Below are 72,089 nucleotides of genomic sequence, written 5' to 3' on the forward strand. Positions count from 1 at the left end.
GGTTAACGTTTTCTTCCATAGTGATGATTCATTTCTCTGAACTGGCCTCTCATTTAAGTTTTCTGGTCTGTATTTCTTAGCAGACTTCCATATACTCTCATGGAGTGCTGAATCCTGTTTATTTTTTTATATGCAAGTACATACTTTAGAAGTGTTATCAGACTGTTGGGTGATTTTTTTTTAAAGTCTGTATAGCTTTTCCTCCTTCTGTCCTCGGTAGTGTTAATCTGAGGGGGTTTCAGTGTAAACAGTGTTTTTTTTTAATTTGTCGTTTCAGTTCTTATTTTTCATTTGTAAAGTTTCCAGGTTGGAATGGGACGAAGTAGATTTTGCCGAAATAATACTTAAATATTGGTGTAGCAGAAGCGTTTATTGCCTTTGATGTATTTGCTATACAATGGAGATCTGCTTGGCAAATGTTCTTAAGCCTTGCAGTAAATTTTGTCATGTTTTCACTTTATCACTCTACTTTATATTTCACTTGCCTGTTGGCATTCCAGAAACCCGCGTATCAAGAGCTCTGATGCAACGTCTTAGCCCAAACCTTTGATCCCGTTCATAAATGCGGCCTGACCTGGTGAGCCCCTCCAGCACGTTGTGTGTACTGCTCTGGTTTCCCAGCATCTGCAGTATCCAGCGCCGCTCATGTGTCCGATATACTTGTAAGTTTCTAGAAAGGACGCACAGGGACGCAGAAAAGGTTGCTTAGCTCTGTTGGTGAAAAAATAAAATCAAATTTTAGCATTCATTTCAAGAGGACTTGAAGATAAAAGCAAGGACTTAATATTGAGGCTTAATAAAGTACTGGCGAGGTTTCAATTGGAATACTGTAAGCAGTTTTGGGCCCCTGATCTTAGAAAGGATGGGCTAACATGAAGTGAGTTTAACGGAGGTTTACGAAAATGATTCCAGGATTGAATATCTTGTCATAAGAAGAGAATCTGATGGCTGTTATAATTGAAACCTATCTAATGTCTCGATGGATTGGATGTGGAGAGAATGTTCGATGGTGGGAGAGTCTAGAACCAGAGGACAGAGTTTCTGAATAGAGGTGCGTCCTTTTGGAACGAAGATGAGATTAGCCAGAGAGTGGTGAATCTGTGGAATTCGTTGCCAATGGCAGTTGTGGAGGCCAGTTCACTACGTTTATTTCAGACAGTGTTTGATAGATTCTCCATTGGTCAGGACATGAAGGGATATAAGGAGAAAGCAAGAGATTGGGGCTGCGTGGAAAGTTAGATCAGCCATGATGAAATGGTGGAGCAGACTCGATGAGCCAATAATTGCTCCTGCGTCTTATGGTCTCATGTTTCATGCTCATCTCTTGGTGGTATTGTATCTTGCTGATTCTACCAGCTCTATTACAACTTTCATGCTTTACTTTGCTCTGCACTTATCTTTTCCAATGTTCGTGTTTATATCTTTAGATATGAATTCTACTAATTAAATTAATTGCTCTGCCTTTGATGATGAAGCAGCGATCGTCCGCCTATAGAGGATTTGTCGACCTATAACAAACAATTATTATATTTATATTGTTTCTCAGCTCAAGCTGGTAAAACTGGGAGTCCGGGCAGCGCGAAACGGACTCATTTCTCAGTTTGCTAGGAACTTGTCTGCTCATCTCGCGGGGATGTTTTCAATGGAGGGACATTAGAGGTTAACTTAATCTTCTATAGTGACCATTTCTTCATTTCCCTGGATTGTGCTTTCACTTAAGTTTATCTGTCTGTACTTCTTATTATTTTTACACATCCGTCATGGAGTGCGAATCCTGGTTTCGTTATAGAAAATATATCCTGAGGAGATATTTTACTTCACCACCTCCCTCCTTGTTTCATCAATAAACTACCTTGTACTTCCTTCCCTGCGCCGTACACCTCTTACTCTGACTTACCATCTATTTCCCCACCAATACCAATAATGAAAGCGCAGAGGGGGCAGAAGTGAGCATAGATGCGATTACTAAGGAGAAAATGTGCTTTGGAAGCTGAAAGGCCTGAAGATAGATAAGACTCCTGAACTAGTGTTCAGAAAAATGTAGTTGAAGAGATTGTGAAGGGATTAGAGCCATATCACACTAAAACACAAAAATGCCATTCGGCCAATTTAGTCTGTGCCAACCCCGTAATCTGACTAGTTCCAGCAATCTCCAGCGGGACCATATCCCTCCGTACACGTCGCTTCCATGTCTCCATCCAAATTCACTGAAATGTTGAAATCGATACTGCCACTTGCTCTGTCAGCCCATTCCACATTCTCACCGCCTCTGAGTGAAGAATGTTCAATTACTGAACATGTAATTACGCCTCATGTTTCAATTACAGAAGGAGTAATGATCTTTCAAGAGTTTTTCGATTTTGGAATGTTTCTGGGGTCTAGAAAGTTGCAAATGTCACTCCACTCTTTTAAAAGGAGGGAGGAAGAAGAAAGGACATGATAGAACAGATGGTCTGACTTCAGTGGTTGGGAAGACTTTGGATTCCTTTCAGTAGGATTTTTCTTTAGAGGCGCATGCGTTTTCCTTTGGGGAAATCTTTCCTGAGAAATCTGTTGGAATTCTTTAAATAATTAGTAAGCAAGATAGAGAAATGAAAGGCAGTGGATGCTGTTTGCATGAATTTTCAGATGACCTTTAGCAAGGTTTCGCACATGAGGCTGCTTAACAACATCACAGGTCATGGTATTACAGGAATGATACTGGCATGGATCGATGGTTGGATTACTGGCAAGAGCAAAGAGTCAGTACAATGCGAGCCTACACTCTTTGCAGCCGGTAACTAACGGTATGTTGCTGGGGTCAGTATTGAGAACGCCTCTTGTCATGTTAGATATCAACGAACTAGGATAATCTAATCAGAGCAACTAACTGTGGTGGAAGGTTCAGGTAATGATCTGCTAAACCTAAGGACTTGGACAGTTTAGAGAAATTTGTGCCAACCACATAAAACAGGGAAATAGCTAATGCAGACACAGACGCCGTGGACGTGCAAACGCAAAAGGATCGATTCCGTGCTCCGTAACTTGAAGAACCTGTGAGTGCTTTGAGTTGTAATATAAGATAAATTATGATGAATTAAATAAAATTTCCGTAGCTTTGTCATTATATCGCTCGATTTCATGTGAACAGATATTAGAGGAATTTGGCATCAGGTTAGAGAATGACGTCTTTCTGTGTACTGGGCAAATGCAATAACCTGACAGCTACCACATTACAGACACGCTGAAACGCACGTCCGGCTGTGCTGATCCAAACATCCCAACGCTCTCCCGACACAAATGCAATAACCTGACAGCTACCACATTACAGACACGCTGAAACGCACGTCCGGCTGTGCTGATCCAAACATCTCAACGCTTTCCCGACACAAATCCAATAACCTGACAGTTACCACATTACAGAGACGCTGAAGGGCCCGTCCGGCTGTGCTGATCCAAACATCCCAACGCTTTCCCGACACAAATCCAATAACCTGACAGCTACCACATTACAGACACGCTGAAACGCACATCCGGCTGTGCTGATCCAAACATCCCAACGCTTTCCCCACACAGATGCAATAACCTGACAGCTACCACATTACAGACACGCTGAAGGGCCCGTCCGGTTGTGCTGATCCAAACATCCCAACGCTTTCCCGACACAAATCCAATAACCTGACAGCTACCACATTACAGACACGCTGAAGGGCCCGTCCGGCTGTGCTGATCCAAACATCCCAACGCTTTCCCGACACAAATCCAATAACCTGACAGCTACCACATTACAGACACGCTGAAACGCACGTCCGGCTGTGCTGATCCAAACATCCCAACGCTTTCCCCACACAGATGCAATAACCTGACAGCTACCACATTACAGACACGCTGAAGGGCCCGTCCGGTTGTGCTGATACAAACATCCCAACGCTTTCCCGACACAAATCCAATAACCTGACAGCTACCACATTACAGACACGCTGAAGGGCCCGTCCGGCTGTGCTGATCCAAACATCCCAACGCTTTCCCGACACAAATCCAATAACCTGACAGCTACCACATTACAGACACGCTGAAACGCACGTCCGGCTGTGCTGATCCAAACATCCCAAAGCTTTCCCGACACAAATGCAATAACCTGACAGCTACCACATTACAGACACGCTGAAACGCACGTCCGGCTATGCTGATCCAAACATCCCAACGCTTTCCCCACACAAATGCAAAAACCTGACAGCTACCACATTACAGACACGCTGAAGGGCCCGTCCGGCTGTGCTGATCCAAACATCCCAACGCTTTCCCGACACAAATGCAATAACCTGACAGCTACCACATTACAGACACGCTGAAACGCACGTCCGGCTGTGCTGATCCAAACATCCCAACGCTTTCCCGACACAAATCCAATAACCTGACAGCTACCACATTACAGACACGCTGAAGGGCCCGTCCGGCTGTGCTGATCCAAACATCCCAACGCTTTCCCGACACAAATGCAATAACCTGACAGCTACCACATTACAGACACGCTGAAACGCACGTCCGGCTGTGCTGATCCAAACATCCCAACGCTTTCCCGACACAAATGCAATAACCTGACAGCTACCACATTACAGACACGCTGAAGGGCTCGTCCGGCTGTGCTGATCCAAACATCCCAACGCTTTCCCGATACAAATGCAATAACCTGACAGCTACCACATTACAGACACGCTGAAGGGCCCGTCCGGCTGTGCTGATCCAAACATCCCAACGCTTTCCCGACACAAATGCAATAACCTGACAGCTACCGCATTACAGACACGGTGAAACGCACGTCCGGCTGTGCTGATCCAAACATCCCAACGCTTTCCCGACACAAATCCATGGCTACACGGCTCTGGAATAACAAACCAACGGCTGAAATACCTAAAAAGAAATCGAGTTCACTCGATCAACAATGTATTGAATGTGGTGTACCATTGTCACTGATTCCAATCCCAGAATATAACGCCGCTGCAAAAGACAGTGACATGTGCCTTTGACAATTCCTTTCTGTGTGACAGAAACAGAATATTCAACAGCCCAAAGCAGGAATGCATGGAGAGATATTGACACGACAAATGGTCGACTGTTCACCTAGGGATGAAATCACTGCAGGCGAGTACTTTTAGCCCTGTCAGGAAATAATTTTACAGGTGGAAACGCCTTGCAGCAGTCGGCCTGTTCCCCATTTCCCCCCTTGGCCTTTCTCACAGAATACGGCCGTGTGGCCTAATGGATAAGGCGTCTGACTTCGGTGCTTGAATGGTGGAAGTCATCAGAAGATTGCAGGTTCGAGTCCTGCCCCGGTCGTTTTGACAAACTGGCGGATTCTGTTCACTCCCTGCAGCATGATTGTCCGCGTGGGGATTAATCGGAGTACTCCACCCCCGGGGAAAACGTAATGCCTCGTCTTCGTTGTACGCAACATATAATATTATGTGTCTAGTCTGTGTAGTATTTCTGCAGACACTTTCATAAACAATTTGCTGGAGCTTCTCAGACCTTCAGGAGGAGCTGCTGCTGGGAAGGTGAAGTTTATTTCACATTCAGCTCCGTCTCCGAGCAGATCTTATCGGCAAGAATTCACCACCCAGCACTGAGGGTGATTTCTTCCGGTTCCAACCCTCCTCCTCTCCGACACAGCACGCTGGTTATCTGCCTGCTGTGGGATGTCTTCATCATTAATTCCCGAGCAGACATCAACCGCCTCAACATCAGGAATCTTCACCGCTTCTCGACCCTTACCCCCACTGAATTTACTGCCCTCTAATCTCTCAGCACCGGTCCCAAAGTTACCATCCAACCTGCTGACAAAGTGCTGCTGTTGTAGAGTGACGGACCGACCTCTACCTGGCTGAGACTAGGCGGTAACTTTCACACACATCATGATGCCTACACCTCGAAGAATCCCGACTCCGGATCATCAGAGAACTGCATCCGGCTTTATCACTGACATCATCAACTCCAGAGAACCTCCATTCACTGTGGATAACTCGTGTTTCCATTGCCCTGAACTGTCCGCTTCTACCTCCTACTCATTCATAAGCCTAAATGTCCGGTTAGGCCCATTGTCTCTGCCAGTTCCTGCCCCACTATCCTGTGTTCTTACAGCTCCAGTCCAAACTATGCTCCATAATTCAGCCCCTTCCCACCTATATTCACGATGCTTCCTGTGCTCTCGATCAACTCACAAACTTTCGATTCCCTGGCCCCGACCGTCGCATTTTCTCCATGGATTTCCAGTCCCTCATCAAGAGGGCCTTAAAACTCTCCAGATTTCTAAAGGAAACAACCAACCAGCTTCCCTCTATCATCACCACCCTCCGTCTGGCAGAACCGGTCCTCACCTCAACAGTTCCTCCTTCGGCTCCTCCCACTTACTCCAAGTTCAATGGGTAGCCATGGACACCCGCATGTGTCCCATATATGTCTCCCTTTTCGTTGCCTAAGTAAATCAATCTACCAAACCAATGTACCACACCTTCCCCGGTAACTCACCCCAGCTCTCCCAGCGCTACGTCGACCAATGTATTGCTGCCGCTTCCTGCACTCACATTGAGCTCGACAATGTCACCCACTTCGCCTCCAGCTTCCACCCCGCCCTTGAACGTCCCACTCAATGCAAGCAAAGCAAAGGGAGAAGAAACCAGAGGTCCACGAGCCAGTCCTCATCGGAGGATCAGTGCGGGTGAGCAACTTTAAATCCCCGGGTATTCCTATTTCACAGGATCCGCCCTGGACCCATCACAAGTGCAAATGCGAAGGAAGCTCGGCGGCGCCTCTGGTTTCGTCGGAGTTTGCGGAGATCGGCAGGACATCTGGAACCTTGACACATTTCTGTAAATGTGATACCGAGGGTATCGACTGGCTGCCTCGTGGCTCGGTATGGGAACATCAATGTCAATGAACGTAAGTTCATACAGAATGTGGTGGGTTCGGCCCAGTACATGTCTGGTAAAGTTATCTCACCATTGAGCACATCTATCTTTAGGGACTTTGCCATTGCTTACATGGTGGGTGGTGGGCGCTGATGATTTTTGCTGAAACGTTGGGGGGGGGGACGGTTATTGATACCTTTGTTGTTGCTTGTGCTGCTTTATTATTCCCCTCAACCCCCATTTTCCCGCCTTCTGCCTGTGACCTTTGACGCCCTGACTGATCAGAAACTTTTGCTATATAAAAAACCCAATTGTTCCGCCTTTACAGCCGTCCATAGCAATGAGTTCCCGAGATGGCAGAATTTTATCCTCATCTTTCTTCTAAAGGGGCGCCCTTGTATTCTGAGGCAGTGCCGTCTGGTCCTAAACTCCCTCCACTATGTGAATTATTCCCACCACATCCATACTCTCGCAGTCTTTCAATATTCTATAGTTGTCAATAATATGCACCCACATTTAATCAAACGCTTCTCACACGTAATCCCTTTAATTTCGGGATCACACCGTCCCCATTGCATCATCAATGGGGACAGGAGAGGTTCCGGAGGATTGGAGGGTTTCCAGATGTTCTTCCCTTATTCAGGAAAGGGAGTAGAAATAGCCCAGGAAATTGTAGACCAGTGAGGCTTACTTCAGTCGTTGGTAAGCTGATGGAAAAGATCCTGAGAGGCAGTATTTATTAACATTTGGAAAGGCATAATATGACTAGGAATAGTCAGCATGGCTTTGTGAAAGGCAGGTCGTGCCTTACAAGCCTGAATGATTTTTTTGAGGATGTGACTAAACACATTGATGAAGGTAGAGCAGTAGATGTAGAGTATATGGATTTCAGCAAGGCATTTGATAAGGTACACCGTGCACGGCTTATTGAGAAAGTAAGGAGGCATGGGATCCAAGGGGACATTATTTGTGGATCCAGAACTGGCTTGCCCACAGAAGACAAAGAGTGGTTGTAGACGGGTCATATTCTGCATGGAGGCCGGTGACCAGTGGAGTGCCTCAGGGATCTGTTCTGGGACCCCAAGTCTTTGTGATTTTTTTAAATGACCTGGATGAGGAAGTGGAGGGATGGGTTAGTAAATTTGATGATGACACAAAGGTTGGGTGTGCTGTGGATAGTGTGGGGGGCTGTCAGAGGGTACAATGGGACATTGATAGGATGCAAAACTGGGCTGAGAAGTGGCAAATGGAGTTCAACCCAGATAAGCGTGAGGGGATGTTGCCGGAAGGGCGCTCTGTGACGTTCAGCCGGTAAGGAGCTCCATTCCGGATCTGCTGTCCGTGCTACTCCCACAGCGTTCGTCTCTCCCGAGGCTGCCCATAGGGATCTGTACACGACCACCAGGGCGCGTCCACGCACCGGTGGTCCTGCGAGCTACGTGTGCAGGAGCCAGACGTCCTCCCTGCCCTTTGTAGTTCAGCCTGCGTCCAAAAGTAATTCAGTTTGCCTGTGTCGCCAGCGAGTAGACACTACATGAGGCTTTCTGTCGGAGAGGCTGGGCGCTGGCAGGGAGAGAATTACACGTTCAGCTCTCCTTTTCTCCTCGCCGAAAGTGAGAGCCCCAAACACTACCCACTATACTATCACACTGGACGCATTACAACAACCATATTGACGCCTATCTGTGACCGTCGTGAATGTCACCGCTCGGCGTCCTATGCAGCAAGGAGAAATCTCTCAGCTTACACAAACTATCTTAATATAATAAACGAGTGTTCAAAGAAATATTCTCATGAAACTTTCCCGGTATGTTTCCAGTCTCATGGCATTCTTCCTGTGCCTTTTCTACGTGTATAACCGGTTTCTGCGAATATGCATCCTTCGGCTTAGATGATCCAATTCTGCAAAATTCCCAGTGTCCTGCCATTTACTATGCAAGAACTGCCCTGCCTTAACTTTACAAAGTGCTACATTTTGTCAAATTAAATTCCACCTGCCAATCCTTGACCACTTTCTAAGTTGGTCTATCCACTTCATTGTCCAAGACACCACCGACACTGATGTCATTTACAAATTTAGGAACCACCTGATTACCTCAAATTAGCCTCTGCCTGTTTAAATGCTGACAGATCCCAACACCCGCTTCCCCTCCTGTCACTCTTCCACCAACGCTGTTAGACTCAATGGCCTGCATTTTATACATCGTTGTTCCATTTGCTGTACAGATCAAAGACAGATCGTATTTAACCATGATGTGCGAGGTGATACATTTTGTAGGCAAAAGTAAGAGAGGGATGTCTACATTATTGATAAGGTTTTAGCGATTTTGAGATTTAGCGATTTTGAGATTTGTTTATAAATCCAAAGATCCACGATGGCACTTGCGATACACGCGACGTATTGCCGACAGCTCGCAAAATGTCTGGATGTATTTCTTTTGAAACACTGTCGCTGCAATGTGAAGCCCCTAATTTCCCTTTAAGAAACGTACTGTTGAGCTGTCTAAATTAATCAGCAGTTTAACGAGCTGCTGAAGGACCAGGTGGACTTGACTCTCGGGAATGCAGGTGCAGCACCTTTTAGCGATCAGCGAAGTTCAGCCATTACCGTTGCCGGAACAGAGGTTGGTTCGGCAGACTCCAAGCCAGACTAAATCGCCGGGCTATGAAGCATCCTCTACCCGGCATCTTCTTAGCCAAAGGCCAATGAATTGAAAACAAGGTGCATTATGTAAGCACAACATTGCAGTCTCGGAGGGAAATGAGGGGCTGCTGTCTTCTCTGTTTCATGGAGACATGGCTCAGTTCTGTGTAACAGCCGGAAGGCTTCTCGATCCACCGTTCGGAGAAGATAAGACGGTATTGTGGTGCAGGGGGTGGGGGGGATGGTGGATGTTGAACAGCGGTGTTGTTTCATGATAAATTCTTCATGCTGTCCGTATATAGTGGTCTTGCCGCACCCTTGTTCTCCCAATCACAACATCCAATGATTGAGTTCTGTCGGTGCTGCTTACCGAGAGGTTCTCCTCATTGATCCGGACGGCACTTCACATACCGCCAGAGCAGATGTTAAGCAAGCATACCATGTACTGAATGCCGCGACCAGCAAGCAAGGAACTGCCTAACCTGATGACTTTCAAATCATTGCGGGGGTTTCTATCAGGCTTATTTAAGGAATTGTCGGCTTATTTGTCATCAGCACGTCATCCACAGTACCAGGGGCTCCCGCACTCTCGACCACTGTTGGAGCACGATCAGGAAAGCCTACCATTCCACCCCCTGACCATATTTCGGGCATTCTGAACGTCTGATTTTCTTTCTCCTACCTCCATCCAGGCGGAGGGTGAGGAACAAGACACCAGATGTATCGGCAACAAAGTCGTGGGAATCAGAGGGCCGACTTCTGAATTGCTTCGAGGCGATAGACAGAAACAAAAATGACCCAGGACTCAGAAGAGAATCTGAATGTCACAATCTTTATAAAGACACTGGAGAACGAGTGTTTCCCACTGATTCATTCAGAGTCCAGAGTGTTCCTTAACCTGAAGCACTGGGTGAACAAGAGATCTGCAAAGTGCTGTGCAGTAGATTCGTGGCAATATTTATCACATTTATTCATTATGTAGTGTTCTCGCACAGGTGTAAAAGAACTCTGAACTAAACACCAAGCATAAACCAGTCAACGAGGCGGAGAGAGACTGGGATGAGGTAGGGAAGTGTGAGTCAGAGAATACGGTCCATAAATACACTGAGAGATTAGAGGACTTTCCTACCTGCGAGGCATTCTGGGATTAGAGAGCTTACATTCTATAGTCCCTCTGAAACAAGCAACCCGTGCCATCTCTCTGACCTCTCCCACTCCGCCTGTTTGACCCGAGTCCTTCCCACACCGCATCCGCGATCTCACTTTCTTCAACCGGTCTTCGCGATATTCATCCTCCGTCCCCGTCTCTGTGACCACAAATCACTGCTGTTGTAACGAAAGCGCAGTGTGGTATCATGAAACTCTCATACAGAGTCATGTTAGTAACGGAACACTCTGGGCAATTTCTAGCGTTGGAGGCAGGAACCGAACCCACCCAGGAAGAAAAATACGGAGACTCGAAAGCCGGCGCGGAGACAGCGCCTAGTACGCGCAAGAGGTCCAATCGACAATGGCGGTTCAACTCTGTTTTGCTTCAGGATTTAAATTTTGTTAATTTCATTAAAGAACCGATTGTATTTTTCTTTTCAACTAACTCAACGGAAGAAATTTCCGGTGGAACATTATGGGATACCTTTAAACTATATAGCCGTGGGCAAATTCTTTTCATACTCTGCAGGAAGAAAGCAGAGGGTGGTAGTGGAAGGAAAGTATTCTGCCTGGAGGTCGGTGACTAGTGGAGTGCCGCAAGGATCTGTCCTAGGATGACTGCTGTTTGTGATTATTATAAATGGCCTGGATGAAGAGGTGGAAGGAAGTTTGCAAATAACACGAAGATTGGAGGAGTTGTGGGTGGAGCTGTAGGTTATCGAAGGTTACAGGATGCAGAATTGGTTGAAAAGTGGCAGATGGAGATCAATCCGGGGAAGTGTGAGGTGATGTATTTTGGAAGGACAAACCAGAAGGCTGAGTGCAGGGTTATTGGTCGGTTACTTAAAAGTGTGGATGAACAGAGGGACTTTGGGGTTGAAATCCATATATTCCTCAATGTCGCTGCACAGGTTGATAGGATAGATAAGAAGGCCTATGGGATAATAGGGGGATTGAGTTCAAGGGTAGTGAGGACATGTTGCAAATCTACAAACCTCTGGCGAGAGCACACTTACAGTATTGTGTTCAGCTCTGGTCACCTCATTATAGGAATGATGTGGAAGCTATGGAGACAGTACAGAGAAGATTTACCAGGATGTTGTCTGGATTTGAAATCAAGTCTTATGAGACAAGGTTAGCAGAGCTGGGACTTTTCACTTTGGTGCGTAGAAGAATGAGAGGGGACTTGCTAGAGGTCTACAAGACTATGAGAGGTATAGATCAGATGGATAGTCAGTTCCTGTTCCCCAGGGCACGAATAGCAAACACCAGAGGTCATAGGTACAAGGTTAAGGGAGGGAAGCTTAGGGGAGACATCAGGGGTAAGTTTATTACACAGAGGTTTGTGAGTGCCTGGAATGATTTGCCAGGGATGTTGGCGGAGGCTAAAACATTAGGGGTATTTAAGAGCCCCTTGGACAGGCACATGAATGAAAGAAATATAGAAGGTTACGGGGTAGTGTGTGTTTAGTACATTTTTAAAGGAATATATGGGTCGCCACAACATCGAGGGCTGAAGGGCTTGTACTGTGCTGCAGTATTCGAGTGTCTAGTGTCTAGAAGTCCCACTCATAGCAGATAATTCAAAGGTTAATTTATTATCAAAGCATGTATCCATATACAACTCTGATTTTTTTCTCCACCAGACAGCCATGAAAAAAAGAAAGAACATGAACGCCGTTCAGAGAGAAACATAAAATCCCCCCCCCCACACACACACACACACACATGAATAGAATGGCAAGCCGTTCGTCAACCTCAAAAAACTCCTCTCCCCACACAAAACGCAACAAGAACATCAACACCCCCTCTCCCCCAAAATAAAACCTAACGCCGCACAAATGTGGAGTTGGTGTCACCAGTGTAGAGGAGGCTGCATCGAATTAGGAGACCACAGGGGGATTCGCAACTGAATTGTTGCCTCATCTGGAAGGATGTTTGGACAATGGAGAGATTTCAGCCGTCCGGCTCTTTCACTGTGACATCCCGAACTCAAAACTAAATCCATCCAACCAAGTCTGGGCGAGGTTTTATGACCAATAAACCTAATTCCTTTCTGCGCTCAGCTGTTCAAAAGATTCACTGACTCTGAGAGGAAGGGGTATCTATGGTCCACACTGTCAGGGTGCTGAGTTTATCAGGAGACAAAGACTGCAGGGACGAGAGGTTTTCTGTTGACTAATACACTGTGTGTGGACCCCGCTGCCAATTCTGGTGTTGTGACCCGAATCGAGACAAACACCACGCTGCCCACTCCACCAACAACACGGCACAACCGGACACATAACAGGGGACTTTACATCCCACAACACTGGATTCAGTGATGAAATCTGTGATTAATGTCGTTGTCCCACGAAAATCATAAGAATCGTCCATTCAGGTGTTTTTAAATACGAGCTCTCTCCCACAAGTGGCGTCACCCACACACTGCCGTCAACAGAGGATTCTGGAGCTGAGCAATCCCATTGGTGCGAAGTGATGTCAATCACTGCTTACAGCCAATAGCGGATGGAAAGCATCCAAGAGGGCGATAACCCCGCTCCCTCGGCGAGCACCTCGTCAAAGCGGAGCCAACCCCAAAGGAAATGTCCCTCTTTTTGATTTATTTCCATTTCCCTCCGAGGGAATTTTCGGCGCTTGTGAAGTGTCTCCTGCGGCCGGATTTTGATGTATCGCTGAGAGTTTGGAGGAAACCGCTCGGCCCATCGGCTTGAATAAGCTCCCGGGGGATTTAGGGATCCCGGCAGAAGACGGAGGGGAGGGGGATTTTATTGAAAGGATACCGATAGTGTGAGAAGGAGCAAACACGATATTTGTCCCGGTGGGGATAGGAGGGGTTCAGTTATGGAAATGTCTGAGACCATGGTGGTGGTGAGCTGGAGGATAGACACCAAAGACTGTTGACCTCCAAGTCGGGCCAATGGTCTGGGAAAAGTCGGGATAGGAGTGGTGTTAGGGGGCAATGATGGACTGGCCCGGGATCTTATTGAATGACAGTACAGGCTGTAAGTGCCGACTGGCTTGCTCCTGTTCCTGTTGTCTCTGTGTTTAAGGAGATGGAATAACCAAATCTTTCCTGGGTCTGCAAGATGTTTCAGTGTGTGTTGTAAGGACCGGTGGTTGGAGCCCAGTTTTTCACAAACTCTATCAGCAATCTGACCGAGAGACCAAATCGAAGATTTCTAAGTCTGCTGTAGACACGAAAGTATAGTTATATACTGATAATGACACAAACGTATATTAAGATATTTTTAAGGACATAAAACTTATATCTCTACATTGTTGATGGGATTTCTGTTAGTTATTGATACATTATATATATTATATATTATTGATACATAATATATAGATTATATCATTTCATACAACCTGTATTTAATGACATAAAACACATTTCGATATTGTTAATGTACATTTTAATATTGATCATGACACAATGTATTTTAAATATCGTTAATGACATAAAACATATTTATAGACTGTTACTGACAGAGAATCGTATAATTTGTGTTCCGTGTGTTATCTGAATGTACTTGCCTGCGATGCTGTTGCAAGTCAGTGTTTCTCTGAACCTGGGCCTTCCCGTACTTGTGCACTTGGTAATGAATTCAACAGGACCCCACAAAACTCAGTGAGATTTGATTATCATCTTGTCATCTCAGTGGGTCAGATGTAGAGACAGTACACTGTTAAGTACAAGAACCTGAACATTGTTGATCAGCAGAAGTATCTTGGAGTCCAAGGTCACCGCTCCCTGAAAGAGACTACTCAGATCGACAGAGTGGTTAAGAATGCAAATGGTATGCTTACCTTTATAATCAAGGCGTTGATTTCAAATGTCAGGAAGTTATGTTAAAGCTCGAATTAAGCCACATCTGGAGTATTTCACACAGTTCTTGTAGCCTCAATCTGGGAAGAATGTCGAGGCTTTGGAGCGAGTGCAGGCGAGCTTTACCAGGAAATTTCCTGGATTACAAGGCATGCATAATTTCAAAGGGCATATGCAAAAGTTTACATTGGTTCGTTCTAGCTTTTTCACTTTAGGATCATTTATATCATAGTATGTACTGTAAATTCAGTCTATTTCTGTAGGACCATCAGTGATTGTCCTTGATGTGTTCTTCCACCAAGTTCTATCTGCTCATTCTGTGCTCATATTATACCTGTAAGTTATCAATAATTATATATCAGCAATCTTTCTCCTACTCTCACCTCATTGTGAAGTATTCTGCCTTACTGAGTTATTTCCGCGCTCAGTGTTTGTTACCTAGAACTAGAAGAGGATTTATTGAATACAGCATGAGGTAGGGTAAGGGCAGCCATTTCAAATTTTAGTTTCAACGGTATGAAATGGCAGCTGTGCTAATTTTATATAAAGAGACTTTACAGGGCAATGTCAGGGTAGCTGTCTGTCACCTGAAGTTTAATTGAAGTTGGATAACGCAACAAGACAATGGTCCGTAAGACAAGAGTAAATAGATAAGACAATAATTTCAAAAGAAAATTTCGAGTTTTGGAATGGCCAAGCCAAAGCCCTAACGTTAATCCCATAGGAATGTTGTGGAATGGCCTGAAGCAGCAGTTCAGGCAAGGAATTCCACCAACATCCCAGAGTTGAAGAGCGTTGACTGTGTGTACTGAATGAAGAGAAAACTAATGATGATCCCTTTTCCATTCTGGTTCCATCTGCTCATTCCCCACACATCTTCGTTAAACTCTGTCCAGCCTGTAACCCACCATCCCAATGATATACATCAACCATCTTGTTTAACCTCTGTCCAGTCTGTGTCCCACCATCTCAATGATATATATCAACCATCTTGTTCAACCTCTGTCCAGTCTGTATCCCACCAGCTCAATGATATATATCAACCATCTTGTTCAACCCATGTCCAACCTGTATCCAACCACCTCAATATGTATCAACCATCTTGTTCAACCTCTGTCCAGTCTGTATGCCCTCATTTCAGTGATATATATATATCAAACTTCTTGGCAATTTCTGATCAGTTTTTATCGCATCAATAATTACAATTTTAGGTTCAACGTTACAAAATGGCGAAGTTTTAATCTTGACAGCATTTAAAGTGAGTCTGTTATTGCATTTAATTTTTGTCATTTTTGGAGAGCCACTTTCTCTGTTGCCAGGGTAACAGCCCATGTGACTTGCAGGGAGTGGTGCACGTTTGTATCGCTCTCTGGTCACGGTCCCTCAGTGAGAGACAGCGGCCTCGGGAGCAGATGTAACAGACTGATAGTGGGGTGGGGAGGATTTTGTGAGCAGTGAATGTAACGACTATTAACTCTGTGTTGGAATGAAGACGAAACTAATGAATGTGGGCATTACATTTCTGCAACGTTGTTCAGACCGTCACAAACATCCTGTAATCAGTCAATAATTGTGCATAATTTAAAGTAAAAGGAGAAAAAGCTGGAAACGTTCAGCAGATCGGGCAGCAACTTGGACAGTCCCAGTTCAGATACTGGGTCTTCCACAGTTACTCTTTCCACAAATCTAATCTGATGCAACGAGTTTCCAGCACTATTATTTCAATTTTATAGTAAAAGCATTTTATTCCTGTTAGCCTACAGGAAATGTGATGACCAGTTGTGCTGGGCAAGACCTGATTTAACAAAAAGATCGTGATAAATTGAATCCGGTTTAGTTGCAGGGGACAATGTGAAACGTATCCCCGGTATCTGGTGACTCACGCCCAGGTTTTCCAGCCTGATCATTGGTCCAGTCAGATGACCATCAGGTTCCCATTCTGCCATAAGTTGACGCAGTGTTAGTTTTTGAAATCTGATTGGCCGAAACACTGCATCATATTACCGGTAGCAAGGAGTCCTTGGAGAGTTGCTGTTTGGACTGTAATCATTGAAACTACTACTGTCTCCTCATTGTGAATTATTTTGCCTCACTATCGGTGTTTATTAACTAGAAATAGCAGAGGATTTATTAAATGCAGCCTGAGGTAAGGTAAAGGCAAACATTACAATTTTAGTTTCAACGTTATAAAATAGCTGTGTGTTAATTTTATATCAAGTCATTTTACGGGAGAATGTCAGGGTAGCACTCTGTCAACTGAAGTTTAATTGAAGTTGGATAACGCAACAAGACAATGATCCAGAAGACAAGAGTAAATAATAGAATAATTACAAAAGAAAATTAGAATGGCCGAGTCAAAGTCCTAACGTTAATCCCATAGGAAAGTTGCGGAATGGGCTGAAGCAGCAGTTCCGTCGAGGAATCCTACCTCGAAGCAGCAGTTCCGTCGAAGCAGTTTTGTAAGGCGGAATGACATAAAATTCTTCCAGGCCGATGTGCAGGAAGATCAGCAGTTAACGGAAGCATTTGGTTGAAGTTATTGCTGTACGCGGGATTGGGGGCGCGGTGTCACACCAATTAATGAAAGCCAAGGTTCACAGACTTATTTTGAACAAGTACATGCAATATTGAATGATGTTAATATTGTCATAACGAGACTCACAGCGTTTTAAATTGACTCTGTTGTTTACATTTTTTTCACTTTTGGAGAGCCGCTTTCTGCATTGCCAGGATAACAGCCCATGTGACCGGTACGGAGTGGTAAACATTTTTATCGCGCTCTCGTCACCGTTGCTCAGTGAGAGTTAGTAGCGTCAGGAGCAGATGTAACAGACTGACAAAGGGGTGGGGATGATGCTGTGAGCATTGACTGTGTGTACTGAATAATTCCTGTGTTGGAATGAAGAGAAAACTAATGATGATCCCTTTTCCCATCTGGTTCCATCTGCTCATTCCCCGCGCATCTTGTTTAACCTCTCTCAGACCTGTAACCCATCACCACAATGATATATATCAACCATCTTGTTCAACCTCTGTCCAGTCTGTATCCCACCACCTCAATGATATATATAAACCATCTTGTTCAACCTCTGTCCATTCTGTATCCCACCACCTCAGTGATATATATCAACATCTTGTTCAACCTCTGTCCATTCTGTATCCCACCACCTCAGTGATATATATCAACCATCTTGTTCAGCCCCTGTCCATTCTGTAACCCACCACCTCAATGACAGTCTGTATCGCATCAATAATTACAATTTTATTTTCAACATTACAAAATGGCAAAGTGTTAATCTTGACAACATTTAAAGTGAGTCTGTTATTTCATTTAATTTTTGTCATTTTTGGAGAGCCACTTTCTCTGTTGCCACGGTAACAGCCCATGTGACTTGCAGGGTGTGGTGCTCATTTTTATCGCTCTCTGGTCACGGTCCCTCAATGAGAGACATGGGCCTCGGGAGCAGATGTAACAGACTGATAGTGGGGTGGGGAGGATGTTATGAGCATTGACTTTATCGACGGATTTATCCCTGTGTTGGAATGAAGACAAAACTAATGAATGTGGGCATTACATTTGTGCAACTTTGTTCAGGCCGTCGCAAAGATCTTGTAATCAGTCAATAGTTGTGCATCATTTAAAGTAAAAGGAGAAAATGCTGAGACCGTTCAGCAGATCGGGAAGTAACTTGGACAATCCCAATTCAGATACTGGCTCTTCCACAGTTTCTCTTTCCACACGTCCTATCTGATGAAACAAGTTTCCAGCAAAACTATTTCAATTTTGTATCACAAGCATTTTATTCCTGTTAGCCTACACAATTGTGCTGGGCAAGACCTCACTTAACAATAAGATAACGATAAATTGTGTTCAGTTTAGCTGCAGGAGACAATGTGAAACGTATCGCTTGTATCTGGTGACTCACGCCCAGGTTTTCCAGCCCGATCATTGGTCCAGTCAGATGATCATCAGCTTCCCGTTCTGCCATAGGTTGATTGAGTGTTAGTTTCTGAACTCTGATTGGCCGAAACACTGCATCATTTTATCGGTAGCAAGGAGTCCTAGAGTTGCGGTTTTGGCTGTAATCCTTAGTACTTATACAGATAGGACACGATGTTCCTCCTTCCAAATGAATCAGAAGTCTCGGGCATCTGGACATTGGTTGTGGGTATATCCCTGAATACACCACTTGCTGTGAGATGTGTGGACGATGTGCGAGGCTTCTGGCGTCGGTAAGGGACAGGTTCAGCTGTGTGACCCTGTGAGGCTGGGTCATGGGATATCATAGTTTTAGATCAAGTAAAATGGACCCGGGGGTCAACTTGCCCAGGTTTATGATGTGTTGAGCGAGTATTTCTGGTCTGTGGGATCATTGTTCAAACCGTTTAAACAAACCACAACTTTTCGCACTAAATTGTTCTGGTATCAATTTGCCTGTTGTTCCTGGGAATCTGTTCAGTGCAGTTGTTGCTAACAAGGTCCACATGAATAATCTCAAGAATGATCGGCTTTATGTATGAGGAGCATTTGATGGTTCTGGACCTGTGCTCAATGGAGTTCAGAGGGGCAGTGGGGGTGGTGGGGGGATGTATGTTTAAGTAAACCTACCGAATGCTGAAAAGCCTGGATACAGTGGACATGGAGAGGATGTTTCCATTAGACAGGGAGTCTGTGATCTGAGAGCACCGTCTTAGAATAAAGACACCTGCTTTTAAAATTATGATGACAGACAGGCAGACAGACATACTTTATTGATCCAGAGGGAAACTGGATTTCGTTACAGCCGCACTAATCAAGAATAGAGTAGAAATACAGCAAAATAAAACTAGAAATAATTAATTAATAATAAGTAACTTATGCCAGGGGAAATAAGTCCAGGACCAGCCTATTGGCTCAGAGTGTCTAACTCTCCGAGGGAGGAGTTGCAAAGTTTGATAGCCACAGGCAGGAATGACTTCCTATGACGCTCAGTGTTACATCTCGGTGGAACGAGTCTCTGGCGGAATGTACTCCTGTACCTAACCAGTACATTATGGAGTGGATAGGAGACATTGCCCAAGATGGCATGCAACTTGGACAGCATTCTCTTTTGAGACACCACCGTCAGAAAGCCCCACAACATCACTGGCCTTACGAATGAGTTTGTTAATTCCGTTGGTGTCTGCTACCCTCAGCCTGCTGCCCCAGCACACAACAGCAAACATGATAGTACTGGTAACCACAGCCTCGGAGAACATCCCCAGCATCGTCCGGCAGATGTTAAAGGACCTCAGTATCCTCAGGAAATAGAGACGGCTCTGACCCTTCTTCTAGACAGCCTCAGTGTTCTTTGACCAGTCCAGTTATTGTCAATTCGTATCCCCAGGTACTTGTAATCCTCCACCATGTCCACACTGACCCTTTGGATGGAAACAGGGGTCACCGGTGCCTTAGCCCTCCTCAGTTCCACCACCAGCTCCTTAGTCTTTTTCAGATTAAGCTACAGATGATTCTGTTCGCACCATGTGACAAAGTTTCCCACCGTAGCTGTGTACTCAGCCTCATCTCCCTTGCTGATGCATCCAACTATGGCAGAGTCATCAGAAAACTTCTGAAGATGGCAAGACTCTGTGTTGTAGTTGAAGTCCGAGGTGTAGATGGTGAAGAGAAAGGGAGACAGGACAGTTCCCTGTGGAGCCTCAGTGCTGCTGACCACTCTGTCTGACACACAGTGTTGCAAGTGCACGTACTGTGGTCTGCCAGTCAGGTAATCAATAATCCATGACACCAGGGAAACATCCACCTGCATCACTGTCAGCTTCTCACCCAACAGGGCAGGGCGGATGGTGTTGAACGCACTGGAGAAGTCAAAAAACATGACCCTCACAGTACTCTCCGGCTTGTCCAGGTGGGCGTAGACACGGTTCAGCAGGTAGACAATGGGATCCTGAACTCCTAGTTGGGGCTGATAGGCGAACTGGAGGGGGTCTAAGTGTGGCCTAACCGTAGGCTGGAGCTGCTCTAGAACAAGTCTCTTCAGGGTCTTCATGATGTGAGAGGTCAATACCACTGGTCTGTAGTCATTGGAGCCACGGGGGCGCGGCGTCCTCGGCACAGTGACGAGGCAGGACGTCTTCCACATCACAGGAACCCTCTGGAGACTCAGGCTCAGGTTGAATACATGGTGAAGTACTCCACATAGCTGGGGGGCACAGGCTTTGAGCACCCTGGGGCTGACACCATCCGGGCCTGCAGCCTTGCTTGAGAAAAATCTCTTCAGTTAAAGGACGGCTGCTGTGTGGAACCTGTTGCCGCAGATAGGGGTGGAGGCTGCCCTTTGCGTATATTTATGGCAGGTTTAAATATGTTCGTGATTGCTCAGTAGCTTCAGGGTTGCAGAATGAAGGCAGGAATATGGTGTTGGAATAAAAATCATGTTTGAGTGGTGGAACAGACTCGATGGACTGAATCATCTAATTCTTCTCCTACATCTTGTGTTTGACCATAACTGAACGATGACTCCTTCTTATCCCATATCAGGCATTGGGAAGTACGAGGGGAAATTTCAGATTTGTTCTTTGAGATCGTTATATTTGTCTTCAACATTTAAACTTCGATAAACGGAAATATTTGTTTTCTCATTTGTATTGTTAATGTGCTTTATTATCTCTCTTGTTAAAGTGAGACCTGTGGTGAGAGATTTATTGGAAGAAAAACCCCAAATGGAAGCAAACCACGACTGAAGACGAGGGAACAGCAACAAGTGAACCAGCCCGAAGACTGAGAGCACCGACTGGAGAGAACCTTTCTGACTCAGGGTTTCCATTGATTCAGTCAGGAGAAAGTCTGGTGAGTCTCATTTACTCAAACACTGGTCCTTTAGACATTACATATCTATACAAAGGAAGGTAGGAAACAGTTGGAATGAAACTGAATGTGCCAGGTATGCCTCTGTCAGACCCAGCTGCAAACACTCCAAGTCTGGTAATGTGTTGTCAGCAGCCCAGCTCTTTAAAGCCACTCACATTCCCTCAGTGTTTGCTCATTTCAAGCTTTTGCGTGTTTTGAAATTGCTTTTGGTCAGTTCTGAGTGGGGAGGCGGAATGAGGGGGGTTTGTTTATACTTACTGCCTTTCAGAAATATAATTGCTTGAATTTAATTTGTGCCGACTTACTAACCATATCCTGTACCTTCTGAACCAAATTATCGATATACACGACAAGTAGGAATGGATGTAACCCCGGGAACATCACTAGCACGGAACTCAAATCCAAGAAGCAGCTTCTCACCGTCGGCTTCTGCTTCCTAACAATCATCTGTTTGCAGACTCTGTAAAAACTCTGAGGCCCTGTAACAACTCAATGTTAACAGCAAGATTAGACAGTAACTAATATAAAGAGGAACTTGCTGCTTCCTGAAAGGACGTGTATCATGTCTGATCCAAAGAGAAAGATCTTCCGTTGTTTACAACTTCATTTGCCTCGGGACCCATCCTTCCCGGTACGCTGCATCCGATAATTTGTAAGCCCCCAACCTCCCCCCACCCCGCCAATAGCCCCACATCCTCCCCATCGTTCACCCCACAATCGAACCCGTGGACAGAATCCCTTCACCCACATCCACACTCTCAACTTGGGTATCATAACTAACTGATCATACATTCCCGGCTCGGGCGGAAAACTGAAACCAGGCCTGCAGCACTGGCGACCTCGGACACCCTAGATGACTGGTTCAGTTCCGGCCCTTACGCACTGCAACCGACCTTCGATTTACACAAACCCGAGATCAGCCCCTTCCTCACCGCCGCCCGATCAGGAGAACCGCCGGTTTCCGTTGGGTTCGGCACTGTGCTCTGATCTGCAGGAGGTCCCCGCAGCGCCACCTGTGGCAGGATGTCGGAGGGACAACACAGACCGTTCGGGTGTGGGTTCATTCACTGTGACACCCTCCAAACTTCACATCAACCCCGTCCAACCGACTCTGGGCGAACTGTAACGACCAAGAGATATAATTCCTGTCATCGATCAGCTGTCTGACTGATTCACTCACTGTCGTGGTGTTTAGATTGCCGGAAGGCAAGGACAGCATGGACGAGAGGTTTTCTGTTAACTGAAATGAATCTGTGCTTCCTCTGCTAGCAATTCCTGTTTACAGCAGTAAAACTGTTGTTTATGAAAATACTAAACAACGAGACACTGCACGGGGGCCATCTCAAATCAGATCACCCTGGAAACTCTTCCCCAGAAACATTCTGGGCTTTGTGACCCAACTCGGGTCAAATACCACACCACCCACTCTACGGACAACATGGCAGAGCAGGGCACCTGGCAAGGGACTTTACCTCACACAGCATCGGATTCAGTGATGAAATCCGTTAAGTTTCCTTCGTTCTTCCCCTGAAATCATTAAAACCTCCACTAACCAGCTTTTGAATACAAGCTCTCACCCACACGTGACGTCACTCTGGCGCCCCCAGATAAAGGCATAAAATACTGGACCAGAGTTAGGCCATTTGGCCCATCTGACCTCACGTGCCTGAAGGATGCGGTGATAAGTGAGGTACTTAATGAATGCTTTGTTTCAGAGTTACCAATGAGATGGACAGTGATTGTGACGTAGCATAGTAGCATGGCAGTGTTCAGAAAGAGGTGTTGTTGAAGCATCCAATATATACCACTTTACCACAGGACGTGAGGGAGGAGTTTACAAGGACATTGGCAATGATCTTTGTGTCCTCTCTGGCCACAGGCGTAAAAATCATTAGAGGATGGCATATCTTGTTCTGTAATTCTATAAACGTAATATATATAATCCTGGGGATTATAGACCAGTGAGCGTCACATCGGTGCTGGGCAAACTCTTGGAATGGATACTTGGGAGGAGGAACTTTGAGCATTTGGAGAAATATTATCTTACTACGGGTTGCCACTTCGGCGTTTTGATGGTGAGTGGCGAAAAGGGTAGGGGAGGTGCCAGAAATAACTTTCCACAATAGATGACAGTCATGCACCGACATTTGGATCGACAGAGTCTGATCAGGAGACACCATGGCATTGTGTATGTAAAATTGTGTTTAACAAGACTTCGTAAGTTTTTTGAAGATAAGTGTCAATGAGGGTGCGGGAATGGATGTTGTACATTGAACTACAGTAAAGCCTTTGACAAGGTGCCAAAAGAAAGCTCGGTCTGGAAGATAAGTTCACATCCTGTCCAGGGAGAGAAAGTTAGATAGATTCAAGATTGCCTTGAAGGTAGTAAGCAAAGAGGGATGGTTGAAGATTTTTCCTTGAAGAGGGACCGCAAGGCTACAAGTTGGGACATTTGATATTCGTTATTTGATAGCAATGATTTGAGTACAAATGCACAAGGCTTGACCAGTAAGTTCACTAATGACACAAAATTAATAGATGGTGTTCATGATGAAGATTATCGTAGCTTATAGGGGATCAAATTGGATAAAGCAATTAAAAAGTAAAGTAGTGGGGCACCTATTACCCAACTACAGGAAATGTACTACCTGCTCTAATTATTTCCAGGACGTGTATTTTAGGAATTGCAGCTGTCCAGATAAGAGAGTATTTCCGGGATATTAATTAAGGGAAATATATTCGCCAGGATGGAGAGAGCATCTCTGGAAAGTGTCTTGTATTGACAGTCCCAATATTTATTCCCATCCTAAATTGGAATAGGTGAGTCGGTGGGATGGAAGGGGTTGCTTTCTGGCAAAGTAATTTCCAGAGCATTGTTGGGTAGGTTTTGAGGCCATTCCTGGGGAAAGGGACATTTGTGTATAATGGCCGATGGCAGTGTGGTTCCCGGTGGAACATCACTTGTCAAAGATCGTCAGCCAGGTTAAACCTCATTACAACCTGTATACCACGGGGAAGATAACTATGAATCCAAAAGGCAATTCACTACAGTTCCCAAACACGTTAAGTTTCTGTATGACCCTCCCATGTGGGACCTTGTCAAACACACGGCTAACATCCAAGTAGAAAATATCCATGTGTAACTTTATCATTTGTCAACTCCTGGAAGAACTCAATCAAGTTAACAAGATGCTATTTCCGCCGTCCAAAGCCTTACTGCTGATCCCTAACCCACCACAAACATTCTCTCTTTCATACTCCCATGGGGCAGAAGACATAAAAGGCTGAATGTCCGTACAACCTGCATTTATAAGACTACTGAATGGTCACCTACTATGTTATTATTGGCTCTTAATAATAATGAGACAATTTTATATTTAAAATTGCAACATTGTACATGTCGTAACGAATAACGACTCACTTAGACAACCACAATATACTTACAGAAGAGCAGAAAGAATACTGTTAAGGTATGGACGGATTTAAAGAACAACTGATAATAGATCATGCAATTCTATATCAAGCCCCGGGGAAAGAAGAACTCTTTCAATGTTATATTGTCTATCAAAAGCCGTTGGATTCTATCCCTCACTCATGGTTAATAAAACTTCGTAGTACATACACCTGATACTTACAATATCTGAAGCATTGACGGACAGTAATCGCCCTATCAACAACCGCAAAGGAACAGCTACTGTTATCAAAATAAATGAAGGCATTTTCCAGAACGAAATGCTAAGCCCACTATGGTTTTGTCTAGCTTTAAAGACGCTCTCTAATTTACTGAATCGGACAGAAATCGGGTATCAAAGCAGGAAAAAAACACGAATAAATTATGCCCTGACACACCTGCTGTACAGAATGATTAGAAATTATTCGCTTTTGTATTAGTATAGCAAAAAAAAAAATTAATTCAAATAATCTAACAAATGTTCAAAGGTATAAACATGAGCTTTAGACTAGAAAAGTACAAATCATTAAACATTACTAAATGTGCAGTAGAACTTGTAATGTATGACAGAGAATCAGGATTCAATAGAACAGATTGATGGATATGAAACAAAAGCATATTAAGTATATCAGCAAACAAAGAAAATAGATCATTTTCTGATAAAGAGAAATGCTTCATCAGAATTTACTTCAGGGCTTAAGAAAATCTGCCAAACTGAGCTGAATTTTAACAATATAACAAAGGCAATAAACGCGTTCGCTCTGCCTGATAACGTCTTGCTTTGGCATGATATCTCAGTCTGAAACCGATCTGGAAAACTTAAAAAAAAACGGAACTGAAATAACACTCGAGTGCACCTAGATTAACAGTATGATGAAGAGGATTAACCGACATAAAATAGAACTACACAACAGTTAGATAAAACTTCTCAGAATCAGAACCAGGTTGAATATCAACGATGTATGTTGCGAGACTTATTGACATTTATTTATATATAATTTTATGCTATATATAAGTAATATACACACCCCCTTCTAGTCCATATTTAGTACATTACACTTCGGCAGTAATTGCAGGCTTGAGTTGTGTGGGTAGGTCTCTCTCAGCTTTGCACATCTGGACACGGTATCTTTTCCCCATTCTTCACAAAACTGCTCAAGCTCTGTCAGATTGCATGGGAATCGTTAGTGATAGATAGATAGATAGATAGATAGATAGATAGATAGATAGATAGATAGATAGATAGATACTTTAAATAGATAGATAGATAGATACTTTATTCATCCCTATGGGGAAATTCAACATTTTTTTCTAATGTCCCATACACTTGTTGTAGCAAAACTAATTACATACAATACTTAACTCAGTAAAAATATGATATGCATCTAAATCACTCTCTCAAAAAGCATTAAAGCAAAAAGTGAATTACACTTTTCAAGTCCAGACAAAAATTATCAATTGGATTGATGTCTGGACTCAGCCATTCCAGGGCATTAACTTTGTTGTTTTTAAGCTCCTCCTGAATAACTTTGCTTTTATGCTTGGGGTTATTGTCTTGCTGAAAAAATCTATTCCCAAGATGCAGTTTTCCTGCAGATTACATTAGATTCCCTGTTTTTGCTACATTGATTTTACCCTGTACCTTCACAGCCTTCCAGGGCCTGCTGCAGTGAAGCATCCCCACAGCATGAATCTTCATCGTAGGAATCGTGCGATTTTGATGATGTATAGTGTTAGGCTTACACCAAATATATCATTCAGTGTGATGGCCACAAAGCACAATTTTGATTTAATCATACCTTCGAACTTCAGGGTCTCCCAAGTGCCTTCTGGCAAACTCTGGCCGAGATTTCATGTGAGTATACTTTTCAACAGTGGCTTTCTCTTTGCCACTGTCCCATAAATCTGTGACTGGGGAAGCGCCCGGGCAACAGTTGTTGTCTGCACAGTCTCTACAATGTCAGCCACTGAAGCTTGTAAATCCTCAAGAGCTGTCATAGGTCTCTTGGTGGCCTCCCTCGCCAGTCGTCGTCTTGAACGGTCTCTCAGTTTTTGAGGACAGCTCCTCAAGGCAGATATACAGCTGTGCTATATTCTTTCCATTTATAGATCTTTGACTTAACTGTACTCCAAGGATATTCAGTGACATGGGAATTAACCTGTAACAATATCCTGACTTGTGCGTTTCAATAACCATTTCACAGAGTTGCTTGCAGTGTTCTTTTGTTTTCAAGGTGTAGGTTTTGCCAGGATACTTACTCTTCAACAGCTGGACCTTACAGATACAGGTGTATTTTACTGCAAACAATTGAAACACCTTGACTGCACACAGGTGTCCAAAAGCAGATCTCCATTTAACTAAGCATGTGACTTCTAAAACCAATTGACTGCAGCAGTGGTGATTTGGTGTCATATTTAAAGTGGCCTAATACTTATACAATCAATTATTTTCAATTTTATAATTGGAATTGTTTTAGATCACTTTAAATAGATGTTTTCACTTTAAGTTAAGTATTTTATGTTGATTGATGTCAAAAAAGACACATTACATCAAATGTGATTGAACGGTATGAAACAATATAACATGGAAAGAGAGAACATAGCAATCTACGGCTCATAACAGGTCCTTGCACCCACAAAGTTTTGCTGACCATGTAACCCTGACTAGAAAATACCAACTATTGCTCTACAACATAAACCTCTATTTTTCTGAGCTCCATATACAGTGGCATGCAAATGCCTGGGCACCCCTGGTCAAAGTTTCTGTTACCGTGAATAGTTAAGTAAGCAGAAGATGAACTGATCTCCAAAATTCATAAATTTAAAGACGAAACATTCTTTTCAACATTTTAAGCAAGATTAGTGTATTACTTGAGTTTTGTATAGTTTTAGAGTGAAAAAAGGACTACCATGCAAAGGTTTGGGCGTCCCAAGAGTTTTGAGCTCTCAATAACTTCTACCAAGGCGTCAGACCTTAATTAGCATGTTAGGGCCTTGGTTTGTTCACAGTCATCGTTAGGAAAGGCTAGGTGATGCAAATTTCAAAGTTTTATAGATACCCTGACTTCACAAACCATGTCCCAACAATCAGCAGACATGGGCTCCTCTAAGCAACTGCCTGGCACTCTGAAAATTAAAATAAATGATCCCCACAAAACAGGAGAGGGCTATAGGAAGATAGCAAAGCGTTTTTAGGTAGCCGTTTCCTCAGTTTTGCAATGTAATTGAGAAATGGCAGTTAACAGGAACGGTGGAGGTCAAGTTGAGATCTGGAAGACCAAGAAAACTTTCCGACAGAACTGCTCGTTGTATTGCTAGAAAGGCAAATCAAACCCCCGTTTGACTGCAAAAGACCTTCAGGAAGATTCAGCAGATTCTGAATGGTGGCAACACAAGTCAAGTCAAGTCACTTTTATTGTCATTTCGACCATAACTGCTGGTACAGTACATAGTAAAAATGAGACAACGTTTTTTTCAGGACCATGGTGTTACATGACACAGTACAAAAACTAGAATGAACTACGTAAAAAAACAACACGGAGAAAGCTACACTAGACTACAGGCCTACACAGGACTGCGTAATTTGCACAAAAACAGTGCAGGCATTAGAATGAATAATAAACGGGACAATAGGGCAAGGTGTCAGTCCTGGGTCTGGATATTGAGGATTCTGATAGCTTGGGGGAAGAAACAGTTACATAGTCTGGTCGTGAGAGCCTGAATGCTTCGGAGTCTTTTCCCAGATGGCAGGAGGGCGAAGAGATTGTATGATGGGTGCGTGGGGTGCATCATAATGCTGTTTCCTTTGCGGATGCAGCGCGTATTGTAAATGTCCGTAATGGCGGGAAGAGAGACCCCGATGATCTTCTCAACTGACCTCACTCTCCACTGCAGGGTCTTGCGATCCGAGATGGTGCAATTTCCAAACCAGGCAGTGATGCAGCTGCTCAGGATACTCTCAATACAACCCCTGTAGAATGTGATGAGGATGGGGGGTGGGAGATGGACTTTCCTCAGCCTTCGCCGAACGTAGAGACGCTGCTGGACTTTCTTTGCTATGGAGCTGGTGTTGAGGGACCAGGTGAGATTCTCCGCCAGGTGAACACCAAGAAATCTGGTGCTCTTAACGATCTCTACCGGGGAGACGTCGATGTTCAGCGGGTTGTGGTCGCTCCGTGCTCTCCTGGAAGTGAACAACCATCTCTTTTGTTTTATTCACTATAGGAGACAGGTTGTTGGCTCTGCACCCGTCCTTTAGCCGCTGCACCACCTCTCTGTAAGCTGACTCGCTATTTTTGCTGATGAGACCCACCACGGTCGTGTCATCGGTGAACTTGATTATGTGGTTCGAGCTGTGTGTTGCAGCACAGTCATGGGTCAGCAGAGTGAACAGCAGTGGACTGAGCACGCAGCCCTGGGGGGGCCCGGTGCTCAGTGTGATGGTGTTGCAGATGCTGCTCCCGATCCGGACTGACTAAGATCTCCCAGTCAGGAAGTCTAGGATCCAGTTGCAGAGGGAGGTGTTCAGACCCAGTAAGCTCAGCTTTCCAGTTAGTTTCTGAGGGATGATTGTGTTGAATGCTGAACTGAAGTCTATGAACAGAATCCGAACGTGTGTGTCTTTTTTGTCCAGGTGGGTTAGGACCAGGTGGAGGGTGGTGACAATGGCGTCATCTGTTCAGCGGTTGGGACGGTACGCAAACTGCAAGGGTTCCAGTGAGGAGGCAGCAGGGTCTTCATATGCCTCATGACAAGCATCTCGAAACACTTCATGATGATGGAAGTGCGTGCAACGGGACGGTACACATGCACAAGTATGACCTTCATGTAAGAGCCATCAGAGGAAAACGTTTCCTACGTCCTCACCACAAAATTCAGCGTCAGAGCTTTGCAAAGGCGCATTCAAACAAGCCTGATGCATTTTGGAAACAAGTCCTGTGGACTGATGAAGTTAAAATAGAACCTCTTGGCCGCAATGAGCAAAGACATGTTTGGAGAAAAAAGGGTGCAGAATTTCACGAAAAGAACACCTCTCCAACTGTTAAGCACGGGGGTGGATCGATCATGTGTTGTAGCCAGTGGCACAGGGAACATTTCACAGGTAGAGGGAAGAATGAATTCAATTAAATATCAGCAAATTCCGGAAGCAAATATCACACCATCTGTAAAAAAGCTGAAGATTGAAAGAGGATGGCTTCTCCAACAGGATACTGATCCTAAAAACACCTCAAAGTCCACAATGGACTACCTCATGAGGCGCAAGCTGGTTTTGCCATGGCCCTCACACCGACCTAAACATCATCGAAAATCTGTGGATGGACCTCAAAAGAGCAGTGCATGCAAGACGGCCCAAGAATTTCATAGAACTAGAAGTCTTTTGCAAGGAAGAATGGTCGAAAATCCCCGAAACAAGAATTGAAAGACTCTTAGCTGGCTACAGAACGGTTTTACAAGTTGTGATACTTGCCAGAGGGAGTGTTGCTATGTACTGACCATGCAAGGCGCCCGAACTTTTGCTTCGGGCTCTTTTCCTTTTGTTTATTATTCTGAAACAGTAAAAGATGGAAATAAAAAAGTAATCTTCTTTAAAATATTAAAGAAATGTGACATCTTTAAATTTATGCCTTTTGGAATTCAGGTCATCCTCTATACTTTTAAGGTGTTTGGATGTAGTTACAGAGAAGATTTCAGAGATACATTTTTATTTACGCAGATTGGTGAGTGCATGAAATGGGCTGCCAGCGACGTTGGTGGAGGAGGATACGATAGGTTGTTTGATGAGACTCCTTGTTAGGAACATGGAGCTTAGAAAAATAGAGGGCTATGGGTAACCCTTTGTAAATTTTAAAGTAAATATATGTTCGGCTCAACATTCTGTTCCGAAGGACCTGTATTGTGCTGTAGGCTTTCTGTGTTTCTGTGTTGCTGTGTTTGTATGTTTCTATGTCTCACAGGACCTGAACTCAATCCTACAGTTGATGGAAGCTATCACATCATACGCTTTCTGAACAACACTGTCAACCTGCGCAGCAGCTTTGAGTGTCTTTTGGACACAGAACTCCAAGATCTCACTGACCCTCCACACTGCCAAGAGTCTTAGCATTAAGATAATATTCTGTCTTCAAATTTGATACAACTGGTCACCGTCCTGAATGCAGAATTCAAATATCTACAACTATCTTTTGCCTTCTGTGAGCAAGCCAATTCTGTATCCACCAAACAACGTTTCTTGGATCCCATGCCTCATTACTTTCTGAATGAACCTTGCCTTTTGTACCTTATCAAATGCCTACGGAAATCATTAGATAGATAGATAGATAGATAGATAGATAGATAGATAGATAGATAGATAGATAGATAGATAGATAGATAGATAGATAGATAGATAGATAGATAGATAGATAGATAGATAGATAGATACTTTATTCATCCCCATGGGGAAATTCAACCTTTTTTCCAATGTCCCGTACACTTGTTGTAGCAAAAACTAATTACATACAATACTTAACTCAGTAATAATATGATATGCATCTAAATCACTAACTCAAAAAGCATTAATAATAGCTTTAAAAAAAAAGTTCTTAAGTCCTGGCAGTTGAATTGTAAAGCCTAATGGCATTGGGAAGTATTGACCTCTTCATCCTGTCTGAGGAGCATTGCATCGATAGTAACCTGTCGCTGAAACTGCTTCTCTGTCTCTGGATGGTGCTATGTAGAGGATGTTCAGGATTTTCCATAATTGACCGTAGCCTACTCAGCGCCCTTCGCTCAGCTACCGATGTTAAACTCTCCAGTACTTTGCCCACGACAGAGCCCGCCTTCCTCACCAGCTTATTAAGACGTGAGGCGTCCCTCTTCTTAATGCTTCTTCCCCAACACGCCACCACAAAGTAAGGGCGCTCTCCACAACTGACCTATAGAACATCTTCAGCATCTCACTGCAGACATTGAATGACGCCAACCTTCTAAAGAAGTACAGTCGACTCTGTGCCTTCCTGCACAAGGCATCTGTGTTGGCAGTCCAGTCTAGCTTCTCGTCTAACTGTACTCCCAGATACTTGTAGGTCTTAACCTGCTCCACACATTCTCCATTAATGATCACTGGCTCCTTATGAGCCTAGATCTCCTAAAGTCCACCACCATCTCCTTGGTCTTGGTGATATTGAGACGAAGGTAGTTTGAGTTGCACCATATCACAAAGTCCTGTATCAGTTTCCTATACTCCTCCTCCTGTCCATTCCTGACACACCCCACTATGGCCGTTGTCATCAGCGAACTTCTGCACATGGCAGGACTCCGAGTTATATTGGAAGTCTGATGTGTACAGGGTGAACAGGACCGGAGAGAGTACGGTTCCCTGCGGCGCTCCTGTGCTGCTGACCACCGTGTCAGACCTACAGTCTCCCAACCGCACATACTGAGGTCTATCTGTCAAGTAGTCCACTATCCAATCCACCATGTGAGAGTCTACTCCCATCTCCGTTAGTTTGTGCCTTAAGATCTTGGGCTGGATGGTGTTAGAGAAGTCAAGGAATGTAATCCTCACAGCACAACTGACCCCATCTAGGTGAGAGAGTGATTTGTGCAGCAAATACGTGATAGCATCCTCCACTCCCACCTTCTCCTTATACGCAAACTGAAGCGGATCCCGGGCGTGCCTGGTTTATGGCCTCAGATTCTGTATTATCAGCCGCTCCATGGTCTTCATCACGTGCGACGTCAAGGCAACAGGTCTGAAGTCATTCAACTCCTTTGGTTGTGGTTTCTTCGGTACCGGGACAATACAGGATGTTTTCCACTGTCTGGGTACTCTTCTCTGATCTAGACTCATATTGAAGATGCGCTGTAGTGGTTCTCCCAGCTCAGTCGCACAGGCCCTCAGTAATCGTGGGGAAACTCCATCCGGTCCAGCCGCCTTGCTGGTACAGATCTTCCTCAGTTGACCTTCCACCTGTGCAGCCGTAATCCTGGGCGTGGGCAAGGTCTCCTGTGAGTGGCTATTTTCCTGTGAGGGAAGTAAGCCTGGTGTGGAGTTCTGCGGTGAGGATGAGATTGTGCTGTCGAACCTATTGAAGAAGTTGTTCAGCTGGTTCGCTTTCTCCACATCTCCACTTATGTTTGCCCCCCGCTTTGCACCGCATCCGGTGATGATCTTCATCCCATCCCACACATCCTTCATGCTTTTTTTCTGCAGCACATCCGCTGTTCTACCTTCAATATCTTTTGTTGCATCCTCAAAGAATTCAATCAGGTCCGTAAGGCATGACTTGCCCTTGACAAAGCGATGTTGACTCTCCCTAATAAGATTACGTGTCTCCAAATGCTCATAAATCCTGGCTCTTAGAATCTTCTCTAACAACTTGTCCATCACTGAAGTAAGATTCGCTGCTATATCATTTACTGGGTTATCTCTAATCCCTTTCGTGAATAAGGGAACAAGATCTGAAACCCTCAAATCCTCTAGTACTTCGCCCCACCCTATTGATGATGCAAAGATCATCGTCAGATGCTCAGCAATCTCCTCCCTCGCTTCCCAAGGTAGCCTGGGAAATATCTCCTACAGTCCTGGCGACTTATCCAACTGAATACCTTTCAAAAGCTCCAGCACATCCTCTTTCTTAATGAAGATACACTCAATTATCTCAGAATATTTAAAATGATCGACAAATTGAGAAATATTTGTTGCGAATGTAGCGTGAATTCTAGCAAAACCAAGTTGCCATTGTTGAAATATTAACATATTGACTGTCTTGTTGAATAATTCCAGTATTTTGTTTTATTCATATCAAACCTGTTAGTCAATTTGCTGTTTTGAATGCATGACGGGTCTACATTGTGTTTAACAAGGGTCAATATAACTGTCTGATAAAAGCCAGGTGATATGCTCAAAGAAATCTTGAGGGGAGTTTAGGTGACAATGATTGTCTTAAATATCTGCCGGAGAAACTATAGTGGTTCAGGACAAGATGTCACGATGCTATGGGTGAGATTGCATTGTTCAGGATGTCAGAGTGTTTCTATATAGACTCAAACAATATATTGCCAAAGGTGTCAATGCCAAGGGATGTTAAACTGAAAGGAGACGGTGAGAATCAGGAATGTCTGAGAAATCTGCATAACTCAGTGGCGAGAGGAATAGACGTCCCATTGGTTAGCTGAATTTTTTCACCCCACACTGCTGTAATAGTTCTCCATTACTCACCATGGCGCAACCAATGGTGGGAGGACCAAAGCAGTGGGCGCTGTCCGCTCAACTTGCCTAACCATTCCGTTGATTGGTTCCTCAAACGGAATTGCCTGCAATATAGCGAGCAGATACCCTGAAGAATACTGGCTCAGTGTACAATCCAAGGAGAGAGCGGAAAGGGTATTGCGTGACTGTGGGTGGATGGGTGCAGGTGAATCTGGCCTTGTCAAGACTTTAGTGGACAGGCCCAAGGTGTTCGGGAGTGTTAGCCTGTGTTTAAAAAGAAAAGAGTGTTCTTCTTTACATATCAATTAATGTTTGACCCTCCTGCTAATTTTGGTTGTTACAGGGCAGCAAACTCTGAACACAACTGTACTCAAGCTGCCTCAACGCGCGGGCTGTGGAGGAGTTACAGTGATGTCAACAACAGGAAAAGTCACGGGTATGTGGGTGATGTTTTTAAATAATTAAATATTGTACTGACTGTGTGTCTGGGTTTTATTCTGTATCGGCAATTCTCACAAATATTTGTGAAGCGACTGAGCAGAGAGAGAGACAGGGAGAGAGTGGGGGAGACAGAGAGAGACAGGGAGGGAGAGAGAGAGAGAGAGAGAGAGAGAGAGAGAGAGAGAGAGAGAGAGTTAACATCTCTCGGGGAACCATAGTCACACCTGTAAGGAGTACAATTACTGTCCCTCTAACAGATTGTGATGCACATTAAAATAGCCAGTTATTCCAGAACACAAGGCATTCTGCAGATGACACGCAAAATATTGGCAGAACTCAGCAGGTCAGGCAGTATCCATAGAGAGGAATAAACAGTTAATCTTTCCGATCAGGACCACAGGGAATAGAAAGTAATGTCTAGAATCTATAATATCTAGAATTTCTGTCCTCTTCATTTCCAGCCCGATGAAGGATTTTGGTCTGAAACATTGATTGTTTATTCTCCTCCATAGATGCTGCCTGACCTGCTGAGTTCCTCCAGCATTTTGTGAGATATGCCAGAAAATTGCTGAGGAAGGGATTGACCAGGCAGGCAGTCAGTAACCCAGAGCAAAGCGGTGGTGATGGGCATTATCAGGAGAGTGATGCTGATGGGTTACTATACTGTATTCTTAGGAATAAGCAGAGTACTTTCCAGACAGAGAAAGGGAGCTATACCCACTCATTCCACGCCCCGGCCTGTGCCCGTTCCCCCCATATATATTTTGGACTGTTTGGTGACCTGGCGCACCACGTTTAGGTTCCAGAGAGAAAGTTGCTCCGCAATATGGGGTTAGTAATGCTCTTCATTTTCCTTCACAGGTCCGAGCTCAGTGATCACCGAGCTCCTGGCAAGCTGGGAGGATTTCCAGCTGCTGCAGTTGACGGACTTCTACCGGGACAGGCTGGAACAGGCGATGGAAGGAGGGGTGCACGGAGTGAGCCTGGCATTAACGGCTGAGAATCAGTTCAGCAGAGAGGAACATCGGGTGAGTGGGAGAGTGAATGGGTTTGAATTTTCACACATCACAGGACTGATGGGTGTCAGAACTCTGACTCATCAGATATTAAGTTAGATACAAGAAAAACTGCGAAATAAATACTGTACATGTAATTTCGAACATATGATTCTGAGCCAGTGAGAGAAAGAGGTGAAAGGACGCCGCTGAGTGACTTGAGCAATTAACAGTTCAGTGCGCTTAGAGTTTTAAATGAAAATATGACAGGCAGTTTGGGTTTGTGAAGAACGTGCAGCATGACAGTGAGAACCGGGGCATTATCAGTGGATGCCACAGGAGCTCGAGTGTGTTCTGTTCTGGGTGGCGATGATTGTCTTACAATCTGTAACTGCAAACAGTGTGGATCGGGGAATACTGCCATGTTGTAATGTGTAATCACTGAATAAACCTCCACTGGAAAAGGCATCAGGTGTCAGCCAGTAATCCGCTGTCATGCTGGACACTGGCGGAATGAGGAGATAAATCAGATCATCTTTTCTGCAACTTCTCTGAGGCTGCTTACTCTGTTATAGAAACCTTTATTTTTTTTCATCTGTGATCGTTATTTCCTGATTCCTGTTTTACACGGTCAAATATGATAAGGAATTATTTATGGATTTGGAACCACGTCAATGAAGTGGCCACAGAACAGCCAGGATCTCATTGAGTGGTGGACCAGGTTCTGAGGCTCTGCACTCAGAATGTACAGTCCAAGTCCAGACAGGATCAGCACCCGTCCGGGTGACTGCTCAGTGTGATCCCGTTACAGAGCACATAATTTACTTCTCATTCTCTGTGTGAATATGTCAGTCCCCAATATGTTCACCGTTACACTTCGCAGAAAATCTCTGATCTCGCTGATAAGGGAGAGCGGGCGGACAGTTCTAAACTCCTCCTGAACCTGGTGATGGAGAAAGGCTCCCGCGCCCAGAGGGTGATGTGGGAAACGTTTGTGAAAATGCGGATTGGTGTACCAAAGTTTGACAAAGTACTAAAAGAAATTGAGAAACACGGTGAGATAATATCAGATTAGTTTAATTTTGGAATCAAGCATTACATACTTAATCATTTCACACATTTCAATTCCTCAAATTGTTTAAATCTGAACAGGTTGTGTTCCGGTCCATCGACCCATACCGGAAATTCCCAGTGACCTGAAAGGTAAATGAAGAAACGGCTGTTTCCACCAGCAACTAATATTGTGTAGGGCCGTAACGTTGCTGAGCCATAGGGATTTGACCAGGTAAATGTTGGCACCGTGACACGATACACGTTGAGACACATGGTAAATGTTTGCTGGAGGGAAAGTTTTCACAGGACATTATGAGGAACGACTCATAGTCGGGGATTTTGTGAAACGGATCACTCCTCTCCGGGTCCTGCAACGACAGGTCTCTCAACTGGGGCTAGAGTGGAGAAGAGGACGATCTGGAGGAGTGAAATTCTTCACTCGGAAGGTGAAATCCTTCCCCTACAGCTACGCAACAAGTGGAACAGCCCTGGATCACTTTTCCAAATCCCATCCGATCCTACAGGTTATCATTTTTAGAATTGTGAGTCCATTGAAGTTCTCCTCACAGAATAACAATGAGAGCATTGATTTAATGAAAAAAGCTGGTAACACGCTACAGTTCTGTCCGACCCCAAAACAGCACATGAACCCCACTCTGTTCACTTCTGCACTCCCTCAGTGCAAACACTATTACAGTTATCCAGTATAATTTCCAACTCACTCATCCTGGGGAGTCCATCAGGAGACAATGATAGTGAGGCTGAGATGGGGGACAAAATCCTCTGCTCAGTCCACAGAAGCTGAAGTTCATGTGTGCCGGTTTGTGTGATGCACACTATGGAAGGGTGAGAGATCGGAATTAGTTCAGAGAAACAGAGAGAAACCGAGAGTTGTGAGATTGCGGCAAGGAAGGTAGAAAGGACTGAAAATATCTATAAATAATATTGCAATTAATTAAATTGTCACCGTCTGGATGAGAAATTCACTACATCCGTAAGCACATTGTGTCGGTGAAAATGGAGCCCGGGACAGTGCATGGTCTCAAGAGATTGTAAGGCATCATAATCTCAGACTGAGTTGGATTACACAACTTCACATTTAACAGAGGAGACCGCGGAGTAAAACCAGAAGCTGTAAAAAAAAAACACTTAAAGCAGCCCATGTTTATCTCATTATAAGAAGCTCTTGCTCAGAAACGCAAGGAATCTTGGCCAGAACCGTGGTTCAGCCGCTGTCATTGCCAAGAAGAAAAAAAGTTAATTTACGAATAGGAGCAGAGATAGACAAATCAGGAAGTTTACCAAGTGCTCACGTTCCAGTCACCTCTGTCATTGTTTTTCTCGTCCATATTCGGTCAATAAAGCCCCTGAGTTTCCTTGCACCATGGATTTGGTAAACCTCTGCAAATTCCCTGCAAACTTATTCTTCGATTTTCTTCATGCTGTTTGCCGAGGGATCAGACACGGCAGTGAAATACCCACTCCTATTTCTGAATACGAAACAGATTATCTCCCTAGTTATTGAAGAGCATAATTTCTACCACTGTCGCATTCTCTAAAGTAACTATTTCAACAGCAATGTTTTCCCACGCTCCATATCTCAACCGAATATGTTGAATAGAGAGCCCGCACACTCCCAGGGGCGTTCCGACATACTGGGAGACCCCACACACCCATGGTAGGTTCCTGACGCAATGTGGGACCCCAGACAGACCCCTGGCAGTGTCCTGACATATTGGGAAACCAAGCGCAGCACTGGCGCTGTCCCGACACTCTGTGAGACCCCGCACATCTCTGACCGGTTCCAGTCTCACTGGGAGACTCCATATAACCCTAGCAAGTTACAGGGACACTGTGTCTGCATGGCCTTCTTTACCACAGACTCAACCTGTAAATTACCCTTCCGGGAGTGTTTTACAAGGACTCCTAAGTCCCTTTGCTCCTCTGCTGTTTAAACCTTCTCCCCATTTTGATATTCGTCCGCACTGTTGCTCTTTATTACCAAAAATGAAATCTCATTATTTTCCCAACACTGTATTCCATCTGCCACTTATTTACTCATTCTTCCAATTTTATCTTGTCAAGGAGACTCATATTTGGCACCTTATCAAAGGCCTTCTGAAATATAAGTAAATGGCATCCATTGCTTTTGTCCACCGTGCTTGTTACTTCCTCTGAGAAACCATGCTTGCTTTGACTTATTTTATTGTTAGTCTTCAAGTACCTTGAAAACTCATCCTTATGCATAGACCCCAACACTTTCCCAGCCACTGAGGTTAGGCTACGTGGCCTATAATTTCCTTTCTTTTGCCTTCCTCCTTTCTTAAAACACTTTAGAAGCCTTTTTGAAACTTAGAAACATAGAAAACCTACAACACAATACGGGCACATCGGCCCACAAAGCGGTGTCGAACACGTACTTACTTAGAAATTACCTGATGTTACCCATAGTCCTCTATTTTCCTAAGCTGTCCAGGAGTCTCTTAAAAGACCCTATCGTATCCGCCTCCACCTCCATTGCCAAAAGCCCATTCCACATACTCACCACACTCTACGTAAACAAAAACTTAACCCTGACATCTCCTCTCTACCTTATTCCAGGCACCTTAAAACAGTGCCCTCTCGTGTGAGCAATTTCATCCCTGGGGAAATAGCCTCTGACTAGCCACACAATCAATCCCTTTCATCATCTTACACACCTCTTTTGTTAGATTTTAAAAGTTTTCCAGTAATCGAATCACACACAAACTTTTGTTGCCTTGTATGTCCTTTCTTTGGCTTTTATGCAGTCCTTAACTTCCCTTGTCAGCCACGATTCCCTACCCCTGCTGTTTGAGAACTTATTCCTCTGTAGGGCATTTCTATCCTGCGGCTTGTGAACTATTCACAGAAACTCCAGCCATCTCTGCTCTTCTGTCATCCGCGCCCGTGTCCTTCTCCAATCCTCCGGTACAAGCTCCTCTCTCATGCTTCAGAAATTACTTTCGTTCCATTGCGATGCTGAAACATATGAGTTATGCTTCTCCCTCTCAAACTGCAGTATGAATTTAATCATAATATGATCACTGCCTCCTCACTGTGTCTTTACCTTAAAAATATCTGATTTATTACACAACGCCTATTATAAGATAGCCTTTCCCGAATTATGCTCAAGCACAAACTGCTCTAAAATGCCATCTCGTAGACATTCAACACATTTTCTCTCTTGCGGTCCGACTCCAACCTAATTTTCACAACCGCTTGCATATTGAAGCCCTCGTTACAATTTCCTCCTTGCCTTTATTACTTGCATTCTCCAGCTCCCTCTGCAAACTCAGCCCCACGATGGCTACTATTTGAAGGCCTGCATAAGATTCCCATAATGGGTTTTAACCATTACAATCTGTTAACTCCATCCACAAAAATTTAACAATCTCTTGACCCTCAGTCACCTATTTCCAAAGATGTAATTCCATCTTGTACCAACAGAAACACAAAAGACTCCCTGTCTGTCCTTCCGATACAAAGCTCATCTTTTGAGATCAAGCTCCCAACTATGGTCTTACTTCAGCCATGACACAGTGATGCCCATAAACTCATACCGACCGATCTCTTGTTGCGCCACGAGTTCATCCACCTGAGTCCGAATGCTACCCGGATTTAAATACAACACTTGCAATCCTGCATTCTTTGCCGCTCTGAAGTGTGCCTCTGTGGTACAATTTAAATCATTGCTATGACTGCATTTGTACCTAGTTATGCGCTTGAACATCCTTTCATTCATGTTACACCCATCATCTACTTGTAAACCTACTGGGTCATCCCCAGTTCTAACATACTGTTTCCCATCCTCCTGCCAAATTAGTTTAAACCATTTCCAACTGTTCCAGTAACATCTGCCCGCAGGAATATTGGAACCCCTTAGATTCAAGTACAATTCAACCTTTTATACAGGTCCCACCTGTCCCAGAAGAGGTTCCAGTTATCCAACAATCTGAATTTCTGACCAAGCTGTAAATCTTCCGTCACACATTTATCTACCATTGAGGTCCTGCCTCTCAGTTTCCTTCCTTCCTTCCTTCCTTCCTTCCTTCCTTCCTTCCTTCCTTCCTTCCTTCCTTCCTTCCTTCCTTCTTTCCTAACTCACTGTATTCCTTTTTCAGGTCCTGACACATTGGGGAAGCACCACAGATTGTTGTAGTGGTCCTGCACACTGTGAGTCCCCAAACATCTCTGACAGGTTCGTGGCACACTGTGAATCTACATACACCCTGACAGGGTCCTGACACACTGTGAGACCCCACACACCCTAACAGGACCTGACTCACCATGAGACCTCACACACCCCTGACAGGGTCCTAACAGATTGTGAGACCCCACACACTGCTTGGAGGTTCCTGACACATTCCGAGAACCCCTTGCACTTCTGATAAGGTGCTTTCGCACTATGAGACCCCATACACCCCTGGCAGGTTCCTGACGCATCGAGAGATCCCACACATCCCTGGTAGAGTCCTGTCACACAGTGAGACCCCACACATCTTTGACAAGTTCCCAACGGACTATGAGACCCCGCACTTCCCCAACAGTCCTGACACACTGTGAGACCCCACACGTCCCTAGGAGTGTACTGGCACACTATGAGACCCCGCAGACCGCTGCAAAGTTCCTGACACGCTGTGAGCTCCCGCAGACCCCGGAAGTTTCTTCAAACTCTGTGAAATCCTGAACAGACCGGCAGGATGCTAACACACTGTCAGGTTCCACATCTCTTGTAAACGTCTGTCTTCAGCTGAGTGTAGTTGCAAGCAACTGTGTCAACACTTCATCTAGACCCTGTCTTACTCTGACATCTGCCTTCCCCTAATTCGGGGTTTCAATACTCGCGGTATCAGCATCCCTTTTCATAACTGAGACAGATGGTCTCTATGTCCAGAATGCTCTCTCACTGACACTTCAAACACTTGTCCAGCTACATTATCTCCTGACAAGAAGAGTCTAGAAAATGTACAGGTTAGGCTAAGTAACCTCTTTGTAAGACCGGTAGGGCCGGGTAAATGAACATGATGAGATGATTGGGAGAGAAGAGGTCAGTTTAGTGGAGAGTGTTGTGGGTCGGGTAGTTGGACCTTGAGAATGGATTAGCACATAGAACTATGATATAGTGGCCTTTGTGAAGATTTGATTAAAAAAGGGACAAAAATGTCAGCTCGATATTCCAGAGTTGTGATATTTCAGGTTTGATTGGGAAGGTAATACAGTTTATTCACTGATCTGTAGAATTTCGCAGCTGCACTCAGAGAGGACATATTGGGGAAAGGAAGCACTGAGGCAATATGGGGAGAGTTCAACAATAAGACAATCACTGATTTCTTTTTAACTAAACATCTCCCAATAATCATCAGGAGATAGAGGAACTGATATGTAGGCAAATTCTGGAAAGATTTAAAAGCAGCAAATTTGTTGTACAAGGTAATTTTAACTTTCCCTGTATTGCTGATGACCTAACTTATACTGTCCCGTGTTTCCTTACTGCCCAGAATATTTTCGGATTCTCCGATGGCGGGATGTGTTCCGGGAATAATGTGTGTGATGTCTGAATGAGAAGAGAGGAGATAATGCACCTGGTATTGGGATGTAAACCGACAAGATTTTCAGGTTTCAGTGGCAGAGCCTTTGGGAACAGTGAACACAACTCCTGTTCTCAGATAGGTATGATTAAGGAGAGGTCTACAGATTATGTGGTATAAGACGTGGGAACATTAAATTGGGGTAGGCAGATAAAATGGCAAAGTGTTAGATTGGTAGCAGCTCTTATTGGACAGATCCCCATCTGACAAGTGGGGTCAATTAATTATCAGCTGATTAGCTGATGAATGGACATTAGAGTCAATGATGTGATACTTGACAAAAGATGTTGTAAATTTAGTCCGAAGGAGGAAAGGTAAGGTTTATGATGCTTAAATTAGACACTGGGTTGTTGAGAGTGCAGAAGCGTGCAAAGAATACTTCGGGATATAGATCAGTTGCAGATGCGGATGGGGAAATATCAGATGGAGTTTAATCCAGAGAAGTGTGAGTTGTTGCAGTTCAGGAATGTGGGGGGGGGGGGAGTATACAGTAAAGGTCACGACCTTCATTCATGTCGAGAGCGACCTTGATGTCCACGTTCACAGCTCCGGAGGCAGGTGGGAGGTATTTATGGGGACATCATGCTGGCACCAAAATTGTGGGCCGAAGGGCCTATTCCTCTGCTATTCTGTGCAGGTCCGGTGACAGCTGAAATCCTGTACCACCCACTACCGAAATCCCTCGGTCTCTGCTCTCTTCTTCACCACCGGACCTGTAATCAGCATGGTTTTCAAGCATATTTAAAATCATAGACCAGTAGCATCTCCCCTTTCTCCCCTTTCCACAGACTTTGTCAGACCTGTACTCACATCTACACTCCCGTCGTTCTACAGCTGTGCTGCAGAGGGCAGGCCAACATGCGGCATAACTGCGGTGGACTGGAAAGCTCTACAACGGGTAGTCAAAATTGCCCAACGCATCACCGGAAACCGCAGTCTACCTTCCATCAGGGGCGTATATACAGAAATCCTCCGTAAAAGGGGTTGAAGCTTCAGGAAGTATCCCATCTATCCTGCCTATGGGCTGTTTGCCACTCTCCCATGAGGGAGGAAGTATCCCACCTATCCTGCCTATGGGATGTTTGCCCCTCTCCCATGAGGGAGGAAGCGACGTAGCATCCATAGCAGGCCCACCAGACTCAAAATTCCAGACTCGATTTGGAGCGTAGAAAGTTGAGGGGGGACTTGATAGAGATATTTAAAATTATGAGGGGGATAGATAGAGTTGACGTGGATAGGCTTCTTCCATCGAGAGTAGAGGAGATTGAAACAAGAGGACATGAGTTCAGAGTGTTACGTACCTCGTAACTGGGTGTCTTACCAGCAAAGATAGAAGAATCCGTTGGAGTCTGGTGGTACTATTTCAAACAGTGTTTATTAGTAAAATATACAAAACAATGCCAATATACAGATAATACACGTTAGCAATACTAAACCTAAAAGCGTGGGTATAATAGTAATCAAATATAAACAAGCTCTATCGTTGTCTAGGGGATAATGAATTGTCGTCAATAAGTATAAAGTTCAGTTCAGTTCATGCAGGTTGAGGTAGTTGCTGGTTCCGGTGTTTTAAATCGTTGGAGAGAGATAGAGAAAAAAAGAGGGAGGGCGAGCTAACAGTGACAGCCGGTCAAACCTTCCTTTATATTCTTGATCCGGCGAGTTGTTATTGTTGTGGCCATTCAGGTATGACCACTCCGTCCTTTAGCTAGACCTTTCTTCCGTGGTGGACTCGTCACCCAGGCAAGGGTGGACACACACACAAGCCCCCACCGGCCTTGCTATCACCACTGTGAGTTAAATTGACCGATCCGTTCGGTCCTCGATGCCGCACACTTTCTCGTGAGTCCCAACACTCAACAGTGCTCACTAGTGTGTCTCTCGGTGCGTCTGTGGGGTATCACCCCAGACCTCACTTTTATCCCCACTCACGGGGTCTCAGGTGTCAATCAGTTTTGAATGGCTTTATTCATCAAACCAGCCCAATCTGGCTGTCCACTGAGGAATTTTAATGAGCAGGATGGTACCACGTAAACAGCCCTTTCCGCAGCCATAAGTCTTTTTGGGAGTCATAACATGAAGGGTAAACATAACTCTCTCTCAGACTGTTATCAGTACAGATGTCCTGGCATGTTTTCTTTTGTCTCTCTTACTCTCTCAAGAGCAGCATAGAAATAGTAATGGTTTGCGATTCTAAAAAGGGGGGGGGGGGGCATGGGCAACTCTGCACCCTTCTGCCCATCAGAGTTGTTCATCCTTCGTTACAAGAGCTTGTGTCAAAAGTTTAGGGGTAACACGAGGGGGGATTTCTTACTCAGAGAGTGGTAGCTCTGTGGAACGAACTTCCAGTAGAAGTGGTAGAGGGAAGTTCAATATCGTAATTTAAAATAAAATTGGACAGCTATATGGACAGAAAAGGAATGGAGGTTTTGGGCTGAGTGCAGGTCGGTGGGACGAGGTGAGAGTAAACGTTCGGCACGGACTAGCAGGGCCATGACGGCCTGTTTCCGTGCTGTTATTGTTATATAGTTATACGGTTATAAAAAAAATCAGTTACTTTCCTCAAGCAGTAAGACTGATCAACACCTCCAATGACTAAGCCACGCCTCCACAACTAACAACCCCCACCCCACCACCAGCACGGTTTGAAAATATTCTGTCAGAACCACCTGAGGTCAGAGTGACTCCTGTATCCTATGTATTTATATTTACCGTGTTTTCCATTTCGCTCTTTATCTGAGTTTTTCTGCTGCATCAGATCCAGATAAACAACTATTTCCTTCTCCTTCACACTAGTGTATGTTCAATCTTGAATCTGTTGAGTACTTGCAACACATACTCTTTAAGAGACACGAGACTGCAGATCTGCCGTCTCAAACCATTGTCTGGAGGAACTCAGTGAGCTGAGCAGCGTCTGTGATGATGGAAGTGGGAGGGGTGATTTTCTGTGTTTTGTGTCAAAATGCTGACTGTCTCAATCTCCTGAACAAGACATTGATATTTTAACTCCGAACCACACACCCACGGTGCACGTGCTGATCAGCAAAGCAACTTCTTTGCATTTTGAATCAGTGACGGTGGGAAGGGAGGGGTAGCTGTGACTCCCCGACTTGTTCCTTTGAGAGGATACCCACTTTCCTTTTCTCCATCTACATACGCGGCATCAACACTGGGCTTTCAAAGTTCTTCCACAGGAACAATGACAGTGGTGACAGTAGTGGGAGTTTGTCACGTACGGGATAGTTGGGAGTTAGTAAGCTACCAGGGAAATACTCGCTTTCACAGAACAGGTAATGTGGAAATGTGATGATCTATGTTTATCTAGACCAGGCCTCTCAGTCCAGTCCGGGGCCTTTTAATGCAATTTACTCTACTGTACGAACATCCATTGATGAATCCATTAATGCAATAGCTTTGAGCTAACTCTTGTGTATTAAATATTGAGTTCTGAGTTGACGCGTCTAACAGTTTGTCCACTGTCTGTTCCCGTGGAAGATGTTCAACAGAAACACAAGGAGACTCTGCGGGCACAAACTGAAACACTGAGAGTGAACACGATCCTGATGAGGGAGAAGGTGAAGGTTTTTCAGCTGGTTGATAGATACGCTGAGCTCACGGTCATTTCTACTGTTCGAGATCGGAGACTGGTGGAACATGAGCTGCTGGCAAGAGGCAGAGACCACGAGGAGTGGAGACAGAAACATCTCCGTGGAAAGATGGAGAAACACATTCACAGAGAGCTGGAAAAAATCCGGCCAGACCAGTTGTTCCAGAGCAGCTTTTCCCGGAGTAAATGCAAATCTGGGAGTTCAGCAGCAGTGGCCGGAGTCCCGGGGATTGGGAAAACAACAATGGTACAAAAGATTGTTTATGACTGGGCCACAGGGAAAATATACCAACAGTTCCAGTTTGTCTTCAGTTTCAAATTCCGGGATTTAAATTCCATTAACTGTAGAATAAACATGAGGGAACTGATTCTGCATCAGTATCCTTACTTTGGGAATATCCTGAGAGAGGTCTGGAAGAACCCAGAGGGATTGTTGTTTATATTTGATGGTTTGGATGAATTCAAACACAGAATCGATTTTGCTGACAGTCGGAGAGATACAGAACCCAAGCACCAGTGCCCAGATCCCGAGTGGTGGTGTGAAGTGTCTGACATTGTGTACAGTTTAATTCAGGGCAAGCTGCTCCCAGGGTGTTCAGTGCTGGTGACCACCCGTCCCACTGCGTTACATTTATTGGAAAAAGCAGAGATCAGTGTCTGGGCTGAAATCCTGGGATTTGTTGGTGATGAACGAAAGGAATATTTCATGAGACATTTTGAAGATCAGACGGTGGCAGCAGCTGTTTTCAAATACGTGAAGGAAAACGAGATCCTGGACACAATGAGCTACAACCCCTCCTACTGTTGGATCCTCGCACTGGCACTGGGCCCCTTCTTCACACAAAGAGCCAGGGACCCGCAGCGAGTTCCCAAGACCATCACCCAACTATATTCCTACTGGATTTACAACATCCTGAAAAACCACGACCGTGAGATTGAGAACCCCCGTGATGTGTTACTCAGGGTTGGTCAGATGGCCTTCAGAGGAGTTTCCGAGAGGAAGATAGTGTTTACAGATGGAGATTTAATCTAGTTCAATCTGCAGCCTTCCCAGTTCCTATCTGGGTTCCTGATCGAACTTTTGGAGAGAGAGGATTTTGCCCGGTGTGTGGTGTACACATTCCCACACCTCACCATCCAAGAGTTTGTAGCTGCGGTCGCACAATTCCTGAATCCATATCCTGGGGATATCCTGAAATTCCTCACTGAAGCCCACAACACGACAGATGGACGATTCGAGATATTTCTCCGTTTTGTAGCTGGTCTGTCCAACCCAATAACAGCTCGGGGCCTGGAGGAGATTCTGGGTCCATTTCCTAATCAAACGACCTGCCGGGTGATTGACTGGGTGAAGGAGGAGGTTCAACGCCAGAGTGGAAACACGGGGAATGAAGCTGGTAAAAGGAGCCTCCTGAACACATTGCACTACCTGTTTGAGTCCCAGAATCGTGGACTGGCTCAGGCCGCACTGGGATCTGTGAAAACTCTTTCATTCCGTGGAGTGACACTGACCCCGGTTGACTGCGCTGTCCTGTCTCATGCCATCGGACTCTGTGATACAATAAAACACCTCAACCTGGAGAACTGCCACATTCAGTGTGAAGAAATCCAGAGGCTGGGACCTGGGCTTCACAAGTGCCAGGAGTTGAGGTAACTTGATTTATCTCTCATTCTGTACTGTGAATCTGCTCCATTGTGTTGTTTCTGTGTAAAGAAAATTGGTTAAATCTGTAGTAAATCAGTTTTTCAAGAACTGTGACAAATGACCAGGGGATCGGTCAGTAATTCCCCAAGGACGGGAGGGTTCTGTGGTTCCTTGTTAAGAGATGTTGGAGACTTCATCAGATCAGTGAACTACGAACATTCGTTTAATGGTAGTAAATCACAGGAATGGCCGTGTTTCCTGCTGCCTGTGACACGTCCATTGACAATGTTCCTTCTCACTGTTACAGACACCCAGACTGACACTGACTGCAGCAGATGGGTCTGAGATTCCCACCCCCTTCCCGGTGAGGGACAAGAGACCGTCAGCAGACTGTTCTAGTGAGAAGGAAAGAAATACCATTGTGAGATTGTCCTCCCCTGCCCTTCCCTGTGTGTGACTATCACCATCAGTCCACCTGTGTGACTGTGCTCATTACCAGATACCCAGACCCCATGGGCGCATCTCCTCTCCCGATTCTAGGCCTCAGTTCAGACCCACCCCTCCATTGGAATCTATTTCCAGATCATCTCATTTTATTGGATTATCTTTTCCCATCGGTATGCTGCTGGGGGACATCCTATCCCCATTCCCTTTCCTACTGTTGGTCCTTTCATCTCCGTCCCCCTTCCTCCTGTGTGATCTAACATCTCCATGCTCCTATATGCTCTGGGATCTCTCTTCCCCATCCCCCTTCCTCCTGTAGGTTCGGTCTCCCTCTTCCACCATCTCCCACCGATACTTCACCATTAACAAATATTCCTTACTGAGGGACTTGTCCTGTCTTCCGTCCCTCTCACATCTCAGGAACATTTTCCTCACTATTGGAGAATGGGACAGAATATGTGGAGTTTAGAGGGTCACACCGACAGACGGAATTACTGACATTTGTTGAATCCCCTGGAGCGGGGCAGTGAGGGACATTGACAGTGATGGGAACTCCTGAAATGTCCGAGTGAGAGAAATTCACTCACACCCACGGTTTGAATCACGTTGTGCATCAATCTGTCTGTTTGCGTTTAGATTTGGGGATAATAAACTGGGAGATTCAGGAGTGAAACTGGTGTCTGTGGCTCTGAGGAACCCGGAGTGTAAAATACAGAGACTGTGGTAAGTGCCAGACTGTGGGAGATTGTGTTTACAGTCACTGGGTGTCTGACACTGAACATTAATGTGATTGGTAATTCTGGTACTGATAAACACTGGGGATCTGTACCGTCTCCTGTCTCTCTCTGTCCTTCACCCTCACTCTCTCTCATCTCCAGGCTGTACCGTGTCGGTCTCACAGATTCTGGTGCCGAGGATCTCGCCTCCGCTCTCAGTACAAACCCATCACTGATGGAGCTGAACCTGAGTGAAAATAACCTGGGAGATTCAGGAGTGAAACTGGTGTCTGCGGTTTTGAGGAACCCGGAGTCTAAACTACAGAAACTGTGGCAAGTATCAGAATGTGGGAGATTGTGTTTACAGTCACTAGTTTTCTGACACTGAACATTAATGTGATCAGTAATTGAGTTACTTAAAAACACTGGGGATTTGCACCGTCTCCTGTCTCTCTCTGATCTTCACCCTCACTCTCTCTCATCTCCAGGCTGTACGATGTCGGTCTCACAGATTCTGGTGCCGAGGATCTCGCTTCCGCTCTCAGTACAAACCCAACACTGACGGAGCTGAACCTGAGCAAAAATGAACTGGGAGATTCAGGAGTGAAACTGGTGTCTGCGGCTCTGAGGAACCCGGAGTGTAAAATACAGAAACTGCGGTAAGTACCAGACTGTGGGTGATTGTGTTTACAGTCACTGGATGTCTGGCATTAAACATTAATGTGATCAGTAATTACGTTACTGATAAGCACTGGAGATTTGTCTCTGTGTCCTTCACCCTCACTGTCTCTCATCTCCAGGCTGTACCATGTCGGTCTCACGGATTCTGGTGCCGAGGATCTCGCCTCCGCTCTCAGTACAAACCCATCACTGACGGAGCTGGACCTGGAATGGAACTCGCTCACAGACCGATCTGTCCCCGCTCTCCGCCGCCTCAAACTGAACCACCCGAGTCTGGAGCGGATTCGGTAAGTGTGTAAATGTTCAATGTGATAGGTTATCAGCGGATCCGCGTGTTTTCTGGTGATACTTGTTTGTGAGTGTTGTTGAAACATTAACCCCAGTCCCCTGTTACTGACACTGTTGTGTAATCTGTTTATTTCATCTTTATTCTTCCATCTGTTTCAGGTTGTGGGACAACCGGTTCAGTGAGACCGCGGGGAAGGAACTGAGATATCTGCAGAAACCCAAAGCCGGAATGAGAGAGAGCGTGTGATCATCCCCGCCCTCCCCTTCATTTAAATGGTCGCGCTCCTGGTTTAATTCTCAACAATTCTAACGGGATTGGCTCCAGTCTCGCGCTCTGTGACATCGGAAGCAGACCCGCAGTGACGTTTTAACGCCAGTTGACCGGCGATGCAGCTACCGCCGGATGTGCTGGCTCGAGACTCTCCACGTGAGACCCCGGAGAATTACACAGATATGAAGAACACGAAGCCGGGGATCAATCTGGGACACCAGTGTCCCGGGGTGGGATTATCTAGGGAGAGAATCCTTTTGCTCAGTTTGCTAAGGACGGTGCATTTGACAGTCTGTTAAATTGACAAATACCTCGGCAGTGACCCTGGATCTGCAGCGATCCCGGACACGGCCCTGAAGTGCGATTTTGTAATCATCGGTTCCCCGATGCAGAGTGACGGTGAGAAACGGGACTGATTATTCAAACTGTCTCTTCTTGTCGCCGGTCAGTTAATTGTGTGTGACTGTGAGTGAGTCGGGAGCAGCTTATTTATTCCCGCACGTCAGCAGCTCACACATTGTTTAATTTACATTTGTCATGATGAAATCAGTTAACCGCTGTAACTTCCTGTCCTGGTGCCGGACTCGAGTTTTATTTGGGGTTTTTGCTGCCTCCCCCCACCCCCGCACCCTGTGCACTGCAACAATGGGTTGGAGCTCCTCACATCACACTGACTCAATAGCGTCTCAGCTCCAGCCTGAGGGAGGTCGGACTCGCAGAGTCTGGGTGCCCAGGATCACATCTCCACCCAACCCCCTTCCTGGCTGACTGACTCCCTCCTGCCCCCCGCAGTCTATTAAAATCGACTATAATATCAGACATGAGTCCACTGCGGTCCCGCGTACTAGAGCGATGGGGTGGAATACTGGCGTTAAACACGGAGTGAATCTAATTACACACCGTCCCATCACACAATCCCGGGTCAGACACAAAGTGAATCTCCCTCCACACCGTCCAAACACACAATCCCAGGCTCAGACACAGAGTGAAGCTCCTTCCGCCCCGTCCCATCACACACAAGTGGGGTCAGTTACAGAGTGAATCTCCCTTCACACCGTCCCATCACAGACTACCGAGGTCAGACAGAGATTGAAGGTCCCTCCACAGTGTCCAATCTCGGCCTCTCGTGCTCAGCCACGGATAAACGGTCTCGGTGGCCTGAGATACATCAGCTAAGTTCAGGTTGGAATTGTAGCACAGGGACATCAAACACATGAGTTGGATCTATGTCGGAGAGGTCAGAGAGACGGGGAGTGATACAGGGTGCACAGAGCTAGAGAGGGTGGGAGGGAGCACAAACGGGCAGAGGAATATTGGTGGATATTAGAACGCCAGCGGATGACAATCAAATTTGACTCCTCGGGTGGAGAAGTAGCCCAGGATGAAATCGAAGATGAGAGTAATTTTACAAAAACGGGATTCACCCCTTCCTACCGTTTGCACTCCCTAGGGGACGCCGTCCCTTCCCGTCCACTCAGACGGGCCGCGCTCGCAATCAAACTCCACCCTTTCCCATTCATCTCTATCGCCGGAATTCCGAAAGGATCCCACTCTTTCCCATTTTCTCACATCGTCCGCTTTCCTAATGGGACCAAGTCTTTCACTCCCACAGTCTGCCTCGCAATGGCACCCTTCCAGTTCATTTCCAATGGGAATGAGATCCCGGAAATTTGCGGAGACGCCTGAATTTCGTGTTTGATAAAACTTAGGGCTGCGTTTAAAGAATTTGACGAAAACACCAATGGGTTTATTAGTTACAGGGAAAGTAAATGGTCTTGTGGATGTTGACGGCTTTGTAACACTGACGAGGAGACGATGGATATGACCGGACTGATGGATATTCGGCACGCCTTCCTGAAGATAAGGGGAGAAGTGGGGTATGGTGAGAGAGGTTTAAGGTTTCCGTGTCCATGCGCCAGGTGATTTATTACTTCCGGTTTCCGGTGTCCACATCGCACACCAGAGGTTATACAGGGCACGGTTCCCGGTCTCCATATCCCACCCTGGGAATTTTGCCAGTCACGCGTCCCGATCTCTGTCTCCGCACCGCTAGTTTTAGCGATCACGGTGTCGAGTCTCTGTATCGACACCGGGAATATTACCGCACACGTTTCCTGGTGTCTGTATCCTCCTCTCTCCACGACACTGGGAGTGATGACGCACAGGATCCGGAGATGAGGATATCGGATCGGTCTCTATTGTTTGCGATATATTTATTATTTGTGATAAACAGTCTGCGCAATCGAGTGGAGGGTGGTCGAGAGTGACTGTCCTGCGAGGGGCTCCTGATGGTGAATAGTGAGGGAGCGACAGAAGGATTTAGAATGGTCACTAGAGAGGGAGTGGAAGGTTGACTGAAAATGGTCTCCGGTGAGAAAGTGATGGGCTGAGTGACAATGGGCGCCAGGGAGGGGGCGATGGGCCGAATTAAGATGGCCGTGGTCATCTTGTTCCTCATGGCCGGCAGGGAGGGAGTGATACACTGACAAGAGAGTGGGAGTGAGAGGCAGATTTAAAATGTCCGACAGGGTGGGGATGATGCACTGATTGAAAATTATCACCGGAGTGGGGAGGGGAGTTAATTACTGATTAAATATAAGATTCTGAATTAAAGCCAGAATATAAAATTATCACAAGGCAGAGAGTGACGCGCCGACATAACATTATCGCCAGGGAGGGAGTGACGCACACATTGAATATGGTCACCAGGGAGGGAGGGATGCACTGAGAGAAAATGGACGTCTGGAGGTGACAAGTTAGAGCGAGTGGCGGCCCGACCTGAAATAGTCCCTGATTCCTTTGTTACAATGGCTGGCAGACAGAGAGTGATGGACAGACTTCAAATGGCCGACAGGGAGGGAGAAACGCATCGGGTAAAATGGCCGAAATGGAGACAGTGGCACATTGAGAAGAGAAGGAGGGTAATGGGACGATTTAAAATTACCTAATGGGAGAGAGTGACAATCTGACATAAAGTAGAGCTGCTTCGCTTAAACTGTCTGAGGAGGCAGTTTCGGGTTTGTGATAACTTGTTTAAAGTGAGCGCCTGGAAGGCCGGGGCTGACACTCCGATTGAAAACGGCCGTCACCATCGTTAATTTTGTTCAGGCAAAGGGAGCAGTGTGGTGACTGAAGGAGACCCCGTTCGGCCGGGTTGAAACGGGACCAAGGAGGGAGAGATGTGGTGACGGAAGGAGCCCCGCTCGGCCGGGTTGAAACGGGACAAGGAGGGAGAGATGTGGTGACTGAAGGAGACCCCGTTCGGCCGGGTTGAAACGGGACCAAGCACGGAGCGACGCCTCGGTTAAAGTGAGCGGCAGAGAAGGAGTGAAGGACACGTTGACTTCAAACGGCCGACGCTTCAATGCAAATGGCCGCTGGGGAGCGAGTGACGGCTTTGGTAGAAGTGAGCACAAGAGAGGGAGGGACGCGCTGATTTAAAATGGGCGAATCCTTGGTTAATGTGGGCACCAGGGATGGAGTGAGACACTAACTTACAATGGCCACTGTCGCACACAGAATCTATGGCGAAGGAACATGTGGTGCCCATGGATACAATCCCGGGATCGAGTGTGTTACTGATTCTAATAACAGTATTTTAATTTGTGTTTTATATCGTCTTGGGTATTGTATATATGTTTTAATTCTAATAATTTTGTCATTGAATAAACTAATGTATATATCTCAGATATTCACACATACACATATACATGTGGGTTTTGGGGAGGAGGGGTGAGGGGTTTGGGAGGAAGAGGAGTCATGGGACGAGGAGTGGACTGACAAGACGGTGAACGTGGCGAAGTCACTGACTTAATAGGGGACGGAAAAGGGAGGGGCGAAAGATCCTGTCACAAACTGGAGGCCGAAATTGAGAAGATAAAGACGGTGTGAGGAGGAGTGAAACGATAGGAAGGGAATGGGAGTGATGGGACAGGGAGGGAGGGAAAGTGATGGGACGTGGAGGGAGGGGAACATGGGATGGGAAGGGAGGGGATGTAACGGGACGGGAGGGAGTGTCTGATGTGGTGGCCAGGGCTATCATGTTTGCTGTTGTGTGCTGGGGCAGCAGGCTGAGGGTAGCAGACACCAACAGAATCAACAAATTGATTCGTAAGGCCAGTGATGTTGTGGGGGTGGAGCTGGACTCTCTGACTGAGGTGTCTGAAAAGAGGATGCTGTCCAGGTTGCATGCCATCTTGGACAATGTCTCCCATCCACTCCAGAATGTACTGGTTAGGCACAGCAGTACATTCAGCCAGAGACTCATTCCACCGAGATGTAACACTGAGCGTCAAAGGAAGTCATTCCTGCCTGTGGCCATCAAACTTTACAACTCCTCCTTCAGAGTGTCAGACACCGTGAGCCAATAGGCTGGTCCTGGACTTATTTCCACTTGGCATGATTAACATTATTATTTAATTATTTATGGTTTCATATTGCTATATTTCTACACTACTCTTGGTTGTTGTGACTGTAACAAAACCGAATTTCCCTCGGGATCAATAAAGTCTGTCTGTCTGTCTGTCTTTAGTAGCCGGAGCTGAGAGCAAAAGGAAATAAAAACGTGCCACAACAATAGATAGATAGATAGATAGATAGATAGATAGATACTTTATTCATCCCCATGGGGAAATTCAACCTTTTTTCCAATGTCCCATACACATGTTGTCGCAAAAAATAATTACATACAATACTTAACTCAGTAAAAATATATGCATCTAAATCACTAACTCAAAAAGCATTAATAATAGCTTTAAAAAAAAGTTCTTAAGTCCAGGCAGTTGAATTGTACAGCCTAATGGCATTGGGGAGTATTGACCTCTTCATCCTGTCTGAGGAGCATTGCATCGATAGTAACATGTCGCTGAAACTGCTTCTCTGTCTCTGGATGGTGCTATGTAGAGGATGTTCAGGGTTTTCCATAATTGACCGTAGCCTACTCAGCGCCCTTCGCTCAGCTACCGATGTTAAACTCTCCAGTACTTTGCCCACGACAGAGCCCGCCTTCCTTACCAGCTTATTAAGACGTGAGGCGTCCCTCTTCTTAATGCTTCCTCCCCAACACGCCACCACAAAGAAGAGGGCGCTCTCCACAACTGACCTATAGAGCATCTTCAGCATCTCACTACAGACATTGAATGACGCCAACCTTCTAAGGAAGTACAGTCGACTCTGTGCCTTCCTGCACAAGGCATCTGTGTTGGCAGTCCAGTCTAGCTTCTCGTCTAACTGTACTCCCAGATACTTGTAGGTCTTAACCTGCTCCACACATTCTCCATTAATGATCACTGGCTCCATATGAGGCCTAGATCTCCTAAAGTCCACCACCATCTCCTTGGTCTTGGTGATATTGAGACGCAGGTAGTTTGAGTTGCACCATAACACAAAGTCCTGTATCAGTTTCCTATACTCCTCCTCCTGTCCATTCCTGACACACCCCACTATGGCCGTGTCATCAGCGAACTTCTGCACATGGCAGGACTCCGAGTTATATTGGAAGTCTGATGTGTACAGGGTGAACAGGACCGGAGAGAGTACGGTTCCCTGCGGCGCTCCTGTGCTGCTGACCACCGTGTCAGACGTACAGTCTCCCAACCGCACATACTGAGGTCTATCTGTCAAGTAGTCCACTATCTAATCCACCATGTGAGAGTCTACTCCCATCTCCGTTAGTTTGTGCCTTAAGATCTTGGGCTGGATGGTGTTAAAGGCACTAGAGAAGTCAAGGAATGTAATCCTCACAGCACAACTGACCCCATCTAGGTGAGAGAGTGATTTGTGCAGCAAATACGTGATAGCATCCTCAATAATACCATTGATAATAATTTACTTATTTAAAACAGGATAATAAAATTGTAGCATCATGCATCCCACAGCTATTCGACACTCACTTAGATAATCACAATATAATCACAGAAGAGCAGAAAGTATGCCGTGAGGGTGTGAAAATATGTATAGATAACTGATGATAGATTCTGTAATTCTAAATCAAGCCCGAATGAATATCTGAAAGCTTCCATGTTGTTATGTTGACTGTCAAAAATCATTCAATTCTACCCCATGCTGGATAAACATGTAATTTGTAATGGACAACCGCAGAACATTAAAGACAATGAAAGGTGCAATAGAGCGAGTAGAGCAGCAAGATCCGATACTCCCGATGGATGGAAATGAAACAGATAAACACCTGTGATATCAAAATGCAAACGAATTGGATCATAGTGTGAGAAATGGAAATAAATCACTTCAGGTCTTAAGAAAATGAGCCAGAAAGAGCTCAACAGTGAAAATATTACAAAGGCAACGCTGTGTTTGTCTGCAAATACATTATGTTTGTTTTTCGAAACAGGTCAGGAAAACTGATAAAGAAAAATAACAACTGAAATGAAATTTTTAGAAAACATTACATACATTTGAGCGCACTTAACTCGGACAGAGGCGGAAGAGGAATAACAGACGTAGTAAGTTTACGCACTGGTCAGATGAAAACGCGAAAGATAACTTTTCATCAAGGAAGACGTGATTTAGAAATCAACGCGAGTATGTGGAATTCTGATATGGAGACCGCACCATTAAAGGAAAGTACAATATAGAAAAAAATGACAGAATTATCACTTTGGAAGAAAGAATTAACCAATGGAAGAACATGACCCTCTGGGGAGGACATCCCCACGATCTGAACAGAGTCGATGTCGACAAGGAAACGGCGAAGGTTTGGCTCAGAGTTGGAGTCCTTTTCCCAGGAACGGGGCAACACAAGGTGGTGAAATCTGAATCAATATAAAATACAGAAGAAAAGAACAACAAATTCAAAGCGACAATGTCACGAGAAAGCAGAAACAATCGATCGCAGCACAGGATCCTGCAGCAGATTAACTCAGTTTGATTACTGATACAGGTGAAATCAGGTGGTAAGCGTCATTCACCAAGTTCTTGCTTTAAAATGCTAACTCATTAAAGGCAGCGTACGTTACTACAGAGAGAACCTGATCCAGTTTGAGAGTCGGAGTCCTACAGTTATATTAAGACCGGTCCATTATTACAGACACGGCCATTACATGATGCCCGTCCGCATAAAGAAGCGACAACAACTTATAGCCATTCCAGACACACACAACTTCCGTAAATCAAACTGAAACACAAACGGCAATGTGCTGACATAAAAGAGAAAATTGAAATGCTGTTGAAAATGATCAGGCGTATAAGACCATAAGACAAAACTACATGGTGAATTCTACCATGTTATGATCACTTATCCCGAAGGGTTCCTTTACCTTATGTTCTACAATCAACTTCCGTTCATTGCACAGCACCGAATCGAGAACAGCTGATCCCGCAGTGGGCTCAACCAGAGCTGGACGAAAATCCATCTCGGAGCCATTCCAGAAATTCCCCCTGTTTCGATCTGGCACCAACCTCATTTTCCCAATCTACCTGTATGTTGAAATCGCTCATGATGATCGGAACATTGCCCGTTTGGCATGCATTTTCTATCTCCCCTTGACATTTGCAAACCACATCTGTACTCTTGTTTTGAGGTCTGTATATAACTCTCATCAGGGTCTTTATTACCTTTGCAGTCTGTTACTTCTACTCACAACGATTCAGCACTTTTTGACCCTATGTCACCCATTTCTTATGATTTGATTTCATTTTATTTTACCAGCAGAACCCACCAACCCCTCTGCCTATCTGTCGGTCCTTAAAATACAATGTGGATCGTCAGCTCCTTTAACCAGAAATCCCCCCTGTTTGGATCTGGCACCAACCTCATTTTCCCAATCTACCTGTATATAATACAATGTGGATCCTTGGACTTAAGCTCCCAGCTAAAATCTTCTTTCCGCCACGATTCAGTGATGCCCACAACTTCCTACACGCCGATTTGTAACTTTGCTACAAGTTCATCTACCTGATTCCATATACTGTGCGCTTTCAAGTTTTACACCTTTAGTCCTGCATTCACCCTTTTCAATTGTGTCCACCTTTAACATTGCAGCATCCTGTTGACTGCACTTTTGTCCCATTATGAGCCTCTCTTCACTAAGAGTCTGACCACACACTGGCTCTGTTTCTGAACCAACTCCCTCATCCTCAGCACGATCACTCCGGTTTCAATCCACCGCCAGATCAGCTTAGACCCTCCTGAACAGACATTGTCTAGTATATATTGCCCAATAGTAATATTCACCACTGGTCTCATCCTAAAGACACTAAAAGGCATTATTTTTATACAATCAGGACTTCACAGCAATATTTCTGTAAATCTCCAGAATGCGGCAATACTAAACAATTCTAGAATACTCCTAAAACTCCCCGCAATTTACTGCCTTTGCTGATGCACATACCGCAAGTTTGACCAGCTTGAGCTGAAAAAGAATTAAAATAGAAATCAGAAAGAAAAGCTTCATTATGCTTGTGATAGACGGGGTTGGTAATGCTGATTAACTCCCTCTACAAAAAAATTCTCTCAATGGCGTGTTTCTCAAACAACCTCTGGGTTGTCTACCGCGTCTGAACAAGTCCAGCTCCTGACCTTCACGTAAGGTTTAACTACTAAGCCCGGCGGAACCATTTCTATTGACAGAATGAGGAGCAGAGGCGGCTCACCATGGCTTCGGACGGATGGGGCTTGTCAGCCGGGGTTGGCACTCATCACGTGATGGAAAATTCTGTTCTCTACCCTACGACAAAACCCAGTCCTGGGGAGAGCTTCGGGAGCAAACTACGAGGAAATGTCCGGAGCAACAGCTACGGGGCAACAACGTGCTCTGCGTGTCCTGTTGCAATGGCTTTACATATTGACTTGCATTTCAGGGAGACAACTCGGTCGCATCATCCATGGTCGACACTGGCCAACGGAGGGAGTCATTAACAATGCAAACCAGTAAATAAAAAAGATATATAGATAAATAAACAGTCAGGTAGACAGAAAAATAGATAACCTGATAGATGAATACATCACATCAATATTACGAGAACATGACTTTCAGAGCCATTGAAAGTGTGTCCATGGTGGTGGATTCTGTTCAGTTTTGCGGTGAGTGAAGTAATCCGCGTTGTTTCAGGTGCCTGATGGTCGGAGTGAAGAACTGTTCCTAAACCTGGTCTTGCGTCTCTTTCCGATGGAAGCCGGGGTAAAAGAGAATCACCTGGAAGGTGGGCGCTCCTGATTACGCCATCTGCTTCCTTGTGACGTCACAGGTTGTAGATGTGTCGCTAGTTTCCTGTGTTTTCACCTGTCGGGTGTGTGGGCCTTTTCCTGTGATGGGATGGGATGCATCCACTACCTTGTGCAGGTGTTTCCGTTCTGCGGCATTGGTGTTCCCATACCGGGCCGCCATGCAACCGGATCAATACTGCACTCAGTGCGGAGATTTACAGCGCAGTCCAAGCCCAGATTAGCAAACCAAAGGCAAATGGCTCATTATTCTATAACTCAAAATAAAATTTCAACATGCCTTCATTTTCACAATCTGCCGGCGTGTCGGTTCCACCTCATTTGGGTCTGTCGCGGTTTGTCACTGGTCGGGTGCCTGAGAACTGCATGGTTGCTAATGAATTCTGTTACCTAAGAAAGATTCTGGGTCTAAGTCCTTGAACACGACGTCAGAAGTGGGTACATTATTAGCAGATATTCTACGGGATCGAAAATGTAAATGTGTAGTTAGACCCGGCCTTATTAGGTCTCTGCGTGTTACCTTGTGCCTCACCAATCTTACAAAGTTTTTCGCGGAGGTGACCAGGAAAGCTGATGAAGGAATTGCAGTGCCTTTCGTCACTGTGAATGCGCTATTAAATTGGATGCAACTTTGGCTTACAGCAGGGGTTCCCTTCCTTGTATCCACGGACCCCTCGGTTAATCGTAGGGCTCCATGCAATAAAATTATTGGAAACCCTCTCCTAGAGGCAGAATCCAGAGGGTGGTAGTAGGTAGTGTCCTCTCTAACTGGAGGCCTGTAGTTACTGGTGTACCGCAGGGGTTGCACTGGGTCCATTGTTGTGTGTTATATAGATAAACGATCTGACTGACAGTCTCATAAATTCACTCTGCAGTTTTACGAATGATCCCAATATTAGATGAGTGGTAGACAGCGAGAGTGGCTGATGTTCTTGAATACAGGTAAGTGTGTGGTGTATCACTTTGGGAGGACAAACCGTGGTAGGACATACACTGTAAAAGGGAGGACATTGAGTACTGTGGTATTACAGAGGAACCTTGGAAGACTGATCCATAATCCCTTGAAGGTGGCGTCGCAGGCAGATAGGGTTGTAAAGAGAACTACAGGCACATAGCCTTCAGTCATCGAAGCAACGAGTACAGGGGTTGTGATGCTTTGCTGAAGTTGTATAAGACGTTGGTAATGTCTAATATCGAGTATTGTATGCGCTCTGGTCACCAACCTGCATTAACGATATCAATAATCTTGACGGAGTGCATAGAAAAATTAGAAGGATGATGCCGGGACATGAGGATGGGAGTTGGAAGGAAGGATTGAGTAGGTGAGGAATAGGTTCGCATTTCCCCCAAGCGTCGGAGTGAGAGGGAAGGTTTTTAAGAGATGTTCCAATTTATGAAGGGTGTAGATAGCGTCAATACAAGCAGGCATTTTCCACTGAGGTTTGACTAGAGTAGTGAGCTACGGGTGAAAGGTGAAATATATCCGGGCAATATGCGGCGGGACGTCTTCTTGAGGCAGCGAGAGTGTGGAACGGGCTTCCAACGGAAATGGCGGATGCAGGACCGATTTCAACATTGAAGAGGAAATTGGCTCCGACATGAATGGGAGGGTTATGGACGGCATGGTCCAGGTGCAGTGTCCATGGGACTAGGGAGAGGATCAGTTCGGCGCTGGAGGATGAGCAGAAGAACCTGTTTCAGTGCCGTACTGCTCGATGACTGTGTGACCAAATGCCACTGCGGGGTGTTCCCCAGCGGGGTAAGGGTACTCCCGTCAGGCTGGGTGTGGCGAGGCATCAATATGGGTCCACTGACCATTTCTCTCATAGTCTACTGTAGGCAGAAATAATTACCGCACTTTTGTGCAATTCTAGTCCGTCAGTTGAGCAACGATTTGGCAAAACAGCATATTATATTATATTATATTATATTATATTATATTATAAGACTACTGCACAGAGTCTTGCCATCTTCAGAAGTTTTCTGATGACTCTGCCATAGTTGGATGCATCAGCAAGGGAGATGAAGCTGAGTACAGGGCTATGGTGGGAAACTTTGTCACATGGTTTGAACACAATCATCTGCAACTTAATGTGAAAAAATCTAAGGAGCTGGTGGTGGACCTGAGGAGGGCTAAGGCACCGGTGACCCCTGTTTCCATCCAATGGGTCAGTGTGGACATGGTGGAGGATTACCAATACCTGGGGATACGAATTGACAATAAACTGGACTGGTCAAAGAACACTGAGGCTGTCTACAAGAAGGGTCAGAACAGTCTCTATTTCCTGAGGAGACTGAGGTCCTTTAACATCTACCGGATGATGCTGAGGATGTTCTATGAGTCTGTGGTGGCCAGTGCTATCATGTTTGCTGTTGTGTGCTGGGGCAGCAGGCTGAGGGTAGCAGACAGCAACAGAATCAACAAATTTATTCATAAGGCCAGTGATGTTGTAGGGGTTGAACTGATAGCTCGGTTTAATTATCCTGATGCTTTACTGTGTCCGTGTATTTTATGCCCCAATACACAGTTCATCTCTGTTTAGCAGCTTTATACGCACTTTTTCCCCGAATTAATTTCTTTCTGAAATCCAGCTTCGAAAATCATCCAGTAACTCTGTAACATATTTAATATCGTTACTACTACTTATTCGCATAAAAACCGATGTTGATACAATATTTTCTGTTTTTCTCTGTCTGGTACAGCAGCGGACAATGTCTGTAATGCTGGGTCATTGGTTTGCATTTCGCGCCGCATACTTGCCGAGATCTGTGTTTGTGACTGACTCCGGTAACAGTGCAAACAGTGAGGGTTTGCGTCAGAAATCATTCATGTTAATGTCCAGTAAAAAATAAATCACCGCAAGCAAAGTGACAGTGAATCACATGAAAGGTGCGTTATCACGGCGAAGTGACAAGACTGAGACTCCACTCGCAATGTGAGAGTGGAATCAGCGCTGATGAGCTGGACTCACCCACAGGATTAGACTACTGTCGGCACCAGCGATGCGCAGATAATGTCCTGTCATTACACGGAGTAGTTTGACAACATCGCATCTGGTGTTGCCATCCCAGCATCGGCCGTCTCTTGAGGCTTCAGGACAAGTGTTGCGTTCAGTTCAATGAAATCAGGCGTGTTATTTCCCCACTGGCATTACGGTTCGTTAGAGCAGAGATATTTTTACTAACTAGCGGTAATTAGCACCAGTCACTGTACAGGTTGTTTTCATTATTGGTGACCGATTGTTCTATAAAAGTACGTCATTCTGTGCTTCAGCTACATTAAGGACGGAAACATCCAGACGCGGTGGACTCTCAACAACGTGTGATCCGTGAAGAGTTTTACCCAGTAGGCGCAAAGGAAATTTGCTCTGTGGGCTTTGTTATAACTGTTTGAGTTTATTTACTGGCTATTTACAACTTTTATGAAATTTAGAAATTGGGAACATTCCAAACGGAACAGCCTTGGATTAACAAGGTTTCTAGAGAGTGCTATTTGTTACACAGTCATTGTAATTGTCGGCATCCCGGGTAAGTACTTTTTGATTGTTTATACGGAAGCACAAACCTCACGCCGCTCTCAGTTACTGCTGATGTGATTTTAATCGATGTTCATTAAAAATCCTAAAAATGTTGTTCCTTTCCTCTCAACCTCCTGCCTTGTTGTTGTTTTAACCTGGTTCATGCAGACTTGTCACTGGAACTGCTTTACCAATTTCTACTAAAAAAAAATTCTCTTCCCTCTTTCTGAAAGTAAACTCATCTATTCCACTTCTATTCCTCCAGACACTGTTCAATTAATGGCGGTTCTATTTTCTATTCTTCGACAATTCCCATTTTTTTCCCGTCACCAAATTCTTATCTGTGTTCCTTGGTGTCAGCACCGTTCCCTCTAAGATGCGCGGGTGCGCAGCCTCGCCATAATTGAGACTCCCCCGCGAACGTGGCATTTGTGGACAAACAGCTGGAATTTCTTTTACACCATGTTAACATCATTTTGAAATTATGCTAAAAATCTTTCGAAATCTTTGGTAATATAATTATGAAATTCTCTGAAATTAACTGTATTAATGAATATAATCCATAAATGTGCTAAACACTAAACGTACCGCATTTACATTGAAAATTGTAAGTTCAGCGTACTTGTATTCACATTGCTTCATGTTACAACACTGTCAAAAATGTTCACAATAAAAACAGAATGGAGCTCAGTCGCTCACTGTTGAGAAACTACCAACGCCGTCCCGTCAGAACATTTCACTGTTGCATCCTCCCTGTCAATTGTGACTGCCCGACAGTGTTTACGTGTGTTGTATGTTATGTTTTGTCATCGTTTGACTTGCATATTACAGATTTTAAAAAAACATTACAAGTGCCGAGCACTTTTAAGACCGGGTAACAATGTTCTGCTCAGCGCAATGGTTTGTCCCCGAAGCAGTAAAATAAAACAGAGGGAAGGTGGCTGCGGTGCAAGATCTTGTTTTCAGAATCTAACCCTGCAATCGAATAGTAACTCAGACTTTCGGAAAGAAGCGTAGATTCGCACTTCAATTACACTACCCCTCTCCTTGGAGATACCGCGCTTGGAGTTCTGTGAACTGTCTTGGTCGCCCTGTTATAGGAAAGGCAGAAGTCCGCTGAAAAAAGTGCAGACAGTATTCACAAAGATGCTGCAGGGACTCTCGGGTTTGAGTTACAGGGAGAGGTTCGGCCGAGTGGCATTTTATTGAGGGCAGAAATGTAGCTGGATTACGAGCGATGTTTTCTCACATAGAAGTTGCTCTGTGTATTGAACAGCCTGAGAAAGGAAATGGGCCTTACAGAGTCGTTACTAATATTTGAAATGCAGGTGGACAGTTTGACGAATGTGATCCAATCACGAACAACTGTATCAGGTGGCCATGTCGGTCGGCATGGAGATATTGGGCCAAACGACCCGTTTCTGTGCTCCATCATTCCTGGACTCTGCTCATCGCTGCTGCATCCGTGAACGTGAAGAGATTAATGTGAACATGCGCTACTGTAAAACGCTTTATGCTGCGGTCACGTGTTCAAACAAACAAAGTATCTTTTTACTTCCACTGATAATGTCCAGCAGAGATTTAATTTCAAGAGAACAATTGACGGCTGTATTTCTGCAACAAAAAAAAAACCGTTTGAATTTCTTTATTCTTATTTTTGGTCCTTTTTATTTCACTGCAGTTAATCTTGTGGCAATCATCATTCTCAGCCGAGGAAAATGCGGTCTCTCCAAATGTGTCACGCGGTACCTGGTGGCGATGGCTGCGGCGGATCTAATGGTGGTGATTATCGAAGTCCTGTTCTACCAGATGAGTCAAGCATACGCATTTCACAGATTCCTGGACACCGCTCCGTTCTGCCTTGTCCATTATGTCCTGTGTCACGTGGCCGTTGACTGTTCCGTGTGGTTTACTGTCGCTTTCACTTTCGATCGCTTTGTGGCCATTTGCTCCGCTAAATTTAAAGCGAAATATTGCATCCCCAGAATTGCAGGATTGGTGATTGGCGCAATATCTGTCGGTTTCTGTTTAAAAAACATCCCATTTTATTTCCTGTATATGAATGGAGCAGCGTTGTTGGTAAATGGTAACTGGGTCTGTACCAATAGGCCCGCACTTCCTTTCTCGGGACCGTTTGAGGGGTTTTATTCGGTGGACCGTCTGTTGAATCCGCTGCTTCCTTTCTTCCTCATTTTGACCCTCAATGCTCTGACCGTCAGACAGATACTGGCGGCGAGCAGAGTCCGCAGGGGTCTGAAGGGACGGGGAAATTGCGGGAAACAGAGAGATCCGGAGATGCAGAGTCGGAGACAATCCATCATTCAGCTCTTCAGCCTGTCGGCGAGTTTCCTTCTCTGTTGGGCGACAACCACTCTGGTCTTCATTCTCATGCGATGCCTCTACACAGACCTGGAAATGTCTATCCGGCTTTTTCAGGCACAGTTTTGGGGTTCTGTGATTCAGAATTTCAGCAGCTGCACAAATACATTTATCTACGGAGTGACCCAGACCAGATTCAGAGAGCAGATGGAAGATCTTTTGATCTCCCCCGCTATTTTTGTTTTGAAGCATTTTAGATGTCTATACCGCTCAGTCGAAAGGGTCAAGTAGTTCTCCCATTTCGAAAATAAATCCACACCTGCTCTACAAGCGGATTAATAAATTGAACTTCCTGAAAACGTTGTTGTTCCCAGCAGTTCAGCCTTTCCATTATTTCAGGAAATGAGGTATTGTTATTTATATATAAGTAGTGGGGATAATCAGGTAAGAAGTTGTGAAAGGGAGACATGAATGCGGAATGGTGAAGAAGTTGTGGGGGTGAGTGTGGGCAATGACCAGACGATAGAGAAATCGATGTTCATGCCATAATATTGCAGGCTACCCTGACGGAATACAAGGTGTCAGTACTCGAACCTGTGTGTCGCCGCCTTGGCAGTAGAGGAGGCCGCGGACGGGCATGTCAGAATGGGAACGGGAAGTAGAATCGAAATGGGAGGCCACCGCTTTTCGTGGCAGGTGCTCGACGAGGGGGAGGGGTCTTCCGATCTACGTTGGGTCTCACTGATATATAGGAGCTCTCAACGACCGGATACTGTAGATGACCCCAACAGACTCGCAGGTGAAGTGTCGCCACACCTGGAAGGACTGTTTGCGGCCTGAGGGAGGGGGTTTAAGGGCAGATGTTGTGCTTGTTCCAGTTGCAATAATAAGTGTCAGGAGGAAGATCAGTGGGGAGGGACAAGGGAGTAACACAGGGAGTCATCCCTGCAGGAAGCAGAAATGGTCGGGAGTTGTATGAGGATGGAAGGATGTGCTCGGTGGTGGGATCCCGTTGGAGATGGTGGAAGTTATGTGCAATTATGTGCAGAATGTGCATTGTGGTGCGGTAAGTGAGGAGAAGAGGAACACTCTCCGTGATGGGGCGGCGGGAGGATGGTGTAAGGGCAGATGTGTGTGAAGTGGAAGAGATGCGGGTGAGGCAGCGTTCATGTTGGGGGGGGGGGAAGCCCCTTTCTTTGAAGAAGGAGGACATCTCAGTTGCTCTGGAATGAAAAGCCTCAGCCTGAGAGCAGATACAGAGGGGACGGAGGAGCTGAAAGAAGGGGTGGCTTTGTTTACAAATGACAGGGTGGAAAGAGGTACAGTCCGGACTGCTGTGAGGCAGTAGGTTTATAAAATATACCAGTGGATAGACTGTCTCCGGAGATGGAGGCAGAAATGGAGAAAGAGAAGGGAGGTGTCGGAAGTGGACCTGGTAAGCTTAAGGACAGGGTGGAAGTCGGAGGCAAAGTTGAATACATCGACCAGCTCAGCACGAGTGCGGGAAGCAGCAACTATGCAATCGTCGATGTAGCGTTGGATGATTCGGGGAACGTTGCTGTTGTACGTTTCGAATAAGTCCTGGTGATTTATCCAACTTGATGCTTTCCAAAAGCTCCAGCACATCTTCGTCCTTAATATTTACATGCTCAGGCTTTTCAGTCCGCTCTAAGTTGTCCCTACAATCGAAAAGATCCTTTCTCCGTAGTGAATACTGAAGCAACGTACTCATTACGTACCTCCGCTATCTCCCCCGGTTCCATACACTTTTCTCCACTGTCACACTTGATTGGTTCTATTCTCTCATTCCTTATCCTCTTACTCTTCACATACTTGTAGAATGTCTTGGGGTTTTCCTTAATCCTGTCCATCAAGGCCTTCTCATGGCCCCTTCCGGCTCTCCTAATTTCTTTCTTGAGCTCCTTCCTGCTAACGTTATAATCTTCCAGCTCTCTATCATTACCTAGCTCTTTGAACCTTTCGTAAGCTCTTCCTTTCTTCTTGACTAGATTTACCACAGCCTTTGTACATTTCTTCGGCTCCTCTGCTCCAGGACGAGTAATAACAGCTTTTCCAGTCTAACCTGCGTCTGAGGTCCCTTACCGGTGGAAATATTCCCAGGAATATTCTCGGCTACATGACGGAGACGTCCAAATCCATCCTAAATGGACGGGACCAGAATTGGGAGCCACAGTCCAGGTGTGCCCAGCCCTGCTCCAACATCTTCCTGCTTCTGCCTCTGGGCTTCGAAGTGCCCAATGTCCCTCACTCCCCACTCTCTCAACGAAGCAGTGAAACTGTCCAACGCGTCACAAGCACATCGCTTCTCGGAGTGAGCAGTATCTACAGGAGGCGCCTCGTCAAGAAAGTGACGTCGTCATCAAAGGTCCCGTTACTCAGGTCATTCCGTCTGTCACAGCTGCAGTCAGACAGGACCCGTATGCGTGTCACGTGCTTTTGTCGTCATGCGGTAACCGTGAATTCCATTACAGAATAACACAGCTATAATGTACAATAACTACAGTCTGTACAGAAATAAATTAAATATACCGTGCAGAACGAAAGAGAAAAATACAGAGGAAGATTTCATCAGCGGATCGATATCCATTCTCAAATAGGATTGCGGATGGAAGAAGCCGCTCTGGAAAAGCTGAGTGCGTGTGATCGGGCCCCTGTGCCCTCTGGGCGAGGGAAGGGGTGGGGGTGAGGTCTTTACTGATGGATACAGCATTTTGAGGCATCGTTTTTTGAAGGTGTCTTGGGTGCGTGGGAGGCTGGTGCCTATGATGCAGCCTTCCGAGAAAACATTTTCAGCAGACTGATCTGATCCTGTGCAGCGGCCCCTCCATGGCGGACGGTGATGCTTTCAGTCAGAATGCTCTCCACGGTACATCTGTCGAAATGTGCGAGAGTCCTGCGAGACAGACCGATTCATCTCAAACTCTGAATGAACTATCGCCGCAGTCGTGCTCTCTTTGAGATTGCATCAATATATTGATCCCGGGATGGATCCTCAAAGAGGTTAACACCAGTGAAATTGAAACTGTTCACTCCTTCCACTTCCGGTCCGTCAACGAGAGGACTGTTGGATGGTCCCTCGACCTCCCCTTCCTGTGCACAGGGGCTGAGGGGAGATCTCCCCAATGCCATTAGGCTTTACAATTCAACTGCCAGGACTTAAGAACTTTTTTAAAGCTATTATTAATGCTTTTTGAGTTAGTGATTTAGATGCATATCATATTCTTACTGAGTTAAGTATTGTATGTAATTAGTTTTGCTACAACAAGTGTATGGGACATTGGAAAAAAGGTTGAATTTCCCCATGGGGATGAATAAAGTATCTATCTATCTATCTATCTATCTATCTATCTATCTATCTATCTATCTATCTATCTATCTATCTATCTGGCAGAAGGTGATAGGGTTATGAGGGGGCCGAGAAGGTGAATTGTTGTGGACAAATGCTGCATATAAATCTCAGGAGTAGAAGACAGATTAAATCAGGTCGACTCAGAGAATTGTTTCATGGAGAGCTGGGACACCTAAAAGCGGTGCTCAGGGGCCCTTCTTATCTTGCAGTCCCAATTGATTATATAGGCATAGTGTAGGTGACTAAAAACACTGAAGAATAACATTGCTTGACTGAATTTAGGACTAGATTGTAACAAACAACGTGACTTTGAACTTCAGACTAATTTTCAACAAACAAGAGCATGACGTAAATTTGGTGCCATAGCATTCTTGTTTACACTTTAGCAAGTACTGGATTCTAAGACTTGCAACTCAGACCTCAGCTAAATTTTAAGAGTATTCATAAGCGATTAGGTTAACCTCCGCATATCCAAAGAGTCTTAAATTCTTCCCCACCAAGGTAGAAATATGAAGTGGGCGATGGCCTGTGCTTAACGCGAGAGGAGAGTAGCTTAGAGGAGATGAGCGGGACAAGTTTGTGTTTTTTTCCACGGATAATGCTGGGTGCCTGGAAAATCTGTCAAGTGTGGCAGTCGGTAATACACTGTTGTTTATGACGTTGTTGGCGTAGCACATGAGCACGCAGTGAATGAATGGAGGTGGGTCATGTACAGTCAACAGAGTTTAGTCTCATTCGGTATTTTGTTCAGCGCAGGAGTAGTGAGTCACAGGGCTTGTTCCTGTTCTCTGCTGTTCCATGATCGCAACATGTCCAGGTGATGTGTTCACATTATAATATCAGTCTGTTTATCATCTGTTGTCCATTCACCCCCATTCATCTCGTTCTTCTCCACTGATGGGTGTAACATAGGACACTGTATCCTGCAACACAGGAGCAACTCTTCCGCGCATAATGTCCCTGACGAAAGGAACATTCCCGGCTGTGCAGTGACGTAATCAGTGACGCCAAATTCTCAGGATTCTTCCATCAAAAGCGTGCTGCAGTGTGTAGCTTTGGATGATTCCAAATGTGAAACTTGAGCTCCCCGCACATTCCCACTCATAAACACTTTCAGTGCTGCACGGAACAAGGCTGTCACAACTTTATCAATGAAAAATGCATGGCATACTGCAGAGCAGTCTGAGGCTGTCATAAGAAGATCGAAATGAATATTATATTATTTGTGAGTGGAAAATAACTCTAGTTAATTCATGGACAGGTACACATTGAGGAATATGTGACAGAATCGGCAAACATAAGAGTGCGGAATACACGGTGAAGGGCGCAATTTAGAACTGTTCAAGTCAAGTCAAGTCAAGTCACTTTTTATTGTCAGTTCGAACAGAACCTCTGGCACAGTACGCAGTAAAAATGAGACAACGATTTTCAGGAGAATGGTGTTACAGGAAACAGTACAAAAGCTACACTGAACTACGTAAGGAAAAAAACCCAACACAAACTAAAACCATATTAGACTACAGATCTACCCAGGACTGCATAAAGTGCACAAAACAGTGCAGGCATTACAATAAGTAATAAACAAGACAATAGGCACAGTGGAGAGCAGTAAGGTAGTGTCAGTCCAGACTCTCGGTATTGAGGACTCTTATAGCTTGGGGGAAGAAACTGTTACATAGTCTGGTCGTGAAAGCCCGAATCCTTCGGTGCCTTTTCCCAGATGGCAGGAGGAAGAAAAGTTTGTATGCGGGGTGCGTGGGGTCCTTTATGATGCTGTTGGTTTTGCGGATGCAGCGTGTAGTGTAAATATCCGAAATGGCGGGAAGAGAGACCCCGGTGATCTTCTCAGCTGACCTCACTATTCGCTGCAGGGTCTTGCGATCTGAGACGGTGAAATGTCCGAACCAGGCAGTAATGCAGCTGCTTAGGATGCTCTCAATACAACCCATGTAGTATGTGATGAGAGAAATGCATATAAATGCAGCTCCAACATGAAACTCGCTGCGTCTGTGGGCTTTATTTCAATCAATTTATTAATTTAGTTCTGCACTTATTTAATTAACATAATTAAAATATTTATTTTCCTTATTTTATTTCAACATTTCAGAGATTGTTTTACCAAACCATAGAAAGATACGGATCAGTTTCTGTTCGGTTGGCCCTATGTAGTTTAATAACGAATCGCATGCAGAATGATGTCGGGCCGAATGGTCTGACTGCCATAAAACTCTATTACACAGGATGTACTGCTCCATACAGCCGTCATCATTCATCAGTGCACTGACTCTCTCAAAATTTTAACATAAACGAACTGCAGGAGGCTCTTGTTCTGAAAATAGCTCAGGGAATACAGAGTCGATTTTCAGAGTATTTGCTGAATTTGAGGAGGAAAATAGACCGGCTCACACTGAATCAGAGTCTCACAGGTACAGGAATGAGACGACACACGTAATGCTCGAGCAGAGACTGACAGATACAAAATGAAACCCACATTCTCATACTGTAGCAGAAACTGACAGATACAGAATGAAACGCACACTTCACACTGTAACAGAGTCTGGCAGATAAAGAATGAAACCCACACTCTAACACTGTAACAGAGGCTGACAGATAGAGAATGTACCCCACACTCTCACACTATAGCTGAGACTGACAGATACAAAATGAAACCCACACTCTCATATTGTAGCAGAAACTGACAGATACAGAATGAGACCCACACTCTCTCACACTGTAGCAGAAACTGACGGATACAGACAGGAATCTACACTCTCACACTGTAACAGAGTCTGGCAGATACAGAATGAAACCCCACACTCTCACACTGTAACAGAGACTGACAGATACAGAATGAAACCCACAATCACACACTGTAACAGAGACTGACAGATACAGAATGAAACCCACACTCTCACACTGTAACAGAGACTGACAGATACAGAATGAAACCCACACTCTCTCAGTGTAGCAGAGACTGACAGATACAGAATGAAACTGACACTCTCACACTGTAGCAGAGACTGACAGATACAGAATGAAACCCACCCTCTCACACTGTTGCAGAGACTGACAGATACAGAATGAAACCCACACTCTCACACTGTAACAGAGACTGATAGATACAGAATGAAATACATTTTCTCACACTGAACCAGAAAGTGACACATACAGAAGGCCACACTCTCAATCTGTACCAGGGTCCGATATCTACAAAATGAACCCCGCACTCTCACGTTGCACCGGAGACAGGTGGGTATAAAATGAACCACACTTGAACATTATACCGGTGACAATCAAGTCCAGATTTAAACCAGCACTCTGAAATTACCCGATTGAATATCTCCCGTTGGTTCCTTGTCTCTACACTGCTGTCGTTCTCTCTGACTAGTTCTTTATTGCATGTGACATGCATATAAACTCTCTCTTCATTTTCAGCTTGCAGCCTGCTGCAATAATGAATACTTTGCTCTCCGGTAGACTGAGCAATTGCGCTATATTCTCCCAACTCACTATTCATTTTCTTTCTCTAGGTTTTGCAACATGGTAGTGCGGCTGTTTATATATCTCTTCTGTTTCCTCGATCCTTTTATCAATGCTACGATCGGTCGTAAAATACCCTGGTTAACGGGTTCAGTGGGGGAAGAGAAGGAAATGGACAGGGGAATAGGCAAATAATTTAATACAGGACCTAGCGTTTATTTGGATGTGTGTGTGTGTGTGTGTGTGTGTGTGTGTGTGTGTGTGTGTGTGTGTGTGTGTGTGTGTGTGTGTGTGTGTGTGTGTGTGTGTGTGTGTGTGTGTGTGTGTGTGTGTGTGTATGTGTGTGTGTGTTTCATTCATTTCTACAAGGGCACCTCGGAGGGACTGACAAGGACACGGGTATTTTTATTTAAAAGCAGCAGATGAAGACCTCTGTGTACCGAGTGGAATCTATACTTGACAGATAATATT

The 72,089-nt window shown here is 45.1% G+C and overlaps 1 protein-coding gene and 1 non-coding gene across 6 annotated transcripts; both read left to right on the top strand.

Annotated features, from left to right (window-relative positions):
* The first annotated feature begins 5,224 nt into the window (after positions 1-5,224).
* Positions 5,225-5,316, top strand: trnar-ucg (transfer RNA arginine (anticodon UCG)). The gene is given in 2 exon segments: positions 5,225-5,261; positions 5,281-5,316. It is a non-coding gene; the product is annotated as a tRNA-Arg (tRNA).
* Positions 5,317-6,801: 1,485 nt separating this feature from the next.
* Positions 6,802-46,772, top strand: LOC140722638 (NACHT, LRR and PYD domains-containing protein 3-like). 5 transcript variants are annotated; one of them, XM_073037347.1, is made up of 7 exons: positions 6,802-6,915; positions 21,168-21,335; positions 34,344-34,436; positions 35,303-35,469; positions 36,320-36,491; positions 36,589-36,639; positions 45,594-46,772. In XM_073037347.1, the coding sequence occupies exons 3-7, from the start codon at positions 34,412-34,414 to the stop codon at positions 46,736-46,738; spliced, it is 1,560 nt and encodes a 519-aa protein (XP_072893448.1). In that variant the 5' UTR covers positions 6,802-6,915; positions 21,168-21,335; positions 34,344-34,411; the 3' UTR covers positions 46,739-46,772. The 5 variants fall into 5 exon arrangements, 4 of the variants coding, with proteins under 4 accessions (XP_072893448.1, XP_072893446.1, XP_072893447.1 ...); XM_073037345.1 differs by lacking the exon at positions 6,802-6,915 and adding an exon at positions 16,540-16,652; XM_073037346.1 differs by lacking the exon at positions 6,802-6,915 and adding an exon at positions 16,544-16,657.
* The last annotated feature ends 25,317 nt before the right edge of the window (positions 46,773-72,089 follow it).

This window comes from Hemitrygon akajei, unplaced genomic scaffold, assembly GCF_048418815.1.
Source record: "Hemitrygon akajei unplaced genomic scaffold, sHemAka1.3 Scf000082, whole genome shotgun sequence".
NCBI classification, from domain to species: Eukaryota; Metazoa; Chordata; class Chondrichthyes; order Myliobatiformes; family Dasyatidae; genus Hemitrygon; species Hemitrygon akajei.

Excerpts from the sequence above, each read along its gene's own strand:
- LOC140722638 (XM_073037347.1), top strand. The coding sequence starts at position 34,412 with ATGTCAACAACAGGAAAAGTCACGG. Across the intron at positions 35,470-36,319 it reads TCAGCAGAGAGGAACATCGG|AAAATCTCTGATCTCGCTGA; the intron begins GTGAGTGGGAGA and ends TACACTTCGCAG. Across the intron at positions 36,640-45,593 it reads AATTCCCAGTGACCTGAAAG|ATGTTCAACAGAAACACAAG; the intron begins GTAAATGAAGAA and ends TTCCCGTGGAAG.